This window comes from Cervus canadensis, chromosome 21 (assembly GCF_019320065.1).
Source record: "Cervus canadensis isolate Bull #8, Minnesota chromosome 21, ASM1932006v1, whole genome shotgun sequence".
NCBI lineage: Eukaryota > Metazoa > Chordata > Mammalia > Artiodactyla > Cervidae > Cervus > Cervus canadensis.
This window is the reverse complement of record NC_057406.1, coordinates 43,063,571-43,135,659: the sequence shown is the minus strand read 5'-3', so window position 1 is coordinate 43,135,659 and position 72,089 is coordinate 43,063,571. Positions and strand designations below refer to the sequence as shown.

Below are 72,089 nucleotides of genomic sequence, written 5' to 3'. Positions count from 1 at the left end.
ATTTTAGATTTTAGGTATAGACAGAATCCTCACAATTCAGGTATAGCTGATTAATATTAAACCATTAGCTTTAACTGTAAATGTTAATTTCAAAGGATATTTTCCATACTTACAGATAATATAAAATGGACATCACCCCCAAAAATATGGATGAAGAAGCAAAAAATTGGAGAAAAGGACATATATGCCAGACAAACTGTCCATGTGAAGATTTGCCCCATCATCTTGCCAGGCAGAGAGAAAGTGCTCAGCAATTACTATTCACTTTTTTGGTTTTCTTTCTTTTTTAATATATATTTGGTAAATTTTAAATTATGAAATAATTCTGTACTTAACAGAAGAGTTGACAAAGTAGTGCAGCCAGTTCCCAGATATTCTTCACTTAGCTCTTCTTAATGGTAGCAACCTGTATAATCACACAGGTATTATTAAAACTAAGGAATTAACAATGTGTGCAAACAATAGAGTTTTTTCATGTGGGATCTTTATTTTTTTAATTGAAGGATTATTACTTTACAATATTGTGTTGGTTTCTGTCATAACATAGCATGAATCAGTCATAATTATGTATATATCCTCACCTTTTGAGCATCCCTCCCCTCTCCCATCCCACCCATCACAGAGCACCAAGCTGGACTCCCTGTGTTCTATAGCAGCTTCCCACCAGTTATCTGAATTACACATAATAGTGGGCTTCCCTGATGGCTGAATTATACATGACTGTGGACTTCCCTGATAGTTCAGATGGTAAAGAATCTGCCTGTAATGCAAGAGACCCAGGTTCGATCCCTGGGTTGGGAAGATCCCCTGGAGAAGGAAATGGTAACCCACTCCAGTATTCTTAACTGGAGAATTCCATGGACAGAGGAGTCTGGTGGGCTACAGTCCATGGGATTGCAAAGAGTCGGACACGACTGTAACTAACACACACAATGTTGTATTGTATATATGTAGCACATCTTCTTTATCAATTCATCTACTGATGAACATCTAGGTTGCTTCCATGTCTTGGCTATTCCAAATAGCGTTACCATACTGATGTAAGGACAGGTCTGAGTTATGGCCAGACTAGGCAGGCAGTGAGAATGTCTCCACCTCTGCCTAGTGTCTCCACCTCTGCCTGTTGAGTCCCGTATGCTCTCTGGGTGCCCCCCTGCCAGCAGTCAGCAGCAGAGACAAAAGTGGCTCCTGACTCACTTTCCAGGTGCCCAGGACCTGAGCTTACAGACTGCACTGGAGGACCTCTCTGTGAGTTCCCAGAAACACAGAGAGGAGAGTGCTAGCAGCTCCGGCTTGGATGGTCTCAGAGGGCTGAAGGATTCACTGAAAAAAAGAATCAAATAAGGTTAAAATAAATTAATTTAAATATAGATTTTATTTGGAATTTCACAGTTTTCATTGATGTCATTTTTCTGTTGCAGGATCCAATTCAAATCACTACTTGAAAAGGAATTGTCACATGTCTTTGGTCTCCAACCTGTGTCTCATCCTGTCTCCCCTTCTCCTTCGTAACCTTGGAAGTACAAACAACTGAGGTTAAATTCTTTCAGGATTTTCTTTTCCTTGTCATAATTCCTTTGCCCAGTATTGCATCAGGTAACTCGTTTATGTTGTACTTATCCAACACTGTGTTCTATCAGAGTGCAAATTGAGGGAAGGTCAGATATTGATGTAGAAATTTCAAGGTAAAGCAACATTGGAAAGCTATGTTCTTTAGATGGCAATTCTGACACCAAAAGTAAAATACATAAAATAAAATAACTCTTTGGTCACTGCAGTAAAAGCATTCATACTGCACACATGGCCTCCAGTTTGACATTTTATACAAATGTCATTAATTTGCGTTTAACAAAAACCCACACTTCAAGCAACTTGTGAGCTCATTCAAACCTATGAGTAGTGAAGAATTACTATTCAGAAGAAAAAGAATACTATCAAATTCACAAAATCTTACAGCCCAGATGATCCTTTCTAATTCTATAGCTAAATACATTTCAGAATACAAGGGACAAAATTTAAATTAATTGAAAAAATAGAGATGAGAACATGCAGAGTTAAACATGTGGACTCCAGTACAGAAAAATCTGAATTTGAGGATACCTATAATGAACACCAAAAGGGCTGACAATTTGAGTTTTGATCCGTCATTGTCAAGTCAAAGAAGAAAATGATGATTCATTGCATTGATTGGATTTTTTTTACCCAGTATCCATGCCTCATAGTTTCATACAGGTTTTCTCAGTTCAGTGACACTTGACTTTGTCAGGAGCTTGAGAAGAAGTACAAGTCAGTGATGAGAAACCATACATCATTAGCTACATTCATTCTCCTGGGGCTAACAGATGATCCTCCGATGCAGGTTCTGATTTTTATATTTCTAGTTGCTTCCTATACATTGAGTGTCACTGGGAACCTGACCATCATTATACTCACTTTAGTAGATGCTCGCCTTAAAACTGCCATGTACTTTTTCCTCAAAAACTTCTCCTTTTTAGAAACTTTATTCACCACGGTCTGCATTTCCAGATTCTTATACAGCTTATCAACTGGAGACAAGAATATTTCTTATAATGCTTGTTTTAGTCAAATATTTTTTATCTTCACTTTTGCAGCAATAGAATTTTTTCTCCTGGCCATAATGTCCTATGACCGCTATGTGGCCATCTGCAAACCTTTACATTATGCAACCATCATGAACAGTAGAGTCTGTGGAAGACTTGTTATTTGCTGTTGGATAGCAGGTTGTCTGGTCATATTTCCACCAGCTTCCCTGGGCTTACAGCTGGAATTCTGTGACTCTAATATCATTGATCATTTTCTCTGTGATGCTTTTCCTGTGCTAAAAATCTCTTGTTCGGACACATGGTTCCTAGAACAGATGGTTTTTGCCATTGCTGTGTTGACTGTCATTGGGACATTCCTGTGTGTAGTTCTGTCCTATACATATATCATCAAGACTATCATAAAGTTGCCTTCAACTCAGCAAAAAATGAAGGCCTTTTCTACCTGCTCTTCTCACCTGATTGTGGTTTCTATCACCTATGGAAGCTGTATCTTCATCTATGTCAAACCTTCAGCAAAGGATGAAGTGGAGATTAATAAGTGTGTGTTAGTGCTTACTACTTCAGTTGCTCCCATGTTAAACCCATTTATTTATAGCCTGAGGAACAAACAAGTAAAACAAGCTTTTACAGACTTAGTCAAAAGAATTTCATTGGTTTCAAGGAAATAAAGGAATGTTAAAATGAAGCATAAAATAATAATATAAATTTAAAAAGATCATTGAGACTTGAAGTCACAATCTTCATCTTAACTGTTGTATTCTGGTCTATTTTCTATTTGTATTAGCATGCTTATATCATTGTTATTATTAAATCTTGGATTTGAAATCATATTTTAAATATGTGATATAAACAAGTTATGTCCACTCCTGTTGAAAATAAATTTTATCCAAGATAATATCTCAAATCAAAAGAACATGATATTATACTTCCATGAGAAAGGTCTTTCCTGAATTCTAACCTGCCTCTAATCAATAAGAGAACTCTTACATCTTATATGGAAAGAATTGTATCCTTGAACTCATAAGAAAATAATGGAGTAATAGTATCAATTGTCTTCTAAGTACAAATATCCAAAATACACACACACACACATATATATATATATATATGATTTTATATATACATGTTTTATATATATATGTATATATACATATATTGCTCTTCTCAAGCAGGAGTTATTTATTCAAGAAAAATTGTGGGTTAGTTTGAGCAAAAATGAAAGGATTTTAATGTTGGAGAAGAAATATAAGAGCTTAGACATGTGGAGATCCACATCTACCTTGTAAAAGAAACTTCAAAGCCCAAAGTTTTAGGATTTAGATTCATTAGATTCCCTCTACATTAAAGAGCACAGTTTCTACATTAATTCATCACCCAGGTGGCAGTGGTATGATAAAATCTGCTGAGACACTAAAATCATCTTTATGATGATGAAGTAAAACTAGTGCTGATATACATAACACAATTCACACCCTAAAGATAGCCAAATTAAGTTAAAAGGTGTCATCAAATCTCAGCAAATTAAAATTCTATACAATGAGAAAATTAAACCAGCAAAATACAAGGAAGCCCTGGGTTATAAACATATAATCCAATATGAAGACATAATTGTCTCCACAAAGATTATCTTTAACATTAAAAAACCAAGAGGTACAGCCTTCACTAATATTTCTCAAATAAAGGTGTCTACAGATGGTTATTTATTCCTTTCCATTTCTCACCATAAAGCTCAATGGTCCAGACTGGAATGCTTTTGACTTTCATCTCTAGGCCGTGTTCAAGGCATCACCGTATACAAAGATTTCCTTTCATGTGTCCCTCCCTAGCCCTCTGTGTGGAGGCCCTCATATATGTACCTGCCACATCCTGCAGTTAGTTATTATGCAATGACAAATCATCCCTAAATCAGTGATTTAAAACTTGAGGTTCTGGATCAACTGTAGTTTTTGCCAGTTTGAGCAGACATCAGCTGATCTTAGTTGGCTAGGTTTACAGGACTGTCCTCACAGATGACTGAGTCTTGTTGTCAAATAGGGCCTCATTCTCATACTTAGAAGCTGAATGACTCCTTACTAAGATAAATGAACCCTCTTCCAGATGATGTTTTATTGCTTAGCTAACACTGATTCACATGGTAAGATCACGAGGCCCTAGGGGAGAGAATGGAAGAAAGCAAGGTCTCTGGATTCCTAGGCATACTATCCCTTCTTCCACACATGTTCTATTAGCCAAGGAAGTCACAGGACCAGTCAACCTTCAAGGAAGAAAAACAGAATCACCTGTGCTTGGAAGGAACTAGGGGCACACACTGCAGAGGGTGTGGACAGCAAGAAAAGAGGTAGCCATTTTTGGTACCTATTTTCTGCAGACACTATGCTTCCCCTAAATGTCATGAATTTCCTATTTATTTTGTCTCAAGTCTACTATTACGTGTTTAGTGTGTATATGAATCTATGGAAAGCCAATGGTGATTAGTGTTGCTTTGTTTTAAAAAAAGCTGAATAGATCCCTTAGAAACACTAAAGAATAATCTTTTACAGAGGAGACATCTATAATAACTCTAGGAATTCTGTGATCTGAATGAAACTGATCACTTTTACTGTGATGTTTATCATATCTGGAAGATCTCTTGCTTAGACATATGGCTGACAGAACAGATGGTTATTTTGTGCTCTGTGCTGACCTTCATCATCAATTCATGTGTGTAGTTCTTTCCTATATTTATAGCATCAACACTATTCTAAGATTTCCCTCTGCCCAACAAAGGAAGAAAGCCTTCTCCACTTGTTCTTCCCACATGATTGCTATCTCCATCACTTATGCTAGCTGCATCTTCATTTATGTGAAATCTTCATCCAAGAATGAGGTAGTTATTAATAAAGTAATTTTTCTCCTTATTAGTTCCATTTATGCAATGTTAAATCTTTTTATTTAACACACTGAGAAACAAGCAAGTAAAACAAGCTTTTCATAACTCAATTAGAAACACTGCACTCTTCTCAAAGACATAAAACAAAAAGGAGTCAATGAACCCAACTAATAGGAAGGATGAATCAGCACAAAACCTGAATTCTGATACTATTTGTATCTATACAATTTATTCTCCAGTCACAATGGCTTTCTCGATTTCTCTTTAAACTTGCTTACTGTGAACCCTGACTGTTCCATCTATTGTCCAATCGCTCAGTCATGTCCAACTCTTTGTGAACCCACGGACTGTAGCCTGCCGGGCTCCACCACCCATGGGATTTTTCCAGGCAAGGATACTGGAGTGGGTTGCTGTTTTCTTCTCCAGGGGATCTTCCCAATCCAGGGACTAAACCCGGGTCTCCCGCCCTGCAGGCACTCTGTACCATCTGAGCCACCAGGGAAGCCTCAACCTATTCCATTTCCTCTTTTGAACTGTCTTTTCAGCAGACAGATTTCAGACTCCTTGAAGTCATTTAGAAAAAGGATCTGTCCAAGGTAGTGGGATAGTTTTGGTTTTGTAGCACTACCTACCTGGAGATGAGACTAATCAAGATTTTCTTACTGGGATATTCAAAGCCATGTTTTCAATACCTTTATAATAAAACTGGTATTTTTTACTTACTTGCTAGTTGACTCAGAACTCAAGCAAAAGATAAGAGTGGAATTCCTAGAGATCCCATAATCCCAACAGTGTCAAAGATAGAGCCAGACACTTTTGCTTTATGTAAGTGGTATTACACATTGGGGTAAATTTGTCAATACACTTTAAAATTCTAACATATAAGTGGAATTTGCCTCAGAAATTCCTCTTCTGATAATACAAACTAAGGAAATAAAGGAGGTTTATATAAAACATTTAACATGAAATTGTCTAATAGTTAAATATGAGAGGGCTTCCCTGATGGCTCAGAAGGTAAAGAATCTGCCTGCAATGTAGGAGACCAAGGCTCCATCCCTGGCTAGGAAAGATCCCCTGGACACAGGAATGGCTACCCACAACAGTATTTTTGTCTGGAGAATTCCATGGGCTGAGGAGCCTGGTAGACTACAATCCATGCAGTCACAGAGTGTGGGAAATGACTGAGCAACTAACACTTTTAAAAAATATGACAAGCTTTATTAAATAATGATTTATCCATTAAAAATTATAATGCAGAAGTTATAATGAAAATATATAGTTTTACCACATAAATATTTAGTTATTGAATTAGAAAAGGACCATATGTACACAACTTTTATTCAGTTCAGTTCAGTCTCTCAGTTGTGTCTGACTCTTTGCGACCCCATGGACTGAAGCAGACCAGGCCTCCCTGTCCATCACCAACTCCTGGAGTTTACTCAAGCTCATGTCCATTGAGTCAGTGATGTCATCCAACCATCTCATCCTCTGTCATTGCCTTTTCCTCCCGCCTTCAACCTTCCCCAGAACCAGGGTCTTTTCAAATGAGTCAGCTCTCCATATCAGGTGGCCAAAGCATTGGAGTTTCAGCTTCAACATCAGTCTTTCCAATGGATATTCAGGACTGATTTCCTTTAGGATGGACTGGTTGGATCTCCTTGCAGTCCAAGGGACTCTCAAGAGTCATCTCCAACACCACAGTTCAAAAGCATCAATTCTTCAGAATTCAGATTTTTTAATAGTCCAAGTCTCACATTCATACACGACTACTGGAAAAACCATAGCATTGACAAGAAGGACCTTTGTTGGCAAAGTAATGTGCTGCTTAGGTTGGTCATGAGTTATATTCCAAGGAGCTAAGCATCTTTTCATTTCATGGCTGTGGTCAACATCTGTAGTAATTTTAGAACCAAAAAAGTAAACTCTGTCACTCTTTCCACTGTTTCCCCATCTATTTGCCATGAAATGATGGGACCAAATGCCATGATCTTAGTTTTCTGAATGTTGGGGTTTAAGCCAACTTTTTCACTCTCCTCTCTCACTTTCATCAAGAGGCTCTTTAGTTCTTTTTCACTTTCTGGCATAATTGTGGTGTCATCTGCATGCCTGAGGTTATTGATACTTCTCCCGGCAATCTTGATTCCAGTCTGTGCTCCATCCAGCCCAGCGTTCCTCATGATGTACTCCGCACATAAGTTAAATAAGCAGGGTGACAATATACTGCCTTGACGTACTCCTTTTCCTATTTGAAACCAGTCTGTTGTTCCATGTCCAGTTCTAACTGTTGCTTCCTGACATGTATGCATATTTCTCAAAAGGCAGGTCAGGTGGTCTGGTATTCCCATCTTTTGAAGAATTTTACACAGTTTGTTGTGATCTACACAGTCAAAGGCTTTGGTGTAGCCAGTAAAGCAGAAATAGATGATTTTTTGGAACTCACTTGTTTTTTCGATGATCCAATGTATGTTGGCAATTTGATATCTGGTTCCTCTGCCTTTTCTACAACCAGCTTGAACATTTAGAAGTTCACAGTTTACATATTGTTGAAGCCTGGCTTGGAGAATTTTGAGCATTACTTTGCTAGTGTGTGAGATGAGAGCAATTGTGCGGTAGTTTGAGCATTCTTTGGCATTGCCTTTCTTTGGGATTGGAATGAAAACAGAACTTTTCCAGTCCTGTGGCCACTGCTGAGTTGTCAAAATTTGCTGGCATATTGAGTGTACCACTTTCACAGCATCATCTTTCAGGATTTGAAATGGCTCAACTGGAATTCCATCCCCTCCACTAACTTTGTTCTTAATGATGCTTCCTAAGGCCCACTTGACTTCACATTCCAGGATGTCTGGTTCTAGATGAGTGATCACACCATCGTGGTTATCTGGGTTATGAAGACCTTTTTTTGTATAGTTCTTCTGTGTATTCTTGCCACCTCTTCTTAATATCTTCTACTTTTGTTAGGTCCGTATCATTTCTGTCCTTTATTGTGCCCATCCTTGCATGAAATGTTCCCTTGGTATCTCTAATTTTCTTGAAGATATCTCTAGTCTTTCCCATTCTAGTGTTTTCCTCTATTTCTTTGCACTGATCACTGGGGAAGGCTTTCTTATCTCTCTTTGCTATTCTTTGGAATGTGCATTCAAATGGGAATATCTGTCCTTTTCTCCTTTGCTTTTCCCTTCTCTTCTTTTCACAGCTGTTTGTAAGGCCTCCTCAGATAACCATTTTGCTTTTTTGCATTTCTTTCCTATGCATATATAAATATACAAATGTAAATATTTTCCCATTGAAAACATAGACATAAAGCAACCATGTTGTGTTTTCTTAACACTTTATTATCTGTGGGTTGAAGAGTCTCTTTGCATCAGAAAATTATAGTGTTGCAATTGGAATGTGTCTAATAAAATCATTACATTCTATGGTTTCCAAAGACCCATTTCCCATTGCTGCCTCTGTCAGGTATTTTGTCAAAATTTACTGCATATTATATTCATTAGCCATGTTTGAACTTTAGTCAGTAAGGACTCTTTATTTATCCAAACATAGGGCTCTGGTACATTCATAAGAGTCTGAGATAATAAAGCATTCATTTCATTCACTGTGTAAAAATCTGTTCTTGTTGAGAGAAATCAGAAATTATCACTATCAAATCTTCTCAGAATCACTTTATATTCTCAAACATTTAAAATAAATTATTTTTAATTTCAGGTTTAAGATACAAGACATTGTCTTCTAGGTCTAAGTGGAATAGAATCCTAATGAGGGATAATTGGCAACTTGGAGAGCATTATCCACTGCACAATACTGTCTGTGAATGTGTATGTCCTCATGAAAGGGGCATTTGTGTATGTATTTGAGGCCATTTATACTTTTTATTTCATCTTGGGGACAATGAGAATTACACAGTCAACTGAAGCCATAATTATCTTCTATTAGAATAAGTATTAGTATGATTTTCTTTGGCAACTTCAGTATCTTAATTCACCACTCAAGTTCCTTGGTATGTGAAAACTATCAGACATGTACATTTAAAACTCAAGGATGGCAATACATTAATTTGGATAGATCCAAAAAGAAGAAAAAGAAAAGAGAAGGAAATGGCTACCCACTCCAGCATTTTTGCCTGGAGAATCTCGTAGACAGAGGAGCCTGGCAGGCTACAATCCATGAGGTCATAAGAGTTGGACACAACTTAGCTACTAAACCATGATCAAAAAGAAAATAATTATTTCTAATGATACTTGGTTTCAGAAAAAATGAAATTTTAAAGGATTAGACTCATTCAAAATATATATTACATACATCCATTAGAGGTGGATAAGTTATCTCTTCACTCTTTTTATTCTTAGTATCTACAGCATAACCAGCCATATCATAGGTTCTTAGTATGTTTCAAATGAATTCATGGCAGTAGGGACAAACAGAAGAGATCTATCATACAATATCACTCTTACGAATCAATATGGATTTATACCAACATATAACTCTAATACACTTAGAGTGCCAAATTATTAATACCAGCAATGTTGTCATGAGTGATCAAATTATTATGAACTAGAGGTAAATGCAAATATTTCTTCAAATATACTAAATAGAAAGTAGATCTGAATGAAAGTGGTTTAGCAGAACATTCACTTAACATCTGGGATCACAGAAGATAAGAATTGGTGACTAGAAAAGCAGGAGCGTTTGGGGATCCTGAACTATGGTCCGAGTTAGGAGGCCACAGTGAAGCACTGAGAGCTTCAGGCTTTTCTCAGCTTAGTACCGAGTGTCAGTTCCCTCGTGTTCTTAGCTGCTCAGTCGTGTCCAACTCTTTGCAGCGCCATGGATGGTAGCCTGCCAGGCTCCTTTGTCCATGGGGATTCTCCAGGCAAGAATTTTATGACATATCTAAAAGGGTACATGATTAATAGCTAGAAAATTTTCCCTTTGACTGTAGATTAGTCCCCATGTCCTATGGAAGTACCTATTAACCGCAGATAATTTCCTATCTATCTATTGTACTCTGATGCTGTTATTTGCTACTGTTATTGATCTCAGAAGAACACATTTCTAGATTTCTTAAGGGATAAGTTGCAAAAAAACAAAAAAAAGTTAAATGAGTCATATAACAAACAAAGTAATTTTTCCAAGGAAAATCATTTACTCCTGGAATGGAGGAAAAACAAATGACATAAACTCTTCATTTATGAAAGGAAACTGCTACCCAAATTATCACACAGTTAAAGCTGAGAAGGAAATGTGGAATACCTATTGCTTTGGGCCCAAAAATTCAGGTCTGGACTCTGCCCTTAGTCTCTCTCCAGAGAAAACTGAACAGGTTGTCAGAGGCACCAAAATCCATCAGCTTATACAGAATTCAGGAAAGGAAGTCAATAGCTTATGTTCAGTCATACATTACTGTAAGTATTAGTTAGCATAAGTTAAGGAGCTAAAAGAAAAGGAGGAAGAGGAGAAAGAAAATGAAGTAGAGAAAGAAGGCTGGGTAGTGGCTTTAACTCACCATCTGCTGGGCACTCTGCATGGATTATCTCAATCAATATACACAACAGCTCCATGAACTAGATATCACAGGGGAAACTGAGGCTAAAAATGTAAGGAGAAATAAGAACACTGCACAGACTGTGTAAAAATGACAGGAAGTATGCTTCTCACTACACATTAGTCCATAGCAATAGAGAGTCACTCATACCTGCTTAATATTAAAGGCAGTCTCAAAAGATCAGTTTAATTTTTCCATTAAGCTCATAAAAACTTTTAAAATCTTAAAAGTCACTCTAAAGGCCTGCTAAATCATTTTTTAAAGTATTTTATATTTGATATATAAGGCAAAAATATTTATTTGTATATTCAAATATTTTTTACCTGAAAAGCCTCCATAAATATAAATGCTTTTGTATTTGAAATTCAAAATTCATGAGGATGTTCCTTACCCCTCCTCTTCATAAACCTTACCTAAAGCCTAAGTGAATTCACTTCTATGCAACTGAGATTAGATGACTGTTTTAAGGAGATACCTAGTATGAGATAACTCTCATTTAACAACATTTCAAAACTTTTTTTTTTTCCCAAAGCATGTAGGAGAGGTTAATCATAAGTAGGCTTTGGAAAAATGATTCTGGCTATGTTGGTTTTAAAATATTGAATGGGAGAAGTAATCATACATGTTAAGTGTATGCTAATATAATTTCACAGTATTTCAGCTATAAGATAAAGATACCCAGGGTAGAATTAGTGTGGTGAGAAAGTAAGAGGATCAAATTAAGATAACAGAAATTGCAAGACCTGGTGATAAACTGAAAATAGGAGCAAAGAAAAAGGAAGAATTCAGAAAGTCCTTATGTGACTTAAACAGACAGAGAAAGAAACACAACAATGCATGCCATGTTTAAAATCTTGAAATGGAAACACACCTAGAGGACATTCCAAAAGAAATAATACAGAAATGAAATAATAAAGTTTAATACAGGAAATAGCAATAAGTATTCACATGTTCCACATGCAGCTGTAGATATTGTATTATTATCTACATTTATTAGTACAACCCTAAGATGTGTATACATATATATTTTTTTATCTTAATTGCACTTGAAAAAGCACTAGATACAGAAGTTAAGGAAATTGCCTAAGGAAAAGTCTAAATTCAAACACTCTAAGTCTGATCTAGATGTCCAAGAAATAGTTGAAGCCATTTTCCATGCTGATATAAATTTTGGAATTACCAGCCTCAGTGAAATCACCTTATTTATGAGACTCTCCTAGAGAGAAGAGTAAGTGAAAGAAAGGTTTGCCTAGAAGAGGGATCACAAGTCAATCAATAGGCAGAATGGTTAGAAAAGGCAGCCTAAAGGAAAATAGAACAGACAGAGAGTTAGGAAGAAATTGAGGGAAATGTGAGATAGTGGAAATCAAACTATCATGACCTTTATAAGTTACCAGTTTATTACCTCACATGTAGCAGAATTTGAGTTAAATGAAGACTGAATTGTGTACAAAGAGTGAAACAAGTGACAGAGATGATCTTGTCTGGAGTAGTTTAATTGATTTAAAAATCAGGTGAGTTGATGTATAAATTATTAAAATGACAAAGGAGACAACTATGTGTTATAGATGAAATGTAAGTGAAAATGGGGAACTATCATCAAGAAACGGCTAAGTTTGATTAAAGCTGATATTGCTAAATGTCATTTCTAAAAATGTAATTGAGTGTATTTCAAGCTGAAACAAGTTTGACCAAAAACATTTTAAAAATCCGAGATGTCGTTCTTCAGGTCTATAAATAAACTCCTAACATTTCCTTGTATCCATCTGTGTGCTGTTACTTCAGTTGTGTCTGACTCTTTGCGACTCTATGGACTGTAGCTTACCAGGCTCCTCTATCCTTGGGATTCTCCAGTCAAGAATACTGGAGTAGGTTGCCATGCTCTCCTCCAAGGGATCTTCCTGATTCAAGGATTGAACCTGCACCTCTTATGCCTTCTGCATTGGCAGTTCTTTTCTACATGTGCCACCTGGGAAGTCCAACATTTTCTTACTTTTCTGAAAAAAAAAAAAAAAAAAATTTTTTTGGAAACAAAACAAACATATTACTACAAAATACTTACAAGAGGTGCAAATGTGTCATTGTCAATGTGTTTAGAAAGAAATAGTATTCTGTTTAGAGTTTTAATACCAAAAATACCTGCTCTTACTGAGAACCCTTCGATGAGAAAAGAGAAAAAAAAAAAAAGCCCTCGACATCTAGAGATTATTAAACTGTAGGATCTTGTTAGAAGGCATTAGGATTTTCACTGTCTAAGAAACTGAAAACAAAGTAATCCATTCAATGACACAATTTCAAAATTTTGCTTGTAAGGAGAGAAATTTTAATAGAACAAGGATAACCTAGGAAGCATAAACATATGCAACATATTTTAATAGTAGCAAGAAAATACAGACAATGGTAAATATTATAAAGATTACATACATACATTTGAAATACATTTTCAATGAGGCAAACCTCAAAATGTTTAGACTGTAACACATTGAACTGAATCTTTTAGAAAATATATCCATGAAAAATGTCTTTAACATACCCCCAAGAGGCTGGACTGGATTAACTGAAACATGATAGACTATGTAATAAGCATTCATTGGAGTATAATAGCTAGAACACATGTAAAATTTAATGTTAGGAATTTCTTAAGACCATTGTTAGTGTTTTTTTTTGGTTTGTTTGTTTGATGGGATTACCTCTCTGTTAGAAGCATGTCTGGAGACAGGAAATTGGGGAAGGCAGACTTCTTGACCCCAAAGCAACTTGTTCAAAGGGAGTTGTTTTTATTTCATCATTTATAAGAAGATATGTTGAACTGACATCAATTACAGTTAAATTGTAAGTTCATTAGAAGGAACAGCATGAAATAACAGGATTAAAAAATGAATAGTCAGTTTGTGAGACACAAAGAGGGGATAAAACACTGCCATGTGCTATGCATTTAGTTCTCCACTAAACGGTTGTATAGGTGTCACTCTCAGATTTATTTCTCATGAAGTTAAAAACCAGCCAGGACTCTGGAATTCCTCATGCAAAGTCTTCCTTATTGTTTCAAGCAAACTGGACAGGTGACTGCAATTAAGGATCAAAGATCAAACCACACTAACCACCTTCATCTTGGTGGAGTTGATAGAGGACATTAGATTGAAAATTTTGCTTTTCATATCTCTATTTCTGTCCTACATGTTGAGTGTATTGGAAAGTAAGCATCATCACCCTCACTCTGATTGATTTCCACCTTAAAATACCGGTGTATCTTTTCCTACAAAATTTCTCCTTAGATATTTCATTCACAACTGCTTGTATTCCCAGATTCACGTATAGCATATCATCTGGGGACAAGTCAGAGACATGGCTGATAGAATATATGGCTGTTCTGGGTGCTGTGTTGACCTTCATCATCACCCTCATGTGTGTAGTTCTTTCCTATATTATAACATCAGGAATATTGTAAGGTTCAGCAAAGAAAAATAAATGCAAAAGGGCAAAATGGTTGTCTGAGGAGGCCTTACAAGTAGCTGAGAAAAAAGAGAAGTTAAAGGCAAAGGAGAAAAGGAAAACTATACTCATCAGAATGCAGAGTTCCAAAGAAAAGCAAGGAGAGACAAGAAAGCCTTCTTAAGTGATTAATGTAAAGAAAAAGAGGAAAACAATAGAATGGGAAATAGAATGGGAACTCTTAAATAAAATTAGAGACATCAAGGGAACATTTCATGCAAAGATGGGCACAATAAAGGATAAAAATTGTATGGACCTAACAGAAGCAGAAAATATTAAGAAGAGGTATAAATACACAGAAAAACCATACGAAAAAGATCATCATGACCCAGATAATTACGATGGTGTGGTCACTCACCTACAGCCAGACATCCTGGAGTGTGAAGCCAAGTGGGCCTTAAAAGCATGACTAAGAACAAAGCTAGTGGAGGTGATGGAATTTCAGTTGAGCTCTTTTAAATCCTAAAAGATGATGCTGTGAAAGTGGTGCACTCAATATGCCAGCAAATTTTGAAAACTCATCAGTGGCCACAGGACTGGAAAAGTTCTGTTTTCATTCCAATCCCAAAGAAGGGCAATACCAAAGAATCTTCAAACTACTGAACAATTGTACTCATCTCACACACTAGCAAAGTAATGCTCAAAATTCTCCAAGCCAGGCTTCAACAATATGTAAACTGTGAACTTCTAAATGTTCAAGCTGGATTTAGAAAAGGCAGAGGAACCAGAGATCAAATTACCAATACCCATTGGATTGCAGAAAAAGCAAGAGAATTCCAGAGAAACATTTGCGTCTGCTTTATTGACTATGCCAAAGCCTTTGGCTGTGTGGATCACAACAAACTGTGGAAAATTCTGAAAGAGGTGGGAATACCAAACCATGTTACCTGCCTCCTGCAAAACCTGTATGCAGGTCAAGAAGCAACAGTTAGAACTGAACATGGAACAGACTGGTTTCGGACTGAGAAAGGAGTATGTCAAGGCTGTATATTGTCACCCTGCTTATTTAACTTATATGCAATGTACATCATGTGAAATGCGTGGTTGGATGAAGCACCAGCTGGAATCAAGCTTGCCAGGAGAAATATCAATGACCTCAGATATGTAGATGACACCACCCTTATGGCAGAAATCTAAGAGGAACTAAAGAGCCTCTTGATGAAGGTGAAAGAGGAGAGTGACATATCTGGCTTAAAAGTCAGCACTCAGAAAAAGATCATGGCACCTAGTCCAATCACCTTAGGACAAGTAGATGGGGAAAAAGTGGAAACAGTGCCAGACTTTATTTTCTTGGGCTCCAAAATCACTGCAGATGGTGACTGCAGCCATGAAATTAAAAGATGCTTGCTCCTTGGAAGAAAAGCTATGACCAACCTAGACAGCATATTAAAAAGCGGAGACATTACCGACAAAGGTCTATACAGGCAAAGCTATTGTTTTTCCATGTATAGATGTAAGAGTTGGACCATAATGAAGGCTGAGCACCAAAGAATTGATGCTTTCAAAGTGTGGTCCTGGAGAAAACTCTTGATAGCCCCTTGGACAGTGAGGAGATCAAACCAGTCAATCCTAAAGGAAATCAGCCTTGAATATTCACTGAAAGGGCTGATGCTGAAGCTGAAACTGCAATGCTTTGGCCACCTGAAGTTAAAAGTCAACTTATTGGAAAAGACCTTCATACTGAGAAAGATTGAGGGCCAGAAGTGAAGGGAGCAACAGAGGACAAGATGGTTGGATGGCATCATTGGCTCAATGGACATGAGTTTGAGCAAACTCTGCAAGTTAGCAAAGGACATGGAAGTCTGGTGTGCTGCAGTTTATGGGGTTACAAAGAATCAAATGCAAATTAGTGACAAAACAACAAAATAAAGCAAGCTAAAAATTAAAATATATAATTATGAATATAGAGTATATGTAAGCATAAATGCAAAAATACTTATTAATTTTAATGAAATAAAATAAGATCATAAATATAAATATAAAATGGCCCATGAGATACAACCTAGATGTCCACCAACAAATGAATGGATGAAGAAGATGTGGTGTATATATATAGAATGGAATATTAGCCATAAAAATTGAATAATTTCATTTGCAGCAACATGGATGCAGCTAGAGATTATTAGAGTAACTAAAGCAGAAAAGGAAAGTCAATACATACAATATCACTTACCTGGGAAATCTAAAACATGACACAGATACACTTATCTATAAATCAGAAACAGACTCAGACATAGAGGACAGACTTGTGGTTGCTATGAGGGGCATTGAGAGGAATGCAGTGGGGTTAGCAGTAGCAAACAAGTATAAATAGAATGTATAAATAACACTATCCCACTGTATTACACAAGAAACTATACTCAATCTCCTGTGACAAACCACAGTGGAAAGAATATAAAAAATAATATATGTGTATGTTTAACTTAAAGGCTTTGCTATAAAGCAAAAATAAACACAGCATTCTAAATCAACTCTTCTTCAATTTTGAAAAAGCCCTATATGATACAAAAACAAAAGACATAAATATCTGGGAGGTATTTCTGAAAACTATCAATGTAAGTTATCACTTTGCTTTTTCTTTTGATAAAATATTTTTCTCTATTATTATCTGGATATTTATACTGACACTAAACATTAATTACAGCTTTATAGGATTAATAAATTGGAAAAATTGTCTGTATCGTATTACAAATGCCTAACATACTGTTGAAATAAAATAACAGACGGATGCCTTTTGTCTTGTAGTCTGATACTTATTATTGCATACCTGCACTGCTTCTGGTGCTAATGTTACTTATACCTGCCTCTCTGGGGACATTTTCCCCAGATCTGTATTTCCTGCTCTATCCCCAAAGTCTACTACACCAGAGATTCATTGATAATGATAAGATAAATCCACCAAGGACATGTTCGTTTGTTTCATGTAATTGAAAATTTGTTCAATATTTTTTAAGGGAAATTCTCTCAGTTTAGAAATATGTCCTTCTGCCAGAAACAATAGAATATCTATTTTCCAAACATTTAAACAACTGTTAGCTCTGTAGTTCCAAAGTCCCTGGGCTCAGGGGGAGACAGGCTTTCTCTTGAGAACATCTTCATCTTGTGTGGATGGAGGATGACTTAGTGAAACTCTCCAACTGCGGAGACCACTATGAGTTTGAGTATATGCTCCTAAGAATGGTCAGAGTCCACCTTCCTCTCTCCATTATAAGACCTTCCTGGAGGACTTTTTTCACTCTTTGCAACTTTGGGGTTCAGCAAACATCTGAGGTTACAACTATCAGAGAAGTAATTTTTTTTCTATCCATTTTCTGAACTCTAGAATGATGCTTTCTTCTGAGAAATGTATGTATACCAACATAACTGATATGATTTGTCACTTTAATATTATATGAAAGGTTTCAACAACCACTTATGAAGTGTGGCTTCACAGTATGAGTGGCAAGTACAGGACAGTCATTGATTAGCTGCCTTCATGGATCAATATGATGAAGGTCATCTAAATGCAGTGGATACTAGAGGGACACTCCCATATGTTCTCTGTCATAATTTCATCCTTATTTGAAATAAAAATTGGGTATAAAATAGGTGGCCTATAACTCTATCGAGTGACTTATTTGCTTATGCTTTATAACTCAGTGACCCCTTCCTGTAATAGTCTTTCACATTTTAATGAAAACTCAATTTTAACATCTTTATCATTTAATTTCATGAGTGTTGTTAATATGACATGAATGAATGACTGAAGAAAAAACTGGCATTTCAGGACAAAAATATTGTCTCTTTCCTCAGGACACACAGGCTTCCTGAGGTGCTTGGGAAAGTCAGATACCTGGAGTCATTCTGACAAGACTGAGGGGAGATGCCTGGGCTACAGAGACAACTCACTCCTGTCCCACCGCTGGAAACTCTGTGCTGTCCCTGTGTGACTTTTAACCTGGTATTGAGATGGGGAGGCTAACTTTTAGGTAAAACATTCCCTACTTTCCTTATTCTGTTTTTCTAAATGCACTTTAGGCTAAACAGTGGGACTAGGTACCAAGTGGGAACTGATATCTGCCTTTCATAAATATTAGGGATGGAATATTTTATAGTAACCAAGTGAAACTGCAAATATCCATTTAAGTGAAGCCTCTACGGGCAAATGCCTTTTGATTCAGCATTGGAAGAAAGTGACAGAGTATCCTCACAATAACTGAAGGATAAGGAATATCTGACTCAGCTGCTACGTAAGGAATGAGAGAGAAGACCAAGTATGTAATACATTTAGTCAAAACAAAAGAATTGTAATGACTTTTCTTTTTTTTTTTAGTATAGGACTAAATATGACAGGTAACAGTTTTTTTTTTTTGTAACTGCCAGGAGGCAAAGAATGATTTTAATATTTAAAGCCCTCATTTTTAAAGTGAAGGAAAATGAACAAGAAAGATTATATATGGCACATATATTAAGAGTGGGGATTTTTTATGTCATTTATACCTCAAAAAGGTTAAAACACAAAGGAATCTAATTGACCCTCATGCACGATTACATACTTTCATTAAAGAATGTACAGTAAATGGGAATGAAAATTTCACTACATGAGAAAACTGACTTCTGAGTCAGAAGAGTATATATATATATAATTCATGAATTTTATAATAAACATATTTATTAAGCTCTTGATAAACTCTGAATAGGGCTAGCTGCTGTGGTATCTAAATAAACAAGACATTCAATTCAGTTCAGTCGCTCAGTCGTGTCCGACTCTTAGCGATCCCATGAATCGCAGCACGCCAGGCCTCCCTGTCCATCACAAACTCCCAGAGTTTACTCAAACTCATGTCCATCAAGTCGGTGATGCCATCCAGCCATCTCATCCTTTGTCTTCCCCTTCTCCTCCTGCCCCCAATCCCTCCCAGCACCAGGGTCTTTTCCAATGAGTCAAATCTTCGCATGAGGTGGCCAAAGTATTGGAGTTTCAGCTTCAGCGTCAGTCCTTCCAGTGAACATTCAGGACTGATCTCCTTTAGGATGGACTGGTAGGATCTCCTTGCAGTCCAAGGGACTCTCAAGAGTCATCTCCAACACCACAGTTCAAAAGCATCAATTTTTCAGCGCTCAGCTTTCTTCACAGTCCAACTCTCACATCCATACATGGACACTGGAAAAACCATAGCCTTGACCAGACGGACCTTTGTTGGCAAAGTAATGTCTCTGCTTCTTAATATGCTGTCTAGGTTGGTCATAACTTTCCTTCCAAGGAGTAAGTGTCTTTTAATTTCATGGCTGCAGTCACCATCTGCAGTGATTTTGGAGCCCAAACAAATAAAGTCTGACACTGTTTCCACTGTCTCCCCATCTATTTCCCATGAGGTGATGGAACCAGATGCCATGATCTTAGTTTTCTGAATGTAAGCTTTAAGCCAACTTTTTCACTCTCATCTCTCACTTTCATCAAGAGGCTTTTTAGTTCCTCTTCACTTTCTGCCATAAGGGTGATGTCATCTGCATATCTGAGGTTATTGATATTTCTCCCAGCAATCTTGATTCCAGACTGTGCTTCTTCTAGCCCAGCGTTTCTCATGAAGTATTCTGCATATAAGTTAAATAAGCAGGGTGACAATATACAGCCTTGATGTACTCCTTTTCCTATTTGGAACCAGTCTGTTGTTCCATGTCCAGTTCTAACTATTGCTTCCCGACCTGTATACAGGTTTCTCAAGAGGCAGGTCAGGTGGTCTGGTATTCCCATCTCTTTCAGAATTTCCCACAGTTTATTGTGATCCACACAGTCAAAGGCTTTGGCATACTCAATAAAGCAGAAATAGATGTTTTTCTGGAACTCTCTCGCTTTTTCAATGATCCAGCGGATATTGGCAATTTGATTCTGGTTCCTCTGCCTTTTCTAAAACCAGCTTGAACATCTGGAAGTTCTTGGTTAACGTATTGCTGAAGCCTGGCTTGGAGAATTTTGAGCATTATTTTACTAGCATGTGAGATGAGTGCAATTGTGTGGTAGTTGGAGCATTCTTTGCGATTGACTTTCTTAGGGACTGGAATGAAAACTGACCTTTTCCAGTCCTGTGGCCACTGCTGAGTTTTCAAAACTTGCTGGCATATTGAGTGTACCACTTTCACAGCATCATCTTTCAGGATTTGAAATAGCTCAACTGGAGTTCCATCACATCCACTAGCTTTGTTTGTAGTGATACTTTCTAAGGCCCACTTGACTTCACATTCCAGGATGTCTGGCTCTAGGTGAGTGATTTCACCATTGTGATGATCTGGGTTGTGAAGATCTTTTTGTACAGTTCTTCTGTGTATTCTTGCCGCCTCTTCTTAATATCTTCTGCTTGTGTTAGATCCATACAATTTCTGTCCTTTATCGAACCCATCTTTGCCTGAAATGTTCTCTTGGTATCTCTAATTTTCTTGAAGAGATCTCTAGTCTTTCCCATTCTAGTGTTTATTCTTTGCATTAATCACTGAGGAAGGCTTTCTTATCTCTCCTGGCTATTCTTTGGAACTCTTCAATCAAATGGGAATATCTTTCATTTTCTACTTTGCTTTTCACGTCTCTTCTTTTCACAGCTATTTGTAAGGCCTCCTCAGACAACCATTTTGCGTTTTTGCATTTCTTTTCCATGGGGATGGTCTTGATCCCTATCTCCTATACAATATCACGAACCTCCGCCCATAATTCATCAGGCTCTCTATCAGATCTAGTCCCTTAAATCTATTTTTCATTTCCATGTATAGTCATAAGGGATTTGATATAGGTCATACCTGAATGGTCTAGTGGTTTTCCCTACTTTCTTCAGTTTAAGTCTGAATTTGACAATAAGGAGTTCATGATCTGAGCCACAGTTAGCTCCCGGTCTTGTTTTTGATGACTGTATAAAGCTTCTCCATCTTTGGCTGCAAAGAATATAATCAGTCTGATTTCAGTGTTGACCACCTGGTGATGTCCATGTGTAGAGTTTTCTCTTGTGTTGTTGGAAAAGGGTGTTTGCTATGACCAGTGTGTTCTCTTGGCAAAACTCTATTAGCCTTTGCCCTGCTTCATTCCATACTCCAAGGTCAAATTTGCCTGTTACTCCAGGTGTTTCTTGACTTCTTATTTTTGCATTCCAGTCCTCTATAATGAAAAGACATCTTTTTTTGGGTGTTAGTTCTAAAAGGTCTTGTAGGTCTTCATAGAACCATTCAATTTCAGCTTCTTCAGCGTTACTTGTTGGGGCACAGGCTTGGATTACCGTGATATTGAATGGTTTGCCTTGGAAACGAACAGAGATCATTCTGTCGTTTTTGAGATTGCATCCAAGTACTGCATTTCAGACTCTTTTGTTGACCATGATGGCTACTCCACTGCTTCTAAGGGATTCCTGCCCACAGTAGTAGATATAATGGTCATCTGAGTTAAATTCACCCATTCCAGTCCATTTTAGTTTGCTGATTCCTAGAATGTTGACATTCACTCTTGCCATCTGCTGTTTGACCACTTCCAGTTTGCCTTGATTCATGGACCTAACATTCCAGGTTCCTATGCAATATTGCTCTTTACAGCATCGGACCTTGCTTCTATCACCAGTCCCATCCACAACTGGGTATTGTTTTTGCTTTGGCTCCATCCATTCATTCTTTCTGGAGTTATTTCTCCACTGATCTCCAGTAGCATATTGGGCACCTACCAACCTGGGGAGTTCCTCTTTCAGTATCCTATCATTTTGCCTTCTCATACTGTTCATGGGATTCTCAAGGCAAGAATAATGAAGTGGTTTGCCATTCCCTTCTCCAGTGGACCACATTCTGTCAGACCTCTCCACCATGACCCGACTGTCTTGGGTGGCCCCACATGGCATGGCTTAGTTTCACTGAGTTAGACAAGACTGTGGTCCTGTGATCAGATTGGCTAGTTTTCTGTGACTAAACAAGACATTACCCAGTCTCAAACATTACATTCGCATATTTACTGGTAAGAAAGAGAGAAGCATAGTGGGCAAGAGGGACACAAAATAGAAGCCAAGAACTTACAAGATGAAGTTTCAAGAAAGTGTTTCATAGCAACTGACACTAAGCTGAAACTTGATAAACCTACAAGTATGAACATCAGGCTAATGAAGGGAAGAACAGGAGTGGGAAGCTCATAATGAACAGAATTGTACCAGGAAACAGAGTCCCCTCAAACTGGCAGAGATATTGTTTCAGTTTGTGGGAAGTGAATGCCCCACTCTGGTTGAAGCACTCTGAAGAGCTGTTCCACGGGTAAAATTCCTTTCTAAACATGGACATCTTCACCACAGTGTACTATCAGTGGGTCAAAAACTGCATGCACTATTAGTTGAAGCCATAATTTTGGCTTTTAGGTATACACAGAACCCATATAATTCAGGTATTGCTGATTAACATTAAACCCTAAGTGTAACTGCCAAGTTTAATTTCAAATGATATCTTATATATTCATAGATATGATAAAATGGATATCACCACAAAAATACAGCTGAAGAAGCAGAAGGGACTGGAGGAGAAGACATGTATACCATACAAACAATTCATGTGAACATTTGCCCGAGCATACTGCCACATGTAAAGTGCTCAGCAATGGCTGTTTATACCATTTTTGTCTTCTTTCTTTTTTATTTCTAAAATTTGGTAAACTTTTAATTAATTATAATATAATTTTGTACTCATACAAGTGTAGAGAAAATAGTGAACTGTACCCAAATAACCTTCAACCAGCTCTCCCAAAATGTAAATTCCTAATAATCACAATGGAACTATTAACACTAAGGAATTAACACTGTATACAAATACTAACAACTAAAATAGAGATTGAAGGACAGGACGCATCCAGGCCGTGTCCAGGTCAGGGGCAGGGATGCACGCTGTCACCACCGCCACAGTAGGTCCCTCGCGCTCTTGGCTCCCCCTGCCGACCAAGTCGCACACGGGCTCCGGACTCGCTAGCCTGGCACCTCATACTGAGCATGCGCAGGGCAGCCACCCTCATCGCCAATCCCCAGTGGCACTGCAAGGAGTGCACTTGTGGCTCTGGCTTGGAGGGTCTGTCTGTCTCTCTCTCTGTCTTTAGTCGCTCAGTAGTGTCCGACTCTTTGCAACCCCATGAACTGTAGCCTGCTAGGCTCCTCTGTCCATGTGATTCTCCAGGCAAGAATACTGGAGTGGGTTTCCATTCCCTTCTCCAGGGGATCTTACCGACCCAGGAAACTAACCCGAGTTTCTTGCATTGCAGGCAGATTCTTTACCAACTGAGCTATGAGGGAAGCCGTTGGACGGTCACAGAGGAGCAAAAGAATAGCTGGAAAAGAAATAATAATAATAAAGTAAAGTTAATTAAGTACAGATTTGATTTGGATTTTCCTAGTTTTTGCACTAATGACATTTTTATGTTGCAGGACGCAATTCAAGTTACTATTTGTTAAGAAATGGTCATGTGTCCTTGGTCCTCTCCAACCTGTGTCACATACTGTATCCCCTTGTCTTTTGTGACCTTGGAAGCACAAACAATTGAGATTAAACTATTCAGGTCTTCTTTATTTTCTGCTTATGATAATTTCTTTACCCAATACTGCAGGTGGTTGTTTATGTAGTTCTAATCGAACACTGTTCTATCAGAGTGAAAATGGAAGAAAAGTCGGGTACTGATTAGAAGCTTTAAGATAAATAGGAAAACTGGTAAGTAATGATGCTATTTGGGTGACGATTCTCATACCAAAGTAAAATAAAGTAAGATAACGTTTTAGTCATTGCAGTATCAGCAAACATTGAAATACTGCATGTGTGGCTGATATGCTGTGTATAAGGGTCAAATTCAGTCATTTATTTGCATTTAACAGGAAGCCACACCTCAAACAGCTTGTGAGTTCATTCAAACTTGGGAATAATGAAGAATTATTAGGACAAAAGAACATTATAATACTCACAAAATCGTATCACATTGACAATGCTTTCAAATTCTATAGACAAATACATTTCAGAGAATATAGGACAGAGTTTAGATAAACTGAAAAATAGAGATCTGAGTGCCTGAATGGAGTATAAAAGTATAGACTGTAGTAAACTTATTTCAGAAAAATATGATCTTGAGGATTTCTATAGGTACATCAAAAGAGCTGAGAACACCACAGTTTTGACTGATCATTATCAAGTTGAAGAAGAAAATGACTATTCATTGCATTGATTGGATTTTTTTTAACCCAATGGCCATAGCCTCATAATTTTGTACAAGTTTTCTCAGTTCAGTGTCACTTGACTTTGTGAGGAGTTTGAGAAGTACAAGTCAATGATGAGAATCCATACATCATTATCTATATTCATACTCGTGTGACTGACAGATGACCCTCCAATGCAGGTTCTTATTTTTACATTTCTGGTTGTCTTCTACTTACTGAGTGTCACTGGGAACCTGATCATCATTATACTCACTTTAATAGATTCTCACCTTAAAACTGCCATGTACTTTTTCCTCAAACACTTCTCCTTTTTAGAAATCTTATTCACCACTCTCTGCATTCCCAGATTCTTATACAGCTTATCAACTGGGGAAGAGACTATTTCCTACAATGCTTGTGTTAGTCAACTGTTTTTTAATCTTCCTTTTTGGAGGAACAGAATTTTTTTCTCCTGGCCATCATGTCTTATGACTGCTATGTGGCCATCTGCAAACCCTTACATTATGCAACCATCATGAACAGTAGAGTCTGTGTTTGGCTTGTTATCTGTTGTTGGATAGCAGGTTGGCTGGTCATATTTCCACCACTCTGCCTGGGCTTAAACCTGGAATTCTGTGATTCTAATGTCATTGATCATTTTCTCTGTGATGCTTCCGCTGTGCTGAAGATCTCTTGTTCAGACACATGGTTCTTAGAACAGATGGATGTTACCCTTGCTGTGTTGATTGACATTGTGACATTTCTGTGTGTTGTTATGTCCTACACATACATCATCAATGCCAGCCTAAATTTCCCTTCCTCCCAGCAGAAATTGAAGGCCTTTTCTACCTTTCTTCTCACTTGATTGTGGTTTCTATCACCTATGGCAGTTGTATTTTCATCCATGTCAAACCCTCAGCAAAAGATGAAATGGCAATTAGTAAGTGTGTTAGTGCTTATGACTTAAGTTGCCCCCATGTTAAACCCATTTTTTTTATAGCCTGAGGAACAAACAAGTGAAACAAGCTTTTACAGACTTAATCAAAAGAATTTCACTGATCTCAAAAAAGTAAAGATATGTTGAAACTAAGAGTAAAATATAAATTTAAAAAGACTAGTGGGCATGAAGGCCACAATTTTCATTTGTTAACTATTGTACCCTAGCCTATTGTCTGTTCATATTAACAGGCTTATACCACTGTTATTATGGATTTTCAGTCCCCAAATCATAATTTCAATGCTTATTAAAATAAACAAATTGAGTCATGTCAATTATTGTTGAAAATAAACTTTCTTCTACATTATATCTCATATCAAGAGAATATGCAATTAGATTTCCATGAAAAAGTCCTTGTGTGTGTGTGCTAAATCACTTCAGTCACATCCGCTTCTTTGTGACCCTATGGACTGTATTACACCAGACCGCTTTGTCCACGGGATTCTCCAGGCAAAAATACTGCAGTGAGTTGCCATGCCCACCTCCAGGGGACCTCCTGACCCAGGAATCGACCCCATGTCTCTTTGTCTGCCTGCATTCGCAGGTGGGTTATTTACTACTAACACCACTTGGGAAACCCAAAAAGGCCTTTACCTAAACTCTAATCTGGCTCTGATCAATAAAAGAACTATTAAATCTTATGTGGAAACATTGAATTCTTGAACTTATAGGGAAATAATGGAGTAATAGTATCCATTGCTTTTTCAATGCAAATATCCAAAGAGTGTTTAGATCATTACAGTTACTCCCCTGAAGCAGGAATTAAATATTCAAGATAATGATTAATTAGTTTGAGCAAAAAAAGAAAAAAAGAATGAATTTTAACCCTGGAGAGGAAAAAAACATGTGTTTAGATCTCTGGAGATCCACATCGACTTTGGAAAAGGAACTTTAAAGCCCACATATATAGGTTTAGAATCATTGGATTATCTCTACAGTGAAGAACACAGCCTCTACATTAACTTATCACCCAGGTGGCAGTGATCTGAAAATCTGCTGAGATAATAAAACCATACATGTGGTTAAAATTAGGAAACGAGTATATCTAGCTGTATATTGTCACCCTGCTTATTTAACTTCTGTGCAGTGTACATCATGCAAAATGCCAGGCTGGATGACTCATAGGATGGAATCAAGACTGCCAAGCAAAATATCAATAATATCAGATATGCAGGTGACACCACCCTTATGGCAGAAAGCAAAGAGGAACTAAAGATACAAAGAACCTCTTGATGAGAACGAAAGAGAAGAGTAAAAAAGCTGGTTTAAAATGCAACATTCAAAAAACTAAGTTCATGGCAACCAATCCCACCACTTCATTGCAAGTAAATGGGGAAATGAAACAGTGACAGATTTTATCTGCTTCTGCTCCAAAAATAACTGCAAGCAGTGACTGAAGCCATGGAATTAAAAGACATGTGCTCCTGGGAAGAAAAGCAATGACAAACCTAGACAGCATATTAAAAAACAGGGACATTACTTTGCCTACAAAGGTTCATATAGTCAAAGCTATGGTTTTTCCAGTAGTCATGTACAGATGTGAGACAGACAATAAAAAAAGTTGAGTGTCAAAGAATGGATGTTCTCCAACTGTGGTGATGGAGAAAACTCTTGAGTCCCTTGGACTGCAAGGAGAACAAACCAGTCAATTCTAAAGGAAATCAACTGTGAATATTCATTGAAAGTGTTGCAGTGAAAAGGAAAAAAGCAGAATGAGTTTTTCTTTCTTCGTTTCCTGAGAAGAATATAAAGAGAACAGTGAGCAGGCCTTCAGAAAAGGCAATGACACCCCACTCCAGTACTCTTGCCTGGAAAATCCCATGGATGGCGGAGCCTGGTAGGCGGCAGTCCATGGGGTAGCTAAGAGTCAGACACGACTGAGCGACTTCACTTTCTCACTTTTCACTTTCATGCATTGGAGAAGGAAATGGCAACCCACTCCACTAGTCTTGCCTGGAGAATCCCAGGGACAGGGGAGCCTGGTGGGCTTCTGTCTATGGGGTCGCACAGAGTCAGACATGACTGAAGCGACTTGACGGCAGCAGCAGCAGAGCAGGCCTGAATATTCTTAATTTTATTTTACTTTAATACCTCCTAACCTTGAATGTCTGTAACTCTTCACTTTTCTGTTCCTTTCGTGGCAGGAGCTAGACTTTGCACCTCGCTTCCTTTGTTGTGGTGGTGGCTGTTGTTCAGTCACCCAGTCATGTCCGACTCTTTTCAACCCATGGACTGCAACATGCCAGGCCTCCCTGTGCAGGACTGGGAAACCCGACACGTTGCAGTCCATAGGGTTGCAGAGTCGGACGTGACCTAGTGAGTTACCAGCAACAATGTGCTCATACAGCACAACTAGTGCTGAAATACATAATACAATAAAAGTTCTAAGTATAGCTAAATTAAGCCAACAGAAGCCAGCAAATCTCAGCAAATTTCTGCTAGACATTGAGAAAGTTAAACTAGTAAAATACAAGGAAGCCCTGGGTTATAGACAAGGAATTCAATAAAAAGACATATTGTCTCCTCAAAGATTATCTGTAACATAAAAAAAACAAACAAACAAAAAAAAAACAAAAACAAAAACCAGAAGGTATGACCTTCACTAATATTTCTAAGAAAGATGTTCTACATTTGTTTATTTTATACCTTACTATCTTTCGCATTTTTCACCATAAACCTCAATGGTCCGGACTGGAATATTTTTTACTTTCATTTCTCAACCTGTGTTCAAGGCATCACCTCTTACAAAGATTCCCTTCCCTGTATCCCTCCCTAGCCCTCTCTGTGGAACCCTCATGTGCCCCTCTCACTTTCTACAGTTAGTTATCATGCAATAGCAAATCATCCCCAAATCAGTGGTTTAAAACTTGAGTTTCTGGATCAACTGGGTGTTTCTGCCAGTTTCAGCAGACATCAGTTGATCTTGGCTGGGTTTGTTCATAACATTGTCGCTATGAATGACTGGGTCTTGCAGCCTAATTAGGCCTCATTCACAACTCTAACAGTTTAATTACTATTACCTTAAATAATCAAGCTTTCTTCCAGATGGTGCTTTATCTTACAGACAATGTTTGTTCTCATGTAAGAACATTGAACTCCAAGGAAGAGAATGGAAACTTGCAAGGCTCCAGAGTCTTAGGCTCAATATCCCTTCTACTACATTCTAATCACCGAACTAGTCACAGGACCAGCCAAGATTCAAGAGGGACAAATAGAATTATTTGTTGATGAAAGGAATTAAAGAACACATTGCAGTGACTGTGGATAGACGGAGGATCAGTTGTGTTTGCTATCTACCTTCCATAGACAAGACACTTTACTGTAAATTCAAATATTGTATTTTACAATTCCCTGTTTATTTTATTCTTAGTATGCGAGTGGATCCCAGGTTGTAAATGATCATAATGCTGCTTTTCAAATTAGATTTTAATGAGCTATAGTTTAATAAATCCCCCAGAAAACAATAAAGTACAAAATTTTACAAGAAAAAAAGTTTGCAGTGACTCTAACTTTGGTCAATAATGATATATAAATAAATAACATAGGTGTTATTTACTTGAATTTTAAACTGAAATTTGATTCATAACTAAAGTGCTATGGTAACTTTTCATAGAAAGAAATAAAACCCTTTAATTCTTGGTACTCATAATGTTGCAAGTTGCAGTTTAAATATTAGTTTTACTGTTCTTTCTTTTTTTTTTTTTTTAAGATAGTTTCATGAAAGTGAGGTCATTTTAATGTTTTGACAAGTTTCTTAGCTAACAATATAGATTTATTACCAAGAAGCTCCATTTTCAACATTTGTTCCAGTTTTAAATACTTTGACCTTTTCTACAAGAACTTTTGTAAAAGTCCAGTTTAAAAAAAAAAAAAAAACAACAACTATATATTTATTTCCTTATTTAGGTAAAAAATACATAACATGAAGTGAGCATTTTGACCATTTATAAATGTATGGTTTAGTACTGTTAAGTATAATCACACTATTGTGAAACAAATCTCCAGAACTTTATGTTTTTCAAATTTGAAACTCTATTCCCATTAAACAACAACTGCCCTTTTCTCCCTTTCCCCAGGCTCTGGTAACCATTCTACTTACTGTTTCCATGAATTTGAATTTTTTAGATACCTCATATAAGTAGAATTATACAGTAGCTGTGGTTTTGTTTACTTCACTTAGCTAATGTCCTCAAGTTTCCTTTATACTGTGCTTGTGACAGGATTTCCTTTTTAGCCTGAATAATAGTCCACTGTATGCATTTACTATGTTTTGTTTATCCATTAGTTTGTTAGCAAACATATGGGTTGTTTCCACCTCTGGGAAAATTGAATACCTCTACTTTAAGTATTGAGAGAGTCAGTTCCTCAGTTCAGTTCAGTCGCTCAGTAGTGTTGAACTCTTTGCGACCCCATGGACTGCAGCACTCCAGGCTTCCCTGTCCATCACCAACTCCTGGAGTGCCAGGAAACATTCAACAAAAGGCTTCCTGTGTGTTGTTTTGGATCTGTCAGGAACCCTCTGGCCCTTATTGATTCCTGAATATTCAGGAATTAAGAGGAGAGGCACGCCTTTCCCGGGGCTGAGGAATCCAGGCATTTCTCAGCCAACACGTGGCTTCGGACGGAGTGACCCCCAGGGCCTATTGAGGCCGGTAAGTACTAAGACACTGGTAAATCGGCTGGAAAGCCCCCTCACTTTTCTACTTTACTTTAGCACTTATTTAAAGTTCAGGGATTTTCGGTTTCACGCCAGAGAATAGAGGCTTGCTTGCCTTCAGACAGCGGTTGAATGTAACCCTTGGTTCCCTAATGAAGGTAGTTCCGATAGATTTCTGGCCCTTATGAGCTCTCATTGAAACTGTGATTCTGCCATTTCAAGGTAATTCTAGCCCTCCTGATATTTGGCAACAGGCAGAACACTTATTACATGAATATAAATTAGACGATGATACCTTACAAAAGGCCCAATTAGAACAACAAAAGATACTTCAAGATTTTCCTACTGACCCTGCCCCGGTTGTTCCAAGGGCTCCTCCCCTGCCAGAGGGCACATATCCCAATGTCTCTCCCTCGAGAAAACCTAATGATTTTGACAAAGACTCCCCTAAGACACCTTTTAACATTAAAACTGACAACACCTTTCTGAATAACAATAATCTACCCGATTCCCGACAGAGGCTCTCTGAGTTGCTGGCCTTGCAATTGCAAGTCTCTGAAGCTGAAGGTTTCTCCGCCTTTCCAGTTTTAAGAAATGTTGACGCTCAGGGGCAAATAACACCTCAATACGAAGGTATTAACCTTTTTCACATACAACAAGTGAAAAGGGCCATAACTTTGTATGGGCCACATTCGCCTTTTACTAGAGAGATTCTAAGTGCTCTGGCATCTTCTATTGGAAACTTTATTCCCTATGGTTGGTGAATTTTAATAAAAGCTCTCCTTAAACCAGGAGAGTATCTTCAATGGACAATGTGGTTTCAAGATATAGCCAGAGATCATGCTAACAGAAATGCTCGAGCTGGCGCTCCCCAAAACCAAATTACTTTTGAAATGTTAACTGGCACCGGACAATTTGATGCTATAGAAGCTCAAATATGATGCCCTCCTTTGTTGCATGATCAATTAAAAACAGTGGCCCTTGAAGCTTGGGCTCCTCAAGGGGAACCTACAGGTAGTTACACTAAAATATTGCAGGGACCTAATGAAACATATGCCGATTTCTTAGCTAGATTAGAAACTGCTATTTCTCATACAGTAATTGGAGAAGAAGCTAAAAAACAGCTAGAAAAATTACTTGCTTATGAAAATGCAAATCAGAAATGTCAAAGAGCTGTAGCCCCAATTCGTGATACAGGGACTATTTTTGATTATTTAAAGGCTTGTCGCAATATAGAATCAAACTCAAAAGATACAAATGCTAGCTGAAACAATGGTTGCTGCCTTAAGAATAGGAAAATAATAGATGTTTTACATGTGGAGATAAGTACCATTTAAAAAGAGGCTGCCCTAAGAAAACTTTAAAAAACCTCCAAAAATCTGCCCTTGCTGCTGTAGAAAAAATGCATTGGACCAAAGAGTGTAAATCTAAATTTGATATTAAAGAAAAACCTATTCCGGAAAACCCCAAGCAGGAGACCTCCCAGGTCCCCTTCAACAAAAACCAGGGGCAAATTCCATCTTTTCCCTCAAACCCTCAACATCCAGCAGCGTTGCCCTCAACTGTACCAGCCCTAAACTCCTTTACCCTCAAGCAGTCCTCCCTAGAATACCTACTAGACTTTTTGGGCCCCTGCCCCCACAAACCTTCAGTCTTTTATTGAGAGATCTAGTTTGACTTAACAGACAAAAAAGACAGGGGTCTCCAAATGAAAAAAAAAAAAAAAATAGGCTGCAAGTGTCAGACATTTTTATCTCTCTTAAACAGCAGGAAAAAACAAACTAGCGATATATATATATATTTTTTTCCTTCTCTATACAAATTTAAAAAGAGGTTTCTCTTAAACTATTGTGTTGCCATAATGACAACTGGTTTTGTTGCAGGAAGGGGGACCCCTTCCAGGGCCCGAAACTGGGCTCTTGTCTAACACTCGGAAATGAATTGTCCGAGGAGACACATGCTGACAAAGCAAGAGATTTTATTGGGAAAGGGCACCCGGGTGGAGAGCAGTAGGTAAGGGAACCCAGGAGAACTGCTCTGCCGCGTGGCTCGCAGTCTTGGGTTTTATGGTGATGGGATTAGTTTCCGGGTGGTCTTTGGCCAATCATTCTAATTCACAGTCTTTCTTGGTGGCGCACGCATCGCTCAGCCAAGATGGATGCTAGCAAGAGGGATTCTGGGAAGTGGACGGACAGGTAGTGTCTCCTCTCGATCTTTCCCGAACTCTTCCGGCTGGTGGTGGCTTATTAGTTCCGTATTCCTTATCAGGATCTCCTGTCATAAAACAACTCATGCAAATGGTTACTATGGTGCCTGGCCAGGGTGGGCGGTTTCAATCAGTGTGCTTCCCCTAACAGTTTCACTTGAAGTTAACTATTCTCAAACCTTGAGCTAACCAATACGTTTTTCTTATGGAAATGTTGGTCTTAAGCTATGTTAATGTGCTGTACATTTATCCCAGACTCTGTCTTCAAGTTGGTTCTGCCTAAGACTCAAAACAGACTTGACAAACCGGTAAGTTTTACTCATACAAATGTTCTCTTAAGCTATGTTAATGAAAGTGTATTTGGTTGGAAACCTGCCTTTCTTCAAGATTCATGTCAATCATTTTGTGGCCCGAGACAGCTCACCTGGTGCTAAGGTTATCCCAAAGCACATGTTGTAGGTGAGGGGCCTGGTGCTATTCTCTTCAGTTTTGAGACATTTCCTTTCTCTAATTAACAGACTGCTGGTAGTTATATGACATCTGGCCAAAGACTAGCAGGGGGGCACTCTTTCTGCCCCCTTCTGATGCCTATGTCAGAGGCTTTCTCTATCTCCTTTATACTTTAATAAAACTTTATTACAAATAAGTCTCAATTTGAACACATTACAAACATATACTAATTTCCAAATAGCTTTTCTAAAATATTTTGGAGAAATTTCATACCATTATCCTTCTGGTAAGCTGTGGAATTTCTTCAAAAATACTAAATTTATTATTTCTCGCATTATCAGCTCACAGCCTATACCACAAGCTGAGGTTTTTATATAAATGGGACTAAAAACGCCAAAGCTTCTTTCTGGTCTCTTAAAAAATACAAAGTCTTTTACACTAAATTTCATTCTGCTCAACAAAATTAATTATATGCTCTTATTCAAGTTATTTGCCTATATCCTTACCCCGTTAATATAGTCTCTGACTCTAAATATTCAGTTTTTGTATTAATAAATATAGAAACCTCCATCATAAACTCCAATCAACCCATTATTCAACAACTCTTTATTGAACTACAATCTGTTGTTAGAAATCGCAATTCTCCCATTTATATTACACATATTCGAGCGCATTCTTGTCTGCCAGGCCCCATGACCTATGGTAATTAGCAAGCTGATAAACTGGTCTCTTTTGCTACTCCGGAGGAACAGCATGCTCTGTTGCATAACAATGCTGGCTCCCTACACCAGCTATGGAAAATCCCATATCGTCAGGCTAGAGAAATCATTAGTAACTGCTCCACTTGTAGACCCCCACACCTTCGACCCATCGCACAAGGTATTAATCCTTGCGGTTTACAGCCTAATGAACTATGGCAAATGGATGTAACTCATTGCCCTAAACCTTCTCCATCCTCTTTTCTACTTGTCTGTATCGATACAAATTCCTCTTTTATCTGGGCCACACCTCTTCGCGGTGAGGCTACACAACATGTAACTCACTTGTTAGCTTGTTTTGCTGTAATGGAAACACCTAGTTCTATTAAAACAGACAATGGCCCTGCCTATATTTCTAGACACTTTAAACAATTTTTACCATCTTTTTCTATTAAACATATTACAGGTTCCTTATAATCCACAGACACGAGACATAGTCGAACAAACACATCACACACTAAAGTTACAAAAAAAAAAAAAAACTAAAGAAGGGGGAATACACAGGAACACTACTGTCTTCCTTATCTAAAGCAGACTTTACTAGGTTCCAACATAAGATATTTTCTAAACTCATAATTATTGTTAATACAGCTCTATTTCTTTTAAATTTTTTAAACCTACCACAGGGAAATATTTTAACAAGAGAAGAAAGACTTCGAGGAATTGAAGGACACTTCTCTTCCTCTGCCCATTTGGGACCAAGACGGGTTCAATAAACAATAGAAATTTGAGAAATTAATCTTATGGGGAAAGGGATATGCTTGTATTTCCCCAGGTGGATCCAACAAACTTTTTCCTCGGAAAACTCGACCCACGGGGGCCCCCGACATTCAAAATGGAAACAACAAAAACCCCGGGAGGAAGAAATTCCAATACAGGCCATGGCTGCTCTAAAGATCTCCAGAAAGCACCGCCCTCAACGACATCAACCCTATGATCTCCCCACTTGGGGACAAATAAAAACCCTCACTAATCAAGTTAAGAGTCTGATTTCGCAACAGGGAATGCCTCAGAGTCCTGAAACCTTATTGCTATGCTCTGTTGGCCTGCAACCCATCCCCCTCATCCCCCCCTTTATTTCAGGTCATAAAATGGACGGAGAAAAGACCCAGCATATCAACCAATGACTCCACCCACATGCCCCCTCCCTGGAACCCTCACACCCTGGGGAGGAGGGAAAACTAATTAGCATTTCTTTAGGTTATGAAGTCCTGCTTTTGCGTATGGGCCCAGCAAAATTATGCATAAAAGTCAGCGGACAAACTTGGGCTTTCATCCTGCCTCCAAAAGACTTTTGGACATTGCTGCCCTTTTTCTGTCTGTGAACCATGTTTACTACTGAAACTTTAGGGAAAGAGTTAGGGAAAGAACAAAAAACATTATGTAAAAGGTTACTAACACAAAGTTGAAACATTACCATGACAAAGGACTTCTTGGCTGACACCCTCCTCCTCCTCAAATCATCCTCGATAAACAAATTGGGCCTGAACTAGAGACATATAAAACATATGGAAACTTGCTGCCAGCACCAAAGAACTTGGGACTCGGACAGGACATTTCACAGAGAGCAGTCGTGGTCATAGTAACTATTTCTTTCTTTATAATCAGTCATATTTTATTTATATACAGGCCTGTGTCCCACTTCCTTTTGTTATAGCCATAAGAAATTTACAAATTGATCTGTAACTTGTATTAATTGCCAATTTTGTGTTACTCCTGTTCATTTCAATCATAGTACCTACAGCTGGGAACAAACCAAATTTCATTCACATGATAATGCCTCTCTGAGTGTACAATTACTGCAAAAGGAAATCTTTGAAACTTTCTAAACGTCTGCCCTCCTCCACTAATTTAGAAACTAGCTAAACAAATTATCCGGGCTAGACCCACAAAGATGATTTCAAAGTACTACCCACAGCATCGGGTCTAGAACTGTAACTTTGGTGATTGTCTTGATAATTGTATTTGTTGTTAATCGTCGCCCTTCTATAAGGTTGGTTAATACTAACCAAACTCATTTGGTCAGGACCTTTTTTTTTTTTTTTACAAATATAATAAAATAGGGGGAATTGTCAGGAAGCATTTAACAAAAGGCTTCCTGTGTGCTGTTTTGGATCTGTCACGAACCCTCTGGCCCTTATTGATTCCTGAATATTCAGGAATTAAGAGGAGAGACAGCCTTTCCCAGGGCTGAGGAATCCAGGCATTTCTCATTACAGTGATAAGTACCCTCTTCCTTATTATGAGCCAAATGGTAAAAGATGATTGTTTGCAACTCTCTCTCTTTGATAGGGATCATCTTATGTTTTGTAAGTCTGGAATTTTAATCTTTATCTTTGCTGAGAATTACTACAGTATATATGCCCACGCCATGTTGATTAAAACACCTTTGCTCCATCAGAGCTTTGGTCCCCCGTGTCTTTCTTTCTTTTCTTCTTTCTCTCTATTCTTTCTCTCTCTCTCTATTTCTGACTAATTCTTTGGAGCGCGGAGGCCCGCTGAGCTCACTTCCTTGCCCGGGCTCCTAAGACCCTCTTGAGAAGGCGCACTGTGCCTTCACCCACTCGAGAGGGCGCCTGGTGCTAACCCTAACCCTAAGAACAGGGCTCTATTGGCTTTCCGCATAAACCAGGGGATATCAGCCTCTTTTTCTCTCTTACTCTCGGAACCACCAGGTTCCAGTCCATTAAAGGACCAACACTGGAGCTTACTCAAACTCATGTCCGTAGAGTCAGTGATGCCATCCAACCGTCTCAATTCCTAGGCAGGTTAATAAGAAGTCAGGGTCCCCAAGGAGGAGAAAGGGGTCAGGGGGGCTCTCAAGGAGGAGATAGGAGTCTGGAATTCTCCAGGAGGAGGAAAGGGTAAACTTTTTTTTCTACATTCCTTAGTGAGGATTATATAACAACAAAGTACCCCGCTTGAGGACAGTTTCTCCTTCCTGAAAACCTTCTGACTAATCCTGTTATCTTAGAATGTATATTATGGGAGTGGGTCTGGTAAAATCTTTATATTGTTAAGTTCTAATCCTGTTATCTTAAAATATAAACTGTGGGAGTGAGTCTGGTAAGATCTTTACAACCTTGAGACATTCTTTTGATTTCTTGTAATACCAATTGAAAAGTATATAACTCCCATGCTTAGACTAGCGAGGGGGACATTCTCTGTCCCCCTTCTGATGTCTATGTCAGAAGCTTTCTCTGTCCCTTTTTAATACTTTAATAAAACTCTGCTACACAAAAGCTCTTGAGTGATCAATTCTGTTCCCTGGGCCTGAAGCTAAATCTTCTTTGTAGATCGCAAATCTGGCAAATATCTCTTGTAGAGATTCTTTTGGATATCTGCCCAGAAGTATAACTGCTTGATCATTTGGTAGTCCTTTTTTTTTTTTTTTTAGAACACTTTATACTTTTTTCCCCAGAGGCTATACCATTTTCACAATCCCACCAACAGTGCACAAATGTCATATCTCTTCACACCTTACCAACACTCATTGAAGAGTAGCCATCCTGATAAGCATCATCTTCCAGCCTTGTCAGGGATTCATTTTAAAGGTAAGTAATAATTTGAAAATGACTATATATATCCTATTCCATGGAGCATATAATTACTCATTTTCACATCTATTGAGATTTTCTAACTCCCTCATTACATTTATTCTAGTTAGTTCACAGATGACTGTAAGAAAAATTATTTTGTCCTCCTTTATATATTTATTCATTTTTACATCATATAGTTTTCATCTTATTCTATGAGTTTTAAAGCATTCCTTTTTTTACCTTATGATTTCCAGTTTGTTCCAGATGTGTTCAACTGAAACCCCTTTAAGCCTGCTCTGTCTTTTTGATAAGCTTCCATCATTTAACCCTGAAGAGGCTAGGAGAGTCTATGTTTACTCAGGCGTCTATGAGTCCACAGACCTACACTCCTGGCATCTTGAGGTTGCTGCTGAGTTACAGTTCCTGCACCCATGCCTTCTACCTGGGGTAAGTTCCTGCATCTGGGTGAGAGTTCCAGAAGCTTGACCACTTTGCTTTGGGGCTGGATCCACGGTTGGCTTTTGATTAAAATCTTTCTGAGGCCTACCCCACCCATGGATTTTGGACCTTCAGGCCGTTAGACCTGCCTACTGTGTTTTCTTGTAGAATCTTTCACAGACCACCCCTCCTACCCTGCGCTGTTTAGATGGACTTTTGAGACAGATTCAAAGACTTTGCACCTCATCGCTTTTGGCCCACAGGGGCCTGGCTTCTTTCCTGGGCCCTAGGACTCTGCAGACTGCGCTGTCTTCCTGAGAAACTGCCGTCCCCCTCCCCCACTGCCTTGATAAAAGGCCCAATATCCCCTTGATGTTCAGTCGCTAAGCTGTGTCCGACTCTTTGCGACCCCTTGAAACTGCAGCTCGCCAGGGTTCCTTGTCTCCTAAGAATACGCTTTTCAGAAGGATGGGATTTAGGACTGAAGAACTCCCAAGAGCAAGTCACCTCCTCCACGCAGGGATCTGGGGCTTTGCAGAAGTGAAGATTCCAAAGGGGAGATTGGCAAAGCTGCTGACAAGGAAGTGAGGAGGATGTAGAGAGAGAAAGACAGAGGAAGAGTGAGGAGAAATGGAAATACGAGGGGCTAGATGGACTAGATGAACTTTTATTGGCAAAGTAGATGTCTCTGATTTTTATTATGCTGTCTAGGTTGGTCATAGTTTTTCTTCCAAAGAGCAAGTGTCTTTTAATTTGATGGCTGCAGTCACCATCTGCAGTGATTTTGGAGCCCCCCAAAATAAACTCTCTCACCATTTCTATTGTTTCCCCATCTTGCCATGATGTGATGGGACTGGATGCCATGATCTTAGTTTTCTGAATGTTGAGTTTTAAGCTTTTTCACTCTCCTCTTTCACTTTCACCCAGAGACTCTTTAGTTCTTCTTTTCTTTCTGCCATAGGGTGGTGTCATCTGCATATCTGAGGTTATTGATATTTCTCCCAGCAATCTTGATTCCAACTTGTGCTTCATCCATCCAGCCTGGCACTTCGCATGATGTACTCTGCATATAAGTTAAATAAGCAGGGTGACAATGTACAGTCTTGATGTACTCCCTTTCTGATTCGGAACCAGTCTGCTTTTCCATGTCCAGTTCCAACTGTTGCTCTTGACCTGCATACAGATTTCTCAGGAGGTAGGTCAGGTGGTCTGGTATTCCCATCTCTTTAAGAATGTTCCATGGTCTGTTGTGATCCACAGTCAAAGGCTTTGGCACAGTCAATAAAACAAAAGTAGATGTTTTTTTCTGGAGCTCTTTTGCTTTTTCTATGATCCAACGGATGTTGGCAATTTGATCTCTGCTTCCTCTGCCTTTTCTAAATCCAGCTTGAACATCTGGAAGTTCAGGTTCAAGTGCTGTTGAAGCCTGGCTTGGAGAATTTTGAACATTGCTTTGCTAGCGTGTGAGACAAGTGCAATTGTGCAGTAGTTTGAGCATTTTTTGGCATTGCCTTTCTTTGGGATTGGAATGAAAATTGACCTTTTCCAGTCCTGCGGCCACAGATGAATTTTCCAAATTTGCTGGCATATTGAGTGCAGCACTTGCACAGCATCATCTTTTAGTATTTGAAAGAGCTCAACTGAAAGTCCATCACCTCCACTAGCTTTGTTCATATGTATTTAACACACACAGTATTCTAAAAAATTATATTCTATAATACAACCAAATCCCTTCATTCATTTTCTTCTAACATGCTATTAGAGAAATTAAATTTTGCAATTTTATGTTTCTAACACAAAAACACTTCATATTGAATAACAGAAAGGTAAATTTAGATGTATATTAGTAAAATGGAAAGTGTTTCTAAGCTCAGGTTAGCTAAAGTGATCTAACAAATTGAATATTAGAGATCAGTTCTTAAACTAGAAGAGTCAAAATAGCTTTTGTTAAATGTTCATTTTATACTTTCAGTTTATTATTTCAATAAATAATATTATGCCTCTGAAGCAGAAAATATCTTTCTAAACACATCACTGAAGGTTTATTTAACTCAATGTTTCCTCAGATTATTAAAAAAAAAAAAAAAGAAAGAAAGAAAATAGGTTCAACAAGGGGCAATTGAAGTAATGAGCACAGTTACTCCCTTGCTTAAAATGATCCTTTCATTTGCTGAGGGATTCACATATTAGGTTGGTAAAAATAAAAAAAAAAAAAAGTAATTTCAGTTTCAGACCGTGAATTTTAAATCATTATAATGAGGCTCAAACACATCTTTATTAATCAAAATAGGAACCATTACAATCAACACATCTTTACCAATGAGAAACAAGTTTGTTTATTCCTGTAGCATAAAAATTCACCCTTTGGAGTTTGACAAACTCTTGGAAAGCATTTTCTGCCTCCTACTGGTTGTGGAAACATTTTCCCTGCAAAAAGTTATCTAGATGCTTGAAGAAGTGGTAGTTTGTTGGCAAGAGGTCAAGTGAATATGGCAGATGAAGCAAAACTTCATAGCCCAATTCGTTCCATTTTTGAAGTGGTTTTGTGATCTGCAGTCTGGCGTTGTTGTGCAGAATTGGGCCCATTCTGTTGAAAACTGTGGTTTACATCTGCATCTCATGGATTTGCTGAGAATACTTCTCAGATACAACAGTTTTGCTGCGATTCAGAAAGCTGTAGTGGATCTGATAGGCAGCAGACCACCAAACAGTGACCCTGACCATTTTTGGTGCAAGTTTGGGTTTGGCTTTGGGAAGTACTTTGGAGCTTCTTCTCAGTCCAATCACTGAATTGGTGTTTGCCAGTGACCATATATAATCCACTTTTTGCCACATGTTACAATCTGATCAAGAAACCATTCATTGTTGTTTGTTACATAGAATAAGAGAAGATGACACATCAAAACAATATTTTGAATTTCGGTCAGCTCATGAGGCACCCATTTACCAAGCTTTTCCATCTTTCCAATTTGCTTCAAATGCCAAATGATCATAGAATGGGTGACATTGAGTTCCTTGGCAACTTTTCGGATAGTTGTAAGAGGATCAGCTTTGATGATTCTCTCAGTTGGTCATTACCAACTTCCACTGGCTGGCCACCATGTTTTCCATCTACAGGACTCTCGTCTCCTTTGCAGAACATCTTGAACTACCACTTCATTGTATGTTCATTAGCAGTTTCTGGGCCAAATGTGTTGATGTTGCAAGTTGTGTCCCTGCTTTATGACCCATTTTGAACTTGAATAAAAAAATTTCTCAAATGTGCCTTTTGTCTAAAATAATTTCCCTAGTCTAAAATAAATATAAAATACACAGCAAGTAATGTCATTAGCAAAAAAAAAAAGAAAGAAAACATTAAAATATTGTAACATAACCACATTTATTTGAGTGTATTCCAATATCATACAGCAAAGTTCATCAATGCAAGCCACGGATACTTTTGCACCAACCTAATAGATGAATATACAACTACCATAACTGATGCATACAAAAATCTTATGTGAACAGCAAGTAAAAATGAATTTTTCTGTTGTTGAGCTAAAGGGGAATTTTATAATTGTCTTGATGATGTAAGAGTAAGAAAGAATTACCAATAGCAATGTGATCCTGAGGGTCACCTAATAAACATACCACCATTTCTAGTAAATGTGTGTCTAAGAAAGAAAGTTGTAGGATAGGAGAAATATCACAAATGAAATGGTCAATGATATTTGAATCACAGAAATCCAGGTGAAGACCCAAAATCAGTGGAGGGGAAATGACCAGGAAGCCAGCTGCCCAAGAACTGAGTACCAGCTGATGACATATTGTGCTGCTCATGATAGATGTATAATGCAAAGGCTTGCAAATGGCAACATAGTGGTCATAGGACTAGCCGCCAGAAGGAAAAATTCTGTAATGCCCAAGAATATGCAAAAATAATAATAATAGTAGTAATAATAATAATAACTGAGACATACAACCAATATAAAAAATCATCTTTTCTCTGGTTGTAGTGGTGATTAGGAATCTGGGGATGCAAGCACTTGTGAATGAAATTTCCAGGAAAGGAAAATTATGAGGAAGATATACACTGGGGTCTTGAGATGGGAATCCAACAGAGTGAGGGCAATAATGGTTAAGTCTCCAATCACAAAAAAAAAGAAAAAAAAATTCTCCAGTCACATTCAACATATAATGTAGAAGCAGAAACAAAAAATCTACTATCTGTAATGGAGAATTATCTGTCAGTACCAGAATACACTCTATGTGCCTTGTATGAATCTTCATTTACCTTTCGTGATTTCAAACAGCTTCTTGTAATAAATAGGTATAAAAATAAGAAACTACATGAGTAGTTTCAATATATGACATATTAAAAAATCAATGTGCACAAATATACCAATTGCATGAGGTTGAAGATATGTCCTAAAACTGTGCTGCAAAAACTATTATTATAAAGTCAACTCAGTTTTGGAAATTGGCCTGCAAAATCCATAACAGTTTTTTTTTTTTTCATTCTCATTTACAAACTTCCAGTCATATATAACTAATCAAATACTTGTCCATTGTTAAGTAAATTAGGTAAACTCTTGGTTCAGGCTTCAGAAATAATTCATTAATCTTTTACTATTAAGTTCATCAAAATAAAATCTTGCCAGCATAGTAAATTAAGACCTAATAGTTAAATTCTGAAATTTTAAATTTCATATTAAAGTTACATTTGATTCCAGCCCCATTACAGCCTCTATAGAAACTACTGATGAAGACATAGAAAATGACAATAACAGAAAAATAGAGTGTAAGTGTGTCCTACCACAACAAAATAAATAGTAATTGAATATAGTATAGGGAAAAATGTAATCGCATATAAAACAGATACGACCACATTTACAAAAAAAAAATAATAATATATTTAGGACTTCAGCATTTTGCCACATGTAATTGACACCGTAAGAATAAAAAATACAGAAAAGGCCATCACAATCTCCACCCAGTTACAGATATCCAGAGTCTAACACCACTTGCCAGATGCAGCTCTGTGAGGGTGAAAAACTACCGTTTTCTTGTCAAATCGCTTATATCCTCATGTCCCCAGTGAGCACTCATACATCTAATTGTGTGTGTGTTTGTGTATGTGCTCATGTCTGAGTCTTTGTAAACCCATGGACTGTGTAGCTCACCATGCTTCTCTGTCCATGAGATTTTTCAAGCAAGAATACTGGAGTGGGTTGTCATTTCCTCCTCCATGGAATCTTCCTAACCCAGGGATCTAACCCCTGCCTCCTACACCTCCTACATTGGCAGACAGAATCTGTACCACTGTGGAGCCCATACCTAATCAGTAACCGTTAATCTAAGGAAATACTAGTGTATGATGTGTGTGATGATTTGGATGGAACAAATGTGTTTGTAATTGTAGGTTTTCAGAATCTCCAGTGGCCCAGGATGAAAAGAGTGTGACTAATGGAGCAGAAGCATAGCAATGAGGGAATTTGTTAGGCACTCAGTAGTTTCCAACTCTATGCAACCCCATGGACTATAGCCCACCAGACTCCTCTGTCCATGGAATTCTCCAGGCAAGAATACTGGAGTTGGTAACCATTCCTTTCTCCAGGGAATCTTCCCAACCCAGGGATCAAATCCTGGTCTCCTGTATTAAAGCAGATTCTTTACCATCTAAGCCACCAGGGAAGCCCAGCGCCTGTTAGCAGTGGACTTTAAGAACTTCCCTGGTTGTACCATGATTAGGAATTCACCTGCCAGTATAAGGGATGCCGGTTTGATCCCTGGCCAGGAAGATTCCACATGCCACAGAGCAGCTAAGCCCGGGTGCCACAACCACTGAGCCTGTGCTCTAGAGCCTGGATGCATCCACTACCAAGCCTGTGTGTGGCAACTGTTGGAGCCCATGTGCCTACAGCCTATGCTCTGCAACAAGCAAAGCCACCACAATGAGAAGCCTGTGAACTGCAAGGAACAGTATCCCCTGCTTGCCACAACCAGAGAAAGCCCACACACAGCAATGAAGATCCAACACAGCCAACCTGATCCATGTACAACCCAACTGTGGATCTGAAGAAGAACTCATTAATGGCTACTGAGATGAAGAATAATCCATTTTTAAGATTAGAATTGTAACAGGCTTTTATTTTTTCAAATGAATTTTTAAAGACTATTCAAGATAATAAATTGAAGCTATTGCATCACTAAGATAGTTCAAAAATGTGAGCAGACCAAAATATTTCTAAAAAGGGAAACTTATGTAAACATTGTGAATTAGCAGATTATTTTGTATCATATATAACACATATATGTCAACATACCAAGATAATTTTTTCTTTCAATATGTGAATTATCACTAGGAAAAGAGCATATGGGTACCTACCACAAATACTACTCCTACTTATTTTTCTAAAACAACTCTATTCAATATTAAGAAAAAAAATAGGATTTCTGCATAATATTATAATTAAGAAATATTTTCTTCAGCAGATTTTTTGAGGATGTACATGCACACATACTAAGTCACTTCAGTAATGTCCAACTCTTTGCGACCCTATGGACCATAGCCCGCCAGGGAACTCTGTCTGTGGGACTCTCCAGACAAGAATACTGGAGTGGGTTTTTATGCCTTCCTCTGGGGGATCTTCCCAACCTAGGGATCCAACCCACCTCTCTTGTCTCCTGCATAGGAGGTGGGTTCTTTACCACTAGCACCATCTGGGATGTGGATCTACATTTAAGCATTTTGAAGTATTACTAATTATTATAATGTCCATTGTGTGTTGAACATTTACTATGCATGAATTATTGTGTTAATTGTATTTATATTATTTAATCACCATATAAAGCAAGGTACACATAATTATGAACTTTTTTACTTTTTAAAAAACTGAGACTTAGAGACATTATTTTTCTTGCTCACACTATGGAAAAGTTCAGAAATTATGGAGACAGGGCTGTAATAAGATCTTCGATTCTAAAATGTAGTTTGTTAACTGTTATGCAGTACTTCCAACTAAGTAAATAAATCATTAGACAATATGTAGATGACAGCTGCCTAGCTAGCCAGATGTTGAATGCCTCAAACTATACCTAGGATCCAAATGCTCAACATACTTTTGAGTAAATAAATATATGATTGAAAGATTGATATTTTTATACCATAAATGCAAAAAAATTGTCAAGAAATGGTCTCATGAAGCTTTTTAAGAATACCTTTTAAATAAAATTTTATTTTTCAACCATACCATTATTTCATATGCATTAAAGTTTAAAGTAACATATAAACAATAAAATTGAATAAAGGTAAAATCAAAAGAAATTACAGTATTTCAGAGTGAATAAAAAAATCACAAAGGTAAAAAGCAAAAAAACCCAAAAAACACAAAAATAATTTGGTGTGTAACTTAAAAAACTGCAAGGAGTTCCAACCAGTCCATCCTAAAGGAGATCAGTCCTGGGTGTTCATTGGAGGGACTGATGCTGAAGCTGAAACTCCAATACTTTGGCCACCTCATGTGAAGAGTTGACTCATTGGAAAAGACCCTGGTGCTGGGAGGGATTGGGGGCAGGAGGAGAAGGGGACGACAGAAGATGAAACGGCTGGATGGCATCACCGACTCGATGGACATGAGTTTGAGTAAACTCCGGGAGTTGGTGATGGACAGGGAGGCCTGGGGTGCTGTGATTCATGGGGTCGCAAAGAGTCGGACACAACTGAGCTACTGAACTGAACTGAACTTAAAAGCATCACATTCTTATCATTGATTCTCTGTAAAAGTATTATAAATATATTTGTAACTGCATATAGTTTGGATTTTATCATTGGTGGTATTGACTGAGTAATTCTAATTTCTTTTTGTGTGGATTTTAACATTGGACAAACTTATATTGATGTTGAGAATATCACTGCAAGAAAAACAGAAAGTAAGGGAAAATTAAATATGATAGGAAAATAGTTCAGTAGAAAAATTAGAAGCAACAGTGTAAAATAATAGTTTCTTAATGTGCTATATTCCAGCTTTGTCTTTTGAAAGATTCAAACATTTTAATAGCATTACTATGCTCTAAAATTAAGAAGGAAATTCAAGAATGACATAGAAGCCTTCTTAAAGGCCAAATTTGTATGAGAGAGTACTGAAATGAAAAATTACCATAGAAACAAAGAATCAGAGCATTTTGAGAAAGGATATATAGTGACACCACTGTAAATATAAATAATGGTATGGATAGTGATGTGAATATGAATTCATCGTGAAAAAGGGAAGCTCTACAAAAGAATTGTAATGCCAAATCAGTCACATATAAAGAAGGAAAAAAATTTAATAGTCACTGTATCAAAACCTCATGGCACAGGAAACACTTTACACTCGACTTCCAAGATACCATGCTCACCAGCTCTTTGTCCCTCCTATTTCACTGTATGTTCTTTCTACATATTTTTCGACACCTCCTTGTTATTACCTTCTGGATGTTGGATGCAGATATTAAAGTAAGTAAAATAATAAAATAATTGGAAGAAAATATAAGTAAGTATATGATATGATTAGGACTATTAAAGCCTTTCACATAATAATAGATTTAGAAACAAACAAACAAAAAAGGTAAATAGATTTTGCTGCGATTTAACCAAATTTTCTGTATACCATCACCACAAATTGCATTAAATGTTACATAACAAACTGTGAAAAAGGATTTATTACATATGAGATTTGCACAGACTTAATATCCTGGATATATACAAATATCTTAAGAAAGCATAAGGAATTACTTCAAGAACAGTGAAAGGGTAGTAATATCATGTTCAAACATTGCTGATAAACATTTGAAAATTATGACACATTACTAGCAATTACAAAATGTTCATTAACATGAACAAAATGTTACTTGGTTCATCATTTTGGCAAAGATTTAGTATCCTCATGACACATTCTGACCTTGCTGTTATTAATGCATCTTCCAGTCTCCAAGGACACTGTCTCAATTCCTAGGTGCATTAGTTAGCTTTTGTTTGGCTTTGTTTTTTTCCTATATGAATATTTTACATTCCTTAGTGACTTTGGAGCATGGTCACCAAGGACACATTTTTTTTTTTTTTAGCATAGTTAATTTTACGTGTTACAGGTTGACTATATACAAAAAACATCCTCAATCATATCTGTGGTGAAACATCAGGGAACCACTCTGTGTTAAACTGTTGGGTCAGGCCATCAACTTTGCAGGAATGAACGATAATTTTTGTTTTCCTTGACCCATTTACTAGTCTTTCCTTCTATCTATATTTTGTGGAAATAGGTAATTTTAAAATTTAGACTGATTTTTTTCATTCATGGTAAATGTTAGGCACAGGGATATAAAAATGGATATAACTTGTTCATGCATTTCCATTGCTATCTTTGAGTGAGTGTTAAGTGAAAAAGAATCACTAGACTACATCCATGTCACTACTAATAACTGATTTAATTGTGAGACTCTGTGGGGAGGAAAAAAACATCTGAAGCCTGAATGACAGACTAAAGTGTAAGTACTTGCATATTTTTCAAATCAGTATTTTTTTCTATTCGAAATTTGGGAAAAAATTAAAACAGCCCCTTTTCTGGAGAACAGAATGCTACTCCTGTGATGGAAAAGGTCTGGTTATTTGGCCTGAGGGCATAGAATGTGCCTTGGTCTTAGGAGAGAGTATATTTCCTCTATTTCATAGAAAGATGCCCACTAGTCATTTGTATGACCTTGAGGAATTCACTCTTCCTCTCTGAACTTTGTTTTCCATCTTCATAAAACTTGTCGTGCTTTAGAAATCAGTGACATGAGTCTGAAAATTCTCCTGTCCAAAGTAGGTTAAAGGATCTCTGTTTTTTTTTTCCTTTGCTCGATGACCTTTTACAAGGAATTAACAGTGGAGGAGAATGTGGCTCTGGAGGGGAAAAAATGCTTGCCAAGGGCCTGAGCCCATCGGATGACAAATTCTGTAGATCTAAGGAAGACCCTCGGCTTCCCTAGTGGCTCAATGGTAAATAATCTGCCTGCCAATGCAGGAGATACTGGTTCGATCTCTGGTTTGGGAAAATGCCCTGGAGAAGGGAATGGCAACCCATCCCAGTATGCTTGTCTGGAGAATCCCATGGATAGGGGAACCTGGCAGGCCATGGTTCACAGGGTCACAAAGAGTTGGACATGACTGAGCAACTAACACTCTTAACACTTCCAGTGTTTATATATATATATATATATATATATATATATATATATATATATAAAGTGTGTATATATATGTGTGTGTGTGTATATATATATATAAAGTGTGTATATATATGTGTGTGTGTGTATATATATATATATAAAGTGTGTATATATATGTGTGTGTATTATATGTATGTAATTATATATATATAAATAATATAAAAATATAAGTATATAAATATATATATATACTATAAAAACTAAAATAATATATATATACTACACACACATATATGATGACCAGGAGAATTTATTATTTTAAAGCTTCATTTAAATGGTGTGTGTGTTCGATCAGTCCTGTCCGACTCTTTGTGACCCCATGGACTGTAGCTCGCCAGGCTCCTCTGTCCATGAGGTTTCCCAGGCAAGCACACTGGAGTGGGTAGCCATTCCCTTTAGCTTCATTTAAATGGTATGTTCTTTGAAATTCAGTGACTGAGTGGATGTTAACCCAATCTATGTGAATATAACCTGTGCCAAATCATACTACAATAGTCCAGATGTATTTTTTAAAAGGTTTTCTGAGTTAAACTTTGGGGAAAAGTGTAGAAATAAAGCACTGTTATAGAATACTACAGTGTCAGGTGATATGGCCAAATATCAGAGTTCACCTTGATTTTCTAAAAATTATAAAGGTTTGCCATAGTTTAACATCACAGAAAAGTTGACAAATGTCATGGGCACACTGCTGTGGATAGAAATAGAGCATTAAGAGTAACTTATAAGCTGTAGACGTACCTAGACCTTCATGCTGCTACCTGAATAGAGTTACTGTCCTGACTTCTTCTTTTTTAGTGTGAATTCTTTATTCCAAAAGAAAAAGGTGAGGAGTGGCACAGTTTTCCACTTTTGCAAATCTCAATGTTTGCCTTAACATAGGACAGTGAGTTCTCATATCTGCTTCTAACAGCGCGCGTGCTCAGGCCCTCAGTCGTGCCCTACTCTTTGCAGCCCCATAGCCTGCCAGGGTCCTCTGTCCATGGGATTTCCCAGGCAAGCATACTGGAATGCATTGCCTTCTCCTTCTCCATAATGTCCTGGTTTCCAGCTCCATAGATTTGCTGTGCTTATCTCTGAAATCTCTGTGAATGGAATTCTTTTCTGTCTTGCTTCTTCACTCAGAATTTTGTGACAACTCTCCATGCTATTGCATGTAGCGGTATTATTATCACCGTCATTGTTTTACTCTTCCGTTTTATAAATATAATTACAATTTAAAAATCGATTCTGTCATTGGAGGTCATTTTGGTGTTTTGAGTTTTTGGATTATTAAAAATAAAGCCACTTTGAATTTTCTGAAACATTCATTTATTTGGAGTACATATGTATGCATTTCTATTGGGCAAATGCCTAGAATAATAATATCTTGTTTCACATATATCTGGACATTCAACTTAATAAACATATTCAAAAAGTTTTAATAGTGTCTTTAAAAATGTACACATCAACTAAGATATTAATGTTCTATTTACAATACATTCTTAAAGATACTTGGTATGGTCCATACATTTAATGTTAGTTATCCTCATGGTTGTACACTAGTTGTGAATTTAATTTCCTTTTCCCTAAACCCTAAAAAGATTACATTTCATATGTTCACTGGTATTTAAACGTCCTCTTTTGTGAAGAAACTTGTCTAATTTTTCTTAGGCTTGGTTTTGTCTTATTGATTTGTAGTAGAGTTTTATAAATGCTGGGTTCTGTCTTTGAGAATTTTTGCATGCATTGTATGCATTGTATATAAAACCTACATATGGAACATTCTAGTGGATTATGGAAAAAAAAATATATATATATACTCATAACCACTACTGAAATCAAGATATATAATGCTATGTAGCATTCCATGTTTATATATATGCAATTTTCAAGTTTTTCTGTGAAATATACATATAATTTTCTCCTCACAGTAGATTCCTAGGGACAGAGTTGATATGTCACATTTGAATTGTGGTGCTGGAGAACACTCTTCAGAATCCCTTGGCCTGCAAGGAGATCAAACCAGTCAATCCTAAAGGAAATAAACCCTGAATATTCATTGGAAGGACTGATGCTGAAGTTGAAGCTCCAATACTTTGGCCTCCTTGTGCAAAGAGAGGACTCATTGGAAAACACCCTGATGATGAGAAAGATTGAAGGCAAAAGAAGGGGGTGGCAGAGGATGAGATGGTTAAATAGCATCACCATCTCAATGGACGTTAATTTAAGCAAACTCCAGAAGATGATGGAGGACAAAGGAGCCTGGCATGCTACAGTCCATGCATGGGGCCACGGAGAGTCAGACGTGACTCAGTGACTGAACAGCGTCTTCTCTAGGCAATCCTTTCTTTCATTTCACCCTCTCTCTAGGAGGTTCTCATAAATAAGGTGACTTCACTTAGACTGATAATCCCCAAATTTATATTTGCACGAAGAGTGTATCCTACGGTACTCTGACTTCAATATTCAATTTTTTTTGGACGTCTAGATCAGAGTTAGAGGGTTTGAAATGAGACTTTTCCTTGGACAACTCTACGTGGCTTTCATTTTCACTGACTTCAATATTCAATTTTTTTTGAACGTCTAGATCAGAGTTAGAGGGTTTGAAATGAGACTTTTCCTTGGACAACTCTACGTGGCTTTCATTTTCACTTTTTAAAAAAAAATGTTTTTCTAAAGGCAGAGAATTTTTTGTTAGGTCTATGATCTATTTCAAGTTCATTTTTTGTTGTGTTCAGTTTTGTGTCCGTTATATGGAATTGACTGAAGATGTTGTTTACTTCTTGTATATGTCTGTGGATTTTCAGTCAATTCTATCAATTAATTAGTAAGAGAATCTCCAACTATAATTGTTAATTTATCTATTTCATCTTTCATTTATGGCAGTTTGTGCTGCGCTGTCCCTTCAGTAGTGTCTGACTCTTTGTGACCCTATGGACTATAGACCGTCAGGCTCCTGTGTCCGTGGGGATTCTCCAGGCAAGAATACTGGGCTGGGTTGCCGTGCGCTCCTCCAGGGGATCCTCCTGACCCAGGGATCAAACCTGCATCTCTAAAGTCTCCTGCATTGTCAGGCAGGCTCTTTACCTCTGGTGCCACTTTATAAGCCCTTATGCCAGTTTATCCTTCATATATTTTGATTGCATCACTAGATACATAAATAATTAGAATCTATGTTCTTGGTTATTTGACTCAATCATCAGTATGTAATTTTCTTTTGTTTGCTTGTTAATTTTCTTTGGTAGCAATATGCACTCCAGCATTCTTTTGATTGTGTTTTATATGATAAAATTTTTCTATTTTTTATTTTTAATCGATAGTTTTTAATAGATATTATTAATTTCTTATTTTAATTAAATTAATTATTATTCATTAAATAATTGGTATTATTTAATAGATATTTAAAATAATAACATAGATAAGGTTATTATATTTGAAGTGGAGTGCTTGTATATAGCTTCCAGAGAAGTAATTTTTTTAATTGTTCTTATAATCTCTTTTGATTACCATGATATGCTTTGATCACTTATAGGCAGTGTATCATCATTTATGTTTGGACTTCTATCATTTTGTTAGTTGACTGTTCTTTGTTCCCATTGCTGTTCATTCTTTTGTTTCTACTTTCCTGCCTTCAAGTGAACAGTTTTAGTGTTCCATTTTAATTTATAGAATGTTTTTTACCATATCATTTCTTAAAAGTTTGTGTGTGGTCTGTAAATTATAATCTACACATTGAACATTTCACAAACCACTTTGATATATTTTACCACTGAGGGTAGAATGTAACAGAAAAAATTGTTACCCTTTACCCTTCTCCTTTTCATTATGGTTGTCCTAACTTGTCTATATACAGTGTTAATTCCATCAGATTATGTTATGAATTTTGCTTTCAACAAATATTTCAAAGGATTTGTATAGTATGGTGTTTTCCTGTTTGTTTTTAATTGTTTGGTAGGAATCTACAATTAAGCCATCTGAGGCTGTAGTTCTCTTTGTAGAATAATTTAAATATGTATTTGGTTACTTTGGGCTTCCCTGGTAACTCAGGTGTTAAAGACTCTGCCTGCAAAGCAGGAGATATGGGATCAATCCTTGGGTTGGGAATATCCCCTGGAGAAGGGAATGGCTACTCACTCCAGTATTCTTACCTGGAGACTTTCATGAACAGAGAAGGCTGGTGGGCTACAGTCCATGGGATTGCAAAGAGTTGACAGGACTGAGTGACTAACACTTTCACTTTTCACTTGTTTACTTTAATGTTAAAAATAGAACTATATAGGTTGGGTATTTAATCTTGCACTAACTTTAGTAGATTGTATTTTTCATAGAATTCACTCATTCGTTCAAGTTGCTGAATCCATTTAGCAGATTTTTTCTTTTAGCACATTTTTATCTTTTCAATAGCTGTATAATTCATAATGATGCCATACCTCACATTTCTGATAAATTCCATCTTTTTTTTTCTTTCAAGATCAGTCTCAATGACAGTTTTATCAGTGTTATTAATCCTCTCCAAGAATCAGCTTTTGATTATATTCATCTTGTCTCTTGTTTCTGTTTTCCATTACATTGATTTTTTAAAATTATTTTCTTTTTTCTATTTGCATACCCTCTGTTTGACTTTTTACATGTAGATTACCTAAAACATCAAAGGTGGTAACGAAAAATCACACAGTCCTAACAACATTCATCTTGTTGGGACTTACAGAGGACCCACAGCTGCAAGTTCTGATTTTTGTCTTCTTGTTTCTTACTTACGTGCTGAGCATTACTGGAAATCTGACTATTATCATTCTAACATTCCTGGATTCTCATCTTAAAACACCTATGTATTTTTTTCTTAAAAACTTCTCCTTCTTAGAAATCTCATTCACAATGGCTTGTATTCCCAGATTCCTGTATAGCATATCAAGTGGGGACAATACCATTACTTGTAACGCCTGTGCTGGTCAAACATTTCTCATTGGATTTTTTGGAGCCACAGAGTTTTTTCTACTGGCAGCCATGTCCTATGACTGGTACGTGGCCATCTGTAAACCCCTTCATTACATGACCATCATGAATGGTAGAGTCTGCACCATCCTTGTGTTCTGCTGCTGGAAATCTGGGTTGATGATAATCATCATACCACTCACTATGGGCCTCCAGCTAGAATTCTGTGACTCCAATGCCATTGATCATTTTGGCTGTGATGCAGCTCATCTTTTGAGGTTCTTATGCTCAGATACATGGTTCATTGAACAGATGGTTTTAATCTGTGCAGTGGTGACATTCATCATTACATTGGTAGGGGCTGTTCTTTCTTACATGTATATCATCAGGCCAGTTCTAAGATTTCCCTCTGCATCAGGGAAGAAAAGCCTTTTCCACTTGTTCTTCTCACATGATTGTTGTTTCCATTACCTATGGCAGCTGTATTTTTATCTACATCAAGCCTTCAGCCAAAGAAGAAGTGGACATTAACAAAGGGGTATTTGTGCTCACTACATCTGTTGCCCCACTGTTGAACCCTTTTATTTATACCTTGAGGAACAAGCAGGTGAAACAAGCTGTCAATGACATTATAAAAAAAAAATTGCATTTTTCTTATATGGTTAAGAGCATACTGGATTTAAACCATCAGATAAAAATAACGTATTGCTTACTTAAACACTTTTCTCTGGAAATCCTAATTGTAAAACTACTTAGAGCAAATCATTTATTCCTTTTTTTAATCTCAACCAAAAGGTTTAAGTCATTAAAAGAACATGAGAATTTATTTCTCAGAAACAAAATCTTCCTTCATCTCTCACTAAGTTTTTCTAATATTATTAAAAAAAGAATTGTATACCATGTTAAATATAGTATCTATGATTCCTGGGAAAATTTCAGAACAATTATTTTTGCTGGACTCCTTTAATTTGCATATGTATAATAAATATACTCTGGAGAAAGAAATGGCAACTCACTCCAGTATTCTTACCTGGAACATTCCATGAACAGAGGGGCCTGATGGGCTACAGTCCATAGGATCACAAAGAGTCAGACACAACTGAGCAATTTTCACACCACACTCAATAAATATACTGAAAGAAACATGTGACATATAGGAAGAAATATTTTATTTTTGATTAAAGTATTAACAAGACAAACATTAAAATAAAAAAACTCAAAATAGGCTTGTTAACTAAATCATATTGTAAGCCAAACATGAAAATAAATATCAAGCATCTGAAAACAAAAATGATCCACAAAAGATACAAGAGAGTTTACTTCAAGAAATAAGTGAAAATTTTAGACCACATCTATATAACAATAGCATGTTAGCACTCATACACACATGCACACATAAAAACAAAAAGAATAAAAAAAATTAGTACTTTTGCTTCCATCTCTATCAGAAAAGCAGTTTGAAACCATATTTTCTTTCTTAAATAATCATGAAACTGAATAAACTATATGAGAAAATGTTTGACAAGCAGCTCAAATTTCCCTCTAGAAAAGGGAGATTATGTAAATAGAGTCCACCATTAGCACTAGTTCAGTCCACACTGTGATATGGAGACTAAGCTCAACATGACTGTCTCTCTGAGTTTAGTTGTCACAGATCAGGTCAGTTGACGTGGTTAGTGTCCTCCAGTCAGGGCTTCATTGAACTGGAATCTGGACATGAGTTCCCCTTGTGTCCTTGGCTGAGCAACTGATTAAATTGCATGTAGGGAAAGTGTAGTCCATGTTCACCAGTGATAACGCTGAGCATTCGACAGAGATAGTAGAGGCCAAGCAGTCATCAGGCTTGGAGTTTTGGCCTAGCCAAAGTAAACAGCTCTTGTGAATAAATGTATCCTCGATGACAGGATTCTAGCTGAACACTGGGAAAGCTACTTAGAAGTAAGTCCCACATTCTGGAGCAAGAGTAGAAACTTAAGTCCTGAGAGTAGAATCTATCCACACTGGTTTTTATAAAAAAAGATCGTGTATACTCAGTATTTGCATAATATCTGTGGCTACTTTTAATGGCAGAGTTGAGTATTTAACAGACACTTTCAGGGCCCAGGAAGGTGAAAATGTTTACTATCTGGCCTTTTGCGGAAAATGTTTGTCCACGTCTGGTGTAGAATTCACTTTGCTGTTTTTTATTATTTGGGAAGAAATAATGAGAGGTGGTTTTCTCAGCAGCTGTTACTCTCTTCATCTTCCCAGATGTCTTCCAGGAGTAACTCTTAAACTTGACCAGCTAAAAGAATCCAATTAGTCCATCCCCCTATATCTTCCCTTTGGCCAGTGAATTCACTTCAAAATAGACTTTGAAAAGACGAGAATTTGGGAAAGTCTGTTATTTTGTCTACCTGGAGCTCCGAAGTGTATGTGCTTAGTTGCTCAGTCATGTCTGCCTCTCAGGTGACCCTGCCAGGCTCCTCTGTCCATGGGATTCTCCAGGCGAGAATACTGGAATGGGCAGCCATTCCCGTCTCCATAGGATCTCGAGACTGAACTCAGATCTCCTGCATTACAAGTGGATTCTTTACCAGGGAAGCCCAGAGCTCACACTAACAACTAAAGTTAGAACCACTTCAGTGTTTTGTAACCAATGGGAAACTCAATTTCTTTGCCACTTAATAGAAACTTTTGTTCAGCACAAAAATTCCTATAAATCTTGAATCTCATCCCAATCTTCCTGGGGAAAAAAAAAAATAGACTTATTTGCAACTCCCAAATGTGTATATGTGTAATTCATATTCAAGCCACAGAAATTTCCTCCCTATGGCTACTGTATTCCAGGTAAGGCCACCTGTATGAAATGCCCATAATTTGGCTAAATTCTTTCATGTGCCATAAATATAAGACATTGTCCCTGAAGTTTGATAGTGTCTCTCAAGTGCCATTTGGCTGAGTCATCACAAGTTGCACTCTGCCCTGCATTCACATAAAAGTACCCTTTCATTTTTGGACAAAGCCACCATTACCTGAAGAGACACAGGGTACAGAATAGAGAATAAGTTTTCAATAAATGTTGACAGAATACATTAACAACTGTATTTTAGAAATTGTAAAATAAATAAATAAATAAATAAAAAGTGATAGTGTTGTAGTGTACAAACGAAGAAAGAGAATTCCATGAGGTTTGGGCCAGTTTATTTGGAATTGTGTCTAAGTGTCTAAGTGCACACCCTAGCTTTTTCTTAAGGTCTCTCTCACCCTCTCAGTAGCAGAGAGGGTTGTCATTGCTGCAGTGGAGTTGGTTTCTCATTTGTCATTTTCTGATTCCTGTAATTGTTATTGGAGGAAATTCTTCCCAGGACCCTCTACAGATGTCCCCTTAGACTTAGGAAAACAAAATTGTGAACTGAACTGTCTACTGATCATCTATTTTTCTGTAGTTGAAAGATCTCTTTCTGGTACAAAGAAAAATGCTGAGTTTTTTCTAAAGTAATCTATGAAGGTTATCCACCAAATCACATTCATTCTAATGATTTATTTTCCCACATAGAGACTACAAATATTTTTAATATATCTGGTAAAAAATATATATCAAAGCCATGCTATTGTAAAAATGTTTCTACCTAAAACTAAGAATGTCATGTATATAAGCAGTTATATGTGCAAAAATATTTAAATAGAAACTTGAGAGCAATCATCTTTATCATAAATAGAAGAAATATAAATAAGTTTCTAAACTTACTAATTATTAAGTGGTACAGAGTAGGCACTGGCACCCAGCTCCAGTACTCTTGCCTTGAAAATCCCATGGACAGAGGAGCCTGGTAAACTGCAGTCCATGGGGTGGCTAAGAGTCAGACACGACTGAGCGACTTCACTTTCCCTTTTCACTTTCTTGCGTTAGCAACCTACTCCAGTGTTCTTGCCTGGAGAATCCCAGGGACCGGGGAGCCTGGTGGGCTGCCGTCTATGGGGTCGCACAGAGTTGGACACGACTGAAGTGACTTAGCAGCAGAAACTAATTATTAAAGAGAGATTAAAGTTATATAAATTTAGTCATTAAAAATATTAGAAATCTCTGTATGCTGATAATTAAAGATGGACCCATGGAATTATCTAGGCCAGAATACTGGAGTGGGTAGTTCCAAATATTGCAACAAAGTAAATTTATATATTAAGAAGTTCAATGAACTCATAAAAGTGATATTTGAAGAAAATAACACATAGATATATTAGAATCAAATCATAGAGAAAGAATTATTAAATGTGCTTATAAAGCAAACTAAATGTAAGATATATGAACATGAATACATATAAAATATATGTAAACATATGCAAAAATATATATTTAAAATTTTAATGAAATAGAATAATACCATAAATAAGTAAAGAAATACAATGGACCATGATCAACAACCTAAATGTCCATCAAAAATGAATGGATAAAGAAGATGTGGTACATATATACAATGAAATATTACTCAGCCATAAAAAGAATAACATAATGTCATTTTCAGTAACATGGATGCAACTAGAAGTTAATATACTAAGGGAAGTAACTCAGAAAAAGACAAGTACCATTTGCCATTACTTATATGTAGAACCTAAACTATGTCACAAATGAACTTATCTACAAAAACAGAAACAGACTCACAGGGATGGGGAACAGACTAGTGGCTGCCAAAAGAAGGTACAGTGGGGGACAGATGGAGTGGGAATCTGAGGTTTGCAGATGGAAACTAGTATGTGTACAATGGATAAACAACAAGGTCATACAGTATAGTGCAGGAAATATATTGAATCTCCTGTGATAAAGTGTAATAGAAAATATAAAAAGAATGTATGTGTATGTAAAACTGAATTGCTGTAAGGCAGAAATTAACACAATATTGTAAATCAACTCTACTTCAATTTATTATTTTTTTCCAATCTGTTATATATATATATGCATATATATATATATATACATTATATATATATATATATGTTTACTTTACAATATTGTATTGGTTTTGCCATACATTGACATGAATCCACCTCGGGTGTACATGTGTCCCCCATCCTGACCCCCCCTCCCACCTCCCTCCCCATCCCATCCCTCAGGGTCATCCCAGTGCACCAGCCCCGAGCACTCTGTCTCATGCATCCAACCTGGACTGGCAATTCATTTCACATATGATAATATACATGTTTCAATGCCATTCTCCCAAATCATCCCACCCTCGCCCTCTCCCACAGAGTCCAAAAGACTGTTCTATACATCTGTGTCTCTTTTGCTGTCTCGCATACAGTCCCATGAAATGTAAAAACAAAAGAATTATAAAGATCTGGGAAGTAACTTTAAAACTATCAACAATAAGTTACCACATTTCCTTTTCTTTTGATAAAAGATTTTTTCTCTATTATTATCTGAATACTTGAAAGTGAAAGTGTTAGTCACTTAGTCATGTCCGACTCTCAGTGACCCCATGGACTGTAACCCACCAGGCTCCTCTGTCCATAGAATTTTGCAGGTAAGAAAGTGAAATGGGCTGCTGTTCTCTACTTATACTGATGCTAACCACCAATCACATTTTTACAGGATTAACAAATTGAAAAAAAAAGTCTTTATCATCTTATAAATTCCTAGCATAATATGGAAATAAAATAACAGAGGCTGACTTTTGTCTTGTAATCTGATACTAATCATTGTATACCTGGACCCTTTCAATGCTAACATTATTTACAGGTACCTCTCTGAGGACATTTTCCCCAGGTCTGTGCTCCCTGCTCAGTCCCCAAAATCTATTACACAAGAAATTCATTAGTAATGTTTAAGACAGGACCACCAAGGATATGTTTCTTTGTTTCACTTAATTAAAGATTAGGTCAATTTTTTTAAAAGGTAAATTCTGTCAGTTTAGAAATATGTCCTCTGCCAGAAATAACAGAATATCAACTTTCCCAACAACAGAGGGAGATCCCTACCTAGCCATTTAAACTACTGTTAGCTTTGCAGTTCCATACTAGACTTCCAGGGTTCACTGGGAGGTAGGTTTTCTATTGAGAAAATCATCTTGTGTGGATGGAGGATGACTTAGTGAAAATTCTCCAACTTCAGAGCCCTCTGTTAGTAGGAGTCTGTGCTCCTAAGAATGATCAGAGACCACCCACATCTCTACCCACCTCTCTCTCTACCATAAAATCTTCCTGGATGACTTTTTTCACCATTTGCAACTTTCGGATTCAGTGAACATCTGAGGTTACGACTATCAGAGAAGTACTTTTTTAATCATTTTCTTTCCCTTTTCTGAACACTTGAACAATAGTTTCCTCTGAGGAAAGTATTTCTACAAAAATAACTGATATGATTTGTCATTTTAATATTTTGTGAAAGGTTTCGACCACCCTTTATGAAGTGTGGCTTCTCAATATGAGTAGTAATTATAGGAGAGTCATTGATTAGCTGTTTTCAAGTATCAATATGATGAATTTCATCTAAATGCAGGGGAATTTTAGAAGGACACTCACTCTCATTTTAAACAAAAACTGTGTATAAATTATGTGAACTGTATCCCCATTGAGTGATTTATTTGCTTGTGTTTCATCAGTTGGTGGCCAAATTCTCTAATAGTCTTAGACATATTAATGAAAACCCAGGTTTTTAATATCTATATCAATATCAGTGTCATTTAATTTCATGAGAGTGTTGTTAAAAAGGCTGACTATGAGTAGCAGAAGAAAATAGTGGCATTTTTGGAAGAAAAGATTAGTCTCTGTCCTCAGTACACACAGGCTGAGTGTGGTAGTTGGTAGGGAGTCAAGTTGTGCTGACAGGACTGAGGGGAGGTATCTGGGCTGCAGAGACAGTTCATTCCTGTCCCACCATCAGAAATGCTCTGGTGGCCCCTTTATGACCTTTAATCTGGTGTTGAAATGAGGAGGTTAACTTTTAGGCAAAACATGCCCAGTACATCCTTGTAATGGAAGCCTAGTTTAGGCTGAACTGTAGGCCTAGGCACCAAGTGGGAGCTTATACCCAACTTTCTTAGTGACTAGAAAAGAACTTTCTAAAACAACCAGGTGAAACTCCAAGTAGCCATTTAATTGAAACCTCTAAGGTAAATGTCTTTTGATTCAGCAACATAGGAAGGTGATAAGGTATCCAGACAATGAGTGAAGGATAGGAAATATTTGACTTAGCCGCTATGTAAGTTATCAGAGAGAAGGCCAAATATATAGTACTTTCTGGTCAAAGCAAAAATTTCTAAATAACTTTTTATTTTAGTCCAGGACTAAATATGACAGAAAGACTTTTATTATGCTGACAAGTAGCAAAGAATGATTTTTATATTTTAACGACCTCATTTTTAAAATGAAAGAGAATGGACAACTGAGATTGTATATGGTATGTATTAAGTATATGCATTTTTAGGTCATTTATAACTCAAGCTAAAATACAAAAGACTCTAATCAACCCTTTATTAGAAAAAATTGGGGAACCTCAAGTGGAATTACATACTTAAAGTATCATAAAAAAGAATGAAAATTTCACTATATGAAAAAACAGACTCCTTGGTCTGAGTCAGAAGAGTACATAAAAATTTATAAATTTTACAGTAATGTATTTATTCAACTCTTGATATATGTTGAATGGGGCTTTCTGCTGTGAAATCTCAATGAACAAGATATAGCCCAGCCTCAGTAAAATTACATTCACATATTTAGTTGTAGCAGAGAAGCATAGTGGGCTAGAGGGGAAAAAGAGAAGCAGAGAACTTACACAATGAAGTTTCAAGAAATATTTTTGTAGGAAGTACACTAAGCCAAAACTTGCTAAACTTGCAGGTATCAGTATCAGTTTAGTGAAAGGAAAAGCAGGGCTGGGAAGCTGGTAATGAACAGAGTTGTATCAGGAAACAGACTCCACTCAAACTTGTAGAGAGATGTCATTTTGGTTTGTGGAAAGCAAATGTCCTTCTTTGGTGGAAGCACTCTGAAGAGTTGCTTCATAGGTAATATTCCTTTCCAAACATGAACATCCTCATCACAGGAATGTACTATCAATGGGTCAAAAACTGCAAGCATCTCAGGTCCTATTAGTTGATATTATAATTTTGCCTTATAAGGTATAGACAAAATCCATGCAACTCACACATTTCTGATTAACATTAAGCCATAATTTAACTGTCAACATTAATTTCAATGGATATCCTATATATTCATAGATGGCATAAAATGGACATCACCACAAAAATACTGCTGAAGAAGCACAAAGAATTGGTAGATATTGTAGCAGATAAATGATGCATGTGAAGAACTGCCCCCAACATACTGCCAGAAAGATAAAAAGTGCTCTGTAACTGCCGTTTGCTTTTTCAGTTTTCTTTCTTTTTTATTTCTATTTGGTAAATTTTTAAATTACGAAAAACTTTTGTACTTAGAGAAGTGTTGACAAAACAGTGGAGCCTGTTCCCAGATAGCCTTCATCCAGCTCTCCCTACTGGAAGCATCCTGCATAATCACAGTATAATTATTACCACTAATATATATATATATATTGTATATTATATATACCACTTTTATATTATATATACTATATACTATATATATAATATAAAATATATATTATATATACAACAACTATTATATATTACCACTAATATATATATATATACTGTATGCAAATACTAATAACTAAAATACAGATTTAAGGATGGGTCTCAGTCATGACCAGGCCAGGCAGGCAGCAAGGGTGCCTCCTCCATCGCTGTCTTGAGTCCCCCTGCTCTCTCTGTGCATCCGTGCCTGCAAGTCAGCAGCAGAGCAGCACCCTGTCTCCTGCCAAGACTTCCCAGTGCCCATGGACTCAGCCTGCATGGAGCATCAGGTGACTCACTGTGGTAGGCAAGTCCACAAAGGCACAGAGAGGAGAGGGTCTCAGAAGAGATAAAGAATCATTGAAAAAGATAATTAAGTAAAATTAAAATAAATTGATTAAATTAAATACAGATTTTATTCGGATATTCCCAGTTTTTCCTCTAAAGTCATTTCTCAGTTGCAGGATCCAATCCAAGTTAAATAATTGAAAAGGAATTGTCACATGTCCCTGGTCTCCAGCTCATGTCTCATCCTGTCTCCCTTTGTCCTTCATGACCATGAAAGTACAAACAATAGAGGTTAAATTCCTCAGGATTGATTTCTTTAGTTGCTTATAATAATTTCTTTACCCCATACAGTAGCAGGTAACTTGTTTATGTTCAGTTCATTTCAGTTCAGTTCAGTCGCTCAGTCGTGTCCAACACTGCGACTCCATGAACCACAGCGTGCCAGGCCTCCCTGTCCATCACCAACTCCCAAACCCATGTCCATTGGGTTGGTGATACCATCTAACCATCTCATCCTCTGTCATCCCCTTCTCCTCCCGCCTTCAATCTTTCCCAGCATCAGGGTCTTTTCCAATGAGTCAGCTCTTCACATGAGGTGGCCAAACTATTGGAGTTTCAGCTTCAACAACTGTCCTTTCAAAGAGCACCCAGGCCTGATCTCCTTTAAGGTGGATTGGTTGGATCTCCTTGCAGTCCAAAGGACTCTCAAGAGTCTTCTCCAACACCACAGTTCAAAAGCATCAATTCTTCTGTGCTCAGCTTTCTTTATAGTCCAACTCTCACATCCATACACCACTACTGGAAAAACCATAGCCTTGATTGATGGACCTTTGTTGGTAAAGTAATGTCTCTGATTTTTTAATATGTTGTCTAGTTTGCTCATAACTTTCCTTCCAAGGAGCAAGCATTTTTTAATTTCATGGCTGCAATCACATCTGCAGTGATTTTGGAGCCCCCCAAAATAAAGTCTCTCCCTGTTTCCACTATTTCCCCACCTATTTGCCATGAAGTGAAAGGACCGGATGCCATGATCTTAGTTTTCTGAATGTTGAGCTTTAAGCCAACTTTTTCACTCTCCTCCTTCACTTTCATCAAGAGGCTCTTTAGTTCTTCATTTATTGCCATAAGGGTGGTGTCGTCTGCATATCTGAGGTTATTGATATTTCTCCCGGCAATCTTGATTCCAGCTTGTGCTTCTTCCAGCCCAGTGTTTCTCATGATGTACTCTGCATATAAGTTAAGTCAGCAGGGTGACAATACACAGCCTTGATGTACTCCTTTTCCTACTTGGAAACAGTCTGTTGTTCCATGTCCAGTTTTAACTGTTGCTTCCTGACCTGCAACAGGTTTCTCAAGAGGCAGATCAGATGCTCTGGTATTCCCATCTCCTTCAGAATTTTCCAGTTTATTGTGATCCACACAGTCAAAGGCTTTGGCATAGTCAATAGGGCAGAAATAGATGTTTTTCTGGAACTCTCTTGCTTTTTCAATGATCCAGCAGATGTTGGCAATATGATCTCTGGTTCCTCTGCCTTTTCTAAAACCAGCTTGAATATCTGGAAGTTCATGGTTCACATATTGCTGAAGTCTGGCTTGGAAAATTGTGAGCATTACTTTACTAGTTTGTGAGATGAGTGCAATTGTGCAGTAGCCTGAGCATTCTTTGGTGTTGCCTTTCTTAGGGATTGGAATGAAAACTGACCTTTTCCAGTCCTGTGGCCACTGCTGAGTTTTCCAAATTTTCTGGCATATTGAGTGCAGCACTTTAACAGCATCATCTTTTAGGATTGAAATAGCTCAACTGGAATTCCATCACCTCCACTAACTTTGTTTGTAGTGATGCTTCCTATGGCCCACTTCACCTCACATTCCAGGATGTCTGGCTCTAGGTGAGTGTGAGTGATTTCACCATTGTGATGATCTGGGTTGTGAAGATCTTTTTTGTACAGTTCTTCTGAGTATTCTTGCTACCTCTTCTTAATATCTTCTGCTCCTGTTAGGTCCATATCATTTCTGTCATTTATTGTGCCCATCTTTGCATGGAATGTTCCCTTGGTATCTCTAATTTTCTTGAAGAGATCTCTAGTTTTTCCCATTCTATTCTTTTTCTCTATTTCTTTGCACTGATCGCTGAGGAAGGCTTTCTTATCCCTCCTGGCTATTCTTTGGAACTCTGCATTCAAATGGCCATATCTTTCCTTTTCTCCTTTGCTTTTGCTTCTCTTCTTATCACAGCTATTTGTAAGGCCTCCTCAGACAGCCGTTTTGCTCTTTTGCATTTCTTTCTTGGGGGTGGTCTTGATTTCTGTCTCCTGTACAATGTCATGAGCCTCTGTCCATAGTTCATCAGGCACTCTGTCTATCAGATCTAGTCTCATACATTTCTCACTTCCACTGTATAGTCATAAGGGATTTGACTTAGGTCATACCTGAATGGTCTAGTGGTTTTCCCCACTTTCTTCAATTTAAGTCTGAATTTGGCAATAAGGAGCTCATGATCTGAGTCACAGTCAGCTCCCGATTTTTTTTTTTTTTTTTTTACTGTATATGTATATGACTACTTGTTTATGTAGTACTCATTAAACACTGTTTCTATCAGAGTTAAAATGGAGGGAAAATTGGGTATTGATATAGAACCTTCAAGATAAACAGCAAAATGGGAAAGTATCAGTGTTGTTTGGATGACAATTCTGATACCAAAAGTAAAACATATAAAATGAAATAACTTCTTTGTTCATTGCAGTAACATCAAACATTCATACTGCACATGTGGCATATAGACTTTGTACAAAATGTAAAACTCAGCCATTTATTTGCATTTAACAGGAACCAAAATTTTAAGCAGCTTGTGAGTTCATTCAAACTTGGAAGTAGTAAAGAATTAATAGGAGAAAAAATAATATTAAAATAAACAAAAAATCATGTCACATAGATGATCCTTTCTATTTCTATAGCTAAGCATATTTCAGACAGTAGAAGACAGAGTTTAGGGGAATTGAAAAATAGAGATTTGAGAGCCTGCAAGGAGATCTAAAAATATGAACAGTAGAACAAACTTATTTCAGGAAACCATGATATTGAAGATACTTATAAACATAGCACACATTGAAAGACCTGAGAATCCCAGAGTTATGATCAGTCATTGTCAAGTCAAAGAATAAAATGAATATTCATTGCATTGATTGGATTTTCTTTTTTACCCAATGTCCATGGCCTCTTAATTTCATACAAGTTTTCTCAGTCCAATGTCACTTGACTGTGTGAGGAGCTTGAGAAAAAGTACAAGTCAGCAATGAGAAACCATACGTCATTACCTACATTCATACTCCTGGGACTGACAGATGACTCTCCAATGCAGGTTCTGATTTTTATATTTCTGCTTGTCTCCTACTTATTGAGTGTAACTGGGAACTGACCATCATTATACTCACTTTAGTAGACTCTTTCCTTAAAACTGCCATGTACTTTTTCCTCAAACACTTCTCCTTTTTAGAAACCTTATTCACCATGGTGTGCATTTCCAGATTCTCATACAGCTTATCAACTGGGGACAAAGCTATTTCCTATAATGTCTGTGTCAGTCAACTATTTTTTATCTTCCTTTTTGCAGCAACAGAATTTTTTCTCCTGGCCATCATGTCCTATGACTGCCATGTGACCATCTGCAAATCTTTACATTATGCAACAATCATGAGCAGCAGAGTCTGTGGAAGACTTGTTATTTGCTGTTGGATAGCAGGTTGTCTGGTCATATTTCCACCACTTTGCCTGGACTTAAATCTGAAATTCTGTGACTATAATGTCATTGATCATTTTATCTGTGATGCTTCTCCTGTGCTAAAAATCTCTTGTTCAGACACATGGTTCATAGAACAGATGGTTGTTGCCCTTGCTGTGCTGACTGATATTGGGACATTTCTATGTGTAGTTCTGTCATATATATATGTCATCAAGACCATCATAAAGTTCCCTTCTGCCCAGCAAAAGATGAAGACCTTTTCTACCTGTTCTTCTCACATGATTGTGGTTTCCATCACCTATGGCAGTTGTATCTTTATCTATGTCAAACCTCCAGCAAAAGATGAAGTGGCAATTAATAAGGGTGGGTTAGTGCTTACTACTTCAGTTGTCCCATGTTAAACCCGTTTATATATAGCCTGAGGAACAAGCAAGTGAAAGAAGCTTTTACTGACTTAATCAAAAGAATTTCATTGATTTCAAGGAAGTAAAAGAATGTTGAAATTAAGCATAAAGTATGAATTTAAAAAGAGCATTTGTCCTTAATGTCATAATCTTCATTACTTAATTAATGTACCCTGGTCTATTGGCTGTTTATATTAACTTTCTTATATCACTGTTATTATTTAATCTCAGATCCCAAACCATCTTTTCAATGCCGGTTGAAATAAACAAGTTGCACCATTTCAACTCCTGTTGAAAATAAACTTTCTGCAAGATGACATCTTATATCAAAAGAATATGAAATTAGACTTCTAGGAGAAGGGACTTACCTAAACTCTAATCTGGCTACGATCAATAAAATAAGTATTAAATCTTGTGTGGAAAAAAAATTGAATTCTTGAACTGATGGGAATATTAATGGAGTCATAGTATCCATTGTCTTACTTTAAGGTAAACACCCAAAAAGAACATATACACACACACACACACACACACACACACACACACACACACGTATGATTAGATTTGCTCTTCTCAAGCAGGAATTAACAGCTGAAGATGGTTTAGTTTGAGCAAAAGGAAAAGATTTTATTGCTAGAGAGGAAAATATGAGATCCACATCTACCTTATAAAAGAAAGTTTAAAGTCCAAAGATTTAGAGTTTAGATTCACTGGATTCTCTCTCAAGTGAAGAAGCCTCCTCATTAACTCATCAGTGGGTGTCAGTGATTTTATTAAAATATACTGAGAAATTAAAGTCATAAAACCATCCATTTGATGATAAAGCAAGACTAGTGCTGAAATACATAACACAATATAAGTTCTAAATATAGATAATTAAGCCAACAGGAGCCAGCGAATCTCAGCAAATTAAAGTCCTTAGACATTAAAAAAATTAAATCAGTAAGTACAAGGAAACCTTGTTTTATAGACAAAGAATTCAATATAAAGGCAAAGATTATCTTAACATAGAAAAAACATAAGGTGTAAACTTCACTAATATTTCTCAAAGAAAGATGTTCTACAATTGTTTATTTTATACCTTACTATCTTTTGCATTTCTCACCATAAACTTCAGTGGTCCAAAATGGAATGTTTGTGACTTTCATTTTTAGATGTATGCTCAAGGCATCGCCTCTCACAAAGATTTCCTTCCCTGTGTCCCTCCCTAGTTTTCTGTGTGGAGCCCCTCATGGGGCACCTGTCCCGTGCTGCAGTTAGTTATTATGCAATGACAAATCACCCCAAATCAGTGGTTTAAAGCCTGAGCTTCTGAGTCAGTGGGATGTTTCTGTCTGTTTGAGCAGATATTAGCTGATCTTGACTGGGTTTCTTTATATGAATGTCACTAAGGATGACTAGGTCTTGTTGTCAGGTAGGGCCTCACTCACAACTTTAGAAGCTGGATAACTCCTTACTAAGATAAATGAACCCTCTTCCAGATGATGTTTTATCTTCCATCTGACAATTGTTCACATGGCAAGATCTTGAGGGAGAGAGTAGAAGCAGGCAAGGCCTCTGGAGTCCTAGGCACATATCCCTTCTACATCACACATTCTATTAGTCAAGCAAGTCACAGGACCAACCAGCATTCAAGGCAGAAAGGCAGAATCACTTGTGCATGGAAGCAGCCGGGACACACATTGCAGATGTGCAGATACAGAGAGAGCAAGCCATCTCTGCTATCTAATTTCCACAGACACTATGCTTCCCCTAAAAGTCATGAATTTCCCATCTATTTTGTCTCAAGTATTGCTGTTATGTGTTTAGTGTGCATACAAATCCCTGTGAAGACAAGTAGGATCAGTATTGTTTTTAAAGAAATATTAGTTGAATAAATCCTGTATAAAACATGAAGGACTAAACTTTCAGAGAAAGAACATCTATAAAAATTCTAACTTTGAATAAGAATCATATAGAGAGAATAAGATGAGTGTAATTTTGTGAAATAAAAAAATATTCATAATACAGTGTTCCATATATCTTTTAATTTTAAAATCTTTTCACATTTTTCACTGAAAGCAATGCTAATCATACAATGAGAGTAATAAACTTTTTCACGTAAGATGTGCTTGCTAATTCTCAAACCATGCCTCCCAGGTAAATTTTTGAGAAATGGCAAGATTGAAGTTTAATGACTCCCATTTCTTTCTTCTGTGTAGACAATTCAAAGTCATTTCTTTTGGTCCTTGTATAATAATTATCTTTAGGTGTTCCCATTCCCTTATTTTTTTTTTAATTTTTCTCTTGTATGTCCATTTCTCATTCCCGTTCTTCCACTGGCAACCATCTTTATTATTTTTAAAGCTTAATTTTTATTTACATGTGTTTTTTCTACAAAATATGTTTGAATAGATCTAGCAAAGCTATGCATTGCTAGTAATTGCTGGAGAATATTATTTGCACCCAGTAGCATTCACCTCCAATGTATATGTCTATTCCACTATATGGCACAGCCTCTCCAGTATAATAGAAGTGTAACTTCAAGGAAACTCTTTACACAGTATACATGTATAACTTTTTAAAAACATCAGTTAAGACACTAATGCATAAAATAGTCTTCAGCAATAGTGATAAGTAATTTTCTAACAATGACAACATAACTACAAAAATATAGTAGGGTGTTTTAATTGAAAAATGTAAAATGTATTATTTGGGCTTCCCAGGTAGCACAGTGGTAAAGAATCTGCCTGCAAATGCAGGAGACACAAGAAATGCATGTTCAATCCCTGGATCTGGTAGATCACCTAGAGTAGAAAATGGCAGCGTGCTCCAATATTCTTGCCTGAAAAATTCCATGGACAGAGGATCCTGGCAGGCTACAGTCCATGGGGTCACAAAGAACTGGACATGACTGAGTGCACACACACGCAAACACACCCAAGGACACACTCACACACAAATGTATTATTTAGCAATGTGATTACAGTGTGAACATATACACTTCACACTTTTGAAGCTATGAAATTTTAAAACACAAAAGAATGCTTCATAATAGAAATAAAGCAATACAAATTGAGAGAGGAGAGAGTGAAAACAGTCGTATATCACCACTCTCTTTCTTTTTCTTTTTTTTTTTTAAATTACCACTTTCTTAACACAAAAATTATCCTCTGTACACTGGAGGGAGGGGATATATGTATACCTATGGCTGACTCACATTGAGGTTTGACAGAAACAACAAAATTCTGTAAAGCAATTATCCTTTAATAAAAATAAATTTTAAAAAATTAGTGCAAAGACGGCTTTAAAAAAATTTTAGAGAGAGTTTTGGATGAAGTAGAAAGAAATAGCTCATTGCTTTTTCAGATAAAGGGAATTACTGTTCTCAAAAGTGTGTGCCCCACCTGAAGAGGGTAGTAAGGAGTTTTACAGTAAAGGTTCAAAGAGTAAGAAATGATCAGCTTGTGGATTTTCTTCTGATTGGATGGTGGCGAGGTAATGGGGAGTTAGTGTCAGGAAGCATTTAACAAGAGGCTTCCTGTGTGCTGTTTTGGATCTCTCAGGAACCCTCTGGCCCTTATTGATTCCTGAATATTCAGGAATTAAGAGGAGAGGCACGCCTTTCCTGGGGCTGAGGAATCCAGGCATTTCTCATTACAGTGATAAGTACCCTCTTCCTTATTATGAGCCAAATGGTAAAAGGTGATTGTTTGCAACTCTCTCTTTTTGATAGGGATCATCTTATGTTTTGTAAGTCTGGAATTTTAATCTTTGTCTCTGCTGAGAATAACCACCTTGTAAGACAGTATATATACCCATGCCATGTTGATTAAAACACCATTGCTCCATCAGAGCTTTGGTCCCCATGTCTGTCTGTCTGTCTGTCTGTCTTTCTTTCTTTCTTTCCTTCCTTCCTTCCTTCTTTCTTTCTCTTTCTCTCTCTCTCTGTCTCTCTCTTTCTCTTTCTTTCTTTCTCTCTCTCTCTGTCTCTCTCTCTCTCTATTTCTGGCTAATTCCTTGGAGTGCTGAGGCCTGCTGAGCTCACTTTCTTGCCCAAGCTTCTAAGACCCTCTCGAGAAGGCGCACTGTGCCTTCACCCACTCGAGAGTGTGCCCGGTGCCTACGTGCAGTAGCACAAGCCCCAAGAACAGGACTCTATTGGCTTTCCACGTAAATCAAGGGATATCAGTCTCTTTCTCTCTCTTACTCTTGGAACCACCAGGTTCTGGTCCATTAAAGGACCAACAAGTTAGCATTGTCAACCTTCTGGTTCTAAGGAGTCGTGTGAGGCCAATGTGCTTGTGAGCAGCACACAGTTAAATTCTTCCACATGGTGGGGGTTTTAGTACCTGAACAACAGGTCAAAGGACATGGTTCAAGATGACTATCTATAGCCCTTCAAGAAGAACTAAAGGTCCTTGTTTAATGGGTAAAGTATCATTATTTCATCTTGCTTACTGTTTCTCTTTCATTCTGCATTTATTCCCTGATTTGATTCAATTTGTTCTTTGACTAATTTTTTTTCTACAGACAAAATGTAGACAGAGCACATGATTGGGGTTTTTCTAGGAAGGTCTCATAACTTAGGTGACACTCTTAAGTTTTATGTCAAATTGGAATAAACTAAAAATTGCTTGAAGAAATATATACATTCTTTTCAAGGTTGTTTTCCCCAATCACAACTTATAAATTCTAGACTTAAAAAGGGAAAAAGCTAAAAAATCAATGGTGGGTGACTGATTCCAATGATTGCAGATCTTTGTGGTATCTCCTTATGCTAACTTGCCATACAGTCTTTTAACTGCTTCTTGTAAGTTTTTGTAATTGCTTGTTTATTTCATTTTCCACTCCACTTGGACCCAAGCACAGATTGAATAAACTCATTTCTCTACACTTTATTCTCTATTTCATTTCTCTCTGTTATAACTTTATTATTTTCTTATACTTCTATACTTATTATTTTCTTATACTTCTATATTATCTTACTTCTCCATGCTTTAGGTTTAGTTTTTCCTTTGTCTATTTCCTCAATTTGTTAAGGTTAGGCTCCTGATCAGATCTTTCTTCTTTAATAATGTATATTTACATACCTAAATTTCCTTTGAGCACTGCCTTTCTTGCCTCTTTGGCCAGTTTTGAAAGTTATGGTTTGGTTTACATTCATCTCTAAGTATTTCCTAATTTCCTTTGTGATTTCTTCTGTGACTTATTGGTTGTCTATTTTGCGTTGTTTAAAATATTCACATATTTGTAAATTTTTAATTTTCCTTTTGTTATTGATATCTAGCTTCATCTCACTGTAGTCAGAGAAGATACTTTATGTGATGTCAATTTATTAAATTTGCTGAGACTTATTTTATGACCTCAGATGGAAGTGAGTAGAGAGGCCACTACCTCTGGGGCTGGAAATGCCACTGCCACTGGGGTAGATAGGCAACTTTTGCTGGATCAGATTCTGCAGTTAACCTTCAGCAATTTCAGCTCTGAAGCTATAGGAAATGAGGATCTCCGTCAGGGAAAAATGAAACCTCTTAGGTCATACATGCAGTACCTGAGCTGGGAATTTGAATCCCCTAACTCATCCTTTCCTTCACTACTTTTATTAGTGACTTTAGGAACAACCACCCAAAGTCATTATATCCCTTAGTTTAAAAAAAAAAAAAATTAAACACAGTCACTTAGTTTCTTGTTTCTTTTTAGTGGTTTATTAAGAGTTGTTGTTCAGTCACCCACTCGTGTCTGACTCTTTGTGACCCTATAGATTTCAGCATGCCATGCCTCCCTGTCCCTCACCATCTCCTGGTGTTTGCCCAAGTTCATGTTCATTGCATTGGTGATTCGGTCCAGCCATCTTATCTTCTGTTGCCCTCTTCTCCTTCTGCCCCTGATCTTTATGAGCATCAGAAATTTTTCCAATGAGTCATCTGTACACATCAGATGACCAAAATACTGGAGCTTCAGCTTGAGCATCATTCCTTTCAGTGAGTATTCAGGGTTAATCTCCCTTAGGATTGACAGGTTTGATCTCCTTGCTGTCCAAGGGACTTTCAGGAGTCTTCTCCAACACCACAGTTCAAAGGCATCAATTCTTTGGCATTCTGCCATCTTTACTATCCAACTCTTGCAACCATACGTGACCAGTGGGAAGACCATAGCCTTGAATAAATGGACCTTTGTCAGCAGAGTAATGTCTCTGCTTTTCAAAACACTGTCTACATTTGCCATCATTTATCCTGCCAAGAAGCAATTGTCCTCTGGTTTCAAGGCTGCAGTCACCGTTCTCAGTGATTGTGGAGCCTAAGAAG

At 37.3% G+C, this 72,089-nt stretch overlaps 1 protein-coding gene and 3 pseudogenes across 1 annotated transcript; all 4 read left to right on the top strand.

Moving 5' to 3' along the window:
• Positions 1–2,293: 2,293 nt before the first annotated feature.
• Positions 2,294–3,232, top strand: LOC122423654 (olfactory receptor 6C2-like). The gene has a single exon (XM_043440911.1). The coding sequence runs from the start codon at positions 2,294–2,296 to the stop codon at positions 3,230–3,232; it is 939 nt and encodes a 312-aa protein (XP_043296846.1).
• Positions 3,233–24,755: 21,523 nt separating this feature from the next.
• Positions 24,756–25,694, top strand: LOC122423695 (annotated as a pseudogene).
• An 8,008-nt stretch (positions 25,695–33,702) lies between these two features.
• Positions 33,703–58,599, top strand: LOC122423173 (annotated as a pseudogene).
• Positions 58,600–64,951: 6,352 nt separating this feature from the next.
• On the top strand, positions 64,952–65,888 carry LOC122423745 (annotated as a pseudogene).
• The last annotated feature ends 6,201 nt before the right edge of the window (positions 65,889–72,089 follow it).

Bases quoted from the DNA above. Each gene is read 5' to 3' on its own strand.
- LOC122423654 (XM_043440911.1), top strand. From the start codon at position 2,294: ATGAGAAACCATACATCATTAGCTACATTCATTCTCCTGGGGCTAACA.